The sequence below is a fragment of the Oncorhynchus tshawytscha genome, linkage group LG10, assembly GCF_018296145.1.
Source record: "Oncorhynchus tshawytscha isolate Ot180627B linkage group LG10, Otsh_v2.0, whole genome shotgun sequence".
Lineage (NCBI taxonomy): Eukaryota > Metazoa > Chordata > Actinopteri > Salmoniformes > Salmonidae > Oncorhynchus > Oncorhynchus tshawytscha.
The window spans coordinates 70,680,269-70,751,824 of NC_056438.1; the positions used below are offsets into that span (position 1 = coordinate 70,680,269).

At 45.1% G+C, this 71,556-nt stretch overlaps 3 protein-coding genes across 4 annotated transcripts; 2 read left to right on the forward strand and 1 right to left on the reverse strand.

Moving 5' to 3' along the window:
- The first annotated feature begins 5,387 nt into the window (after positions 1 to 5,387).
- LOC112260827 (semaphorin-4E) lies at positions 5,388 to 13,889 on the forward strand. Its single transcript, XM_042328974.1, has 15 exons — positions 5,388 to 5,689; positions 7,477 to 7,857; positions 8,134 to 8,279; positions 9,244 to 9,303; positions 9,429 to 9,527; positions 9,629 to 9,728; positions 10,088 to 10,198; positions 10,382 to 10,533; positions 10,663 to 10,838; positions 11,160 to 11,316; positions 11,526 to 11,748; positions 11,834 to 11,949; positions 12,058 to 12,221; positions 12,346 to 12,398; positions 12,477 to 13,889. Exons 2-15 carry the CDS (start codon positions 7,749 to 7,751, stop codon positions 13,151 to 13,153), a joined length of 2,343 nt encoding a protein of 780 aa, XP_042184908.1. The 5' UTR covers positions 5,388 to 5,689; positions 7,477 to 7,748; the 3' UTR covers positions 13,154 to 13,889.
- Positions 13,890 to 15,768: 1,879 nt separating this feature from the next.
- On the reverse strand, positions 15,769 to 21,880 carry LOC112260828 (cactin). The gene is made up of 10 exons (XM_024436187.2): positions 21,442 to 21,880; positions 20,025 to 20,688; positions 19,789 to 19,884; positions 19,525 to 19,670; positions 19,189 to 19,351; positions 17,827 to 17,941; positions 17,363 to 17,555; positions 17,143 to 17,256; positions 16,706 to 17,037; positions 15,769 to 16,602 (listed from the first exon to the last, which is right to left on the reverse strand). Exons 1-10 carry the CDS (start codon positions 21,729 to 21,731, stop codon positions 16,112 to 16,114), a joined length of 2,604 nt encoding a protein of 867 aa, XP_024291955.1. The 5' UTR covers positions 21,732 to 21,880; the 3' UTR covers positions 15,769 to 16,111.
- Positions 21,881 to 22,047: 167 nt separating this feature from the next.
- LOC112260829 (ubiquitin-conjugating enzyme E2 R1) lies at positions 22,048 to 28,040 on the forward strand. 2 transcript variants are annotated; one of them, XM_024436188.2, is made up of 5 exons: positions 22,048 to 23,122; positions 23,488 to 23,574; positions 23,759 to 23,871; positions 26,481 to 26,609; positions 26,958 to 28,040. In XM_024436188.2, the coding sequence occupies exons 1-5, from the start codon at positions 22,937 to 22,939 to the stop codon at positions 27,169 to 27,171; spliced, it is 729 nt and encodes a 242-aa protein (XP_024291956.1). In that variant the 5' UTR covers positions 22,048 to 22,936; the 3' UTR covers positions 27,172 to 28,040. The 2 variants fall into 2 exon arrangements, with proteins under 2 accessions (XP_024291956.1, XP_024291957.1); XM_024436189.2 differs by having other exon boundaries at positions 23,759 to 23,856.
- Positions 28,041 to 71,556: the final 43,516 nt, after the last annotated feature.

A 71,556-nucleotide genomic window follows, 5' to 3' on the forward strand; every position in this document is an offset into this window, starting at 1 on the left:
GATGGGTCACCAGGACAGGTGGTTAGTAAACCGGCAACGTCAAGCGCCGGAGCGGGAGAAGGCGTGACACACCTTAAGGCTACACAAGGGTGAACTCTATTTTCCTAATAAGTCATTGCTTATTGTGATAGTCACATTATGTGAGTTAGGATCTCATAGTAGGACATATCTCTATTTCACTGCCATGGGTTTCCTTGCTGGCCTTACGACCCACCACATACAAATGGGTATGAGGAAAATATGTATATACATAATGTAAAAAAAAGCCATGTCTGTCCCATTAGGGTGATTTCTACCCTTCTCAGGGCGGCGTTCAGTACATGTTCACATTCTGGGACGTTCAAATCAAGGGGAAGATTGTGCGTGCATCAACAAACAAACAAAAAGTCCATCCTTTTGTAAGCTAAAGATTTATATACAACACCTATATAAACCCTTCAGTGGAAGTGTGTGTTTTAAAAAACAAACACAAATTTGACCAATTAGGGACATTTAGTTAGTCCCCATGAGGTCAAATGCTATTTCTAGGGGTTTTAGGGTTAAGGTTAGAATTAGGTTAAGGGTTAGTTTTAGGGTTAAAGAAAGGTTTTTGGGTTCGGGAAAATAGGATTTTGAATGGGATTGAATTGTGTCCCCCAACAAGGTTAGCTGTACAAGACTGTGTGTGTGAATACTTTAGTGTATGGTGATGATGAACATAAAAGTCCTGGACAGAAGATTGCACAATGTTCTTTTCAGACAGCCTGTGGTGAGTCAGAACGCTCAGACGAGCTCCAGCTAGCAGTTTTCGTCACGTAATAAATGTTACAAATGTTGTACCCTCATCTTGCTTCATTTGTTCTTATGTGTGGTTATGAAAATAATTGACTTTATTTATTTGCAGTGGTGTGTGTATTCATAGATGCCAAGAGAAGCCTGGCTTCCACAAACATTTGACCAATAACAATTATATTGTTTATTTACAATTTCTTTTACGTCTCTGTGTGTAAAAAAAGGCTGGCCCTCTTAACCTGACTGACCTTCAATCAGGGTGCATGGGTGCATTCCAGAGCTCAGCCCACACACCTCCAATCAGATCAGAGCATGTTCACCTGCCACCTCGAGAAGATGCAAGTTGTGTAGTGACGGGCTCTCACATGCTGTTTTCTATCTTGAAGTGTTGTGTGTCCATCATACAGTAACTACAACACCTATATAAACCCTTCAATGGAAGCAGCTGTGTGTGTGTGTTTGGTAATGGTTACAATTAAGTGTGCCTCTACATGATGTTCTGACCGGACAGCAGAACCAAAAGCAATCAGCATTAAGTACTAGCAGGTGAGGGCATTCACAACTGACTGCTCAGATGAGCTCCAGCTAGCAGTTTTTTTTTACTGTGTTTTCATAATTTTCCTTAAATTCCCTGAATCTATCTCACCAGAGAAATCATCCAAGCGAGGGAAACAGTGCCCCTCTGTCTCAGTATGTGTAGCCCATGTATCTGATGCTGTCTGGACAGAAAGAGTATGACATGTTGCCGCTGTAGCATTTCATTGATTGATGCCAGCAAGCATTTGGCCACCCTTGAAAATAAAAAAAAGTATAAAATAATTAGCCAATCCGCGTTGAGCTGAGCTCAACTGTACCTAGTCCTAGCGCAGCAAGACAGGGGTGCATTCATTTTGCTTGAACTCTTCCTACTTTGCAGAATGTCTTGTACTGAACAACATGTTTTCCTAAGACATGCTTGTACATTCTTGAATTGACTTTGAGGTACGTTTTCTCCTGTTTGGTGGGTGTAGTGAGGTGTGACTTGCAGTGGCCATACTGACAGCTTTCCACAACACAACCCCTCACAGTTTATAACTGGTTGTTCAGTACAGCAACATTTACGTTCAATTGAATGTTCCAGAATGTAAAAACGTATGTTTTTTTTTTCAATTTGTACACACACACAAATCAGTACCATAGACATTTAGCAGCATTGATTGGACTAGATTGTTTTTGGTATCTTTAAGTTTCTTTTCGGTGTAATAAACTAAGCATTAAGCCTTGTCAACTTGATGTTCAAATAAGTTTAAATTGTTCTGAAATAGTGGAGACAGTGCTCCTGTTGTCTTTGTACTGACTTGCGGTAACTCTGGGGTTCTAAGTCAGTAGTTGTTTAGTAAACTGTCAGAAACACTGACTTGCGTGATAACTATAAATGTTTGCTACGTGCAATATTTGCTTTGTGGACTTCACCTGACAGATGCTGCTCTCCAGTTTTGTGATGAAACAAACATTATGTGTAGTTGAATTTATTCTGCCACTGTGTGACTGTTGTGTTTTTGTTGTCACACCTTATTGTATATCACGGTGGCATATCAACGAATGGGTCATAGAGCAAACAATGCAATTATTACAACAGGTTGTAATATGGCTGTTTTTACTGGCTTGGCTTCCCCAGTGACTTGACCCACGCACTGCTACTGTTTATTTGTGGTAATAAAAATACTTCCTGTACGTTGCTCAGATGCATCATAATGTTCTTGCCCTCTCTCAGCTGTGGGTGTTCCAATGTATACCAGCAGCTAGAAGCAAAAGCAAACATGAATGGGAGAGTCATAATCTACTGGCTTCAAAACATATTGTCAGTCTGTTTTGTTTGTTGTGCCATAGTTGGGCTATAATATCACATTTCAAACAATAATGGCTGCCATGTTACATTCCTTACCTGGGACTAACCAACTAAATTGACTAATCTTAAGTGTAAGTTGAGGGGAAAATGTCACCTTATAGTGAAAAGAAGAGAATTAGGAAAATGGAGGAGAGAAATTGGTACCAGAATATGCACCATAATCAATGCACACTTTCCAGTGGTGTGTACAATACAGACCACTGTGCATAGGGTTTCACCACTGCAATGGGAGGAAATCCATTATAGGTACTGTATTAAGATCATGTTTGCGGTGATGGATTCCGTGATATTAGAGTAGGACGGTCATTCACTGTGTTAATAATTAATGGAACATTCTTCTGCGGAGGGAATGACTCCGTCTGGACTCTGGACTGCATCTTAAGCTGCCCTGGTTTTTGTAAGGGCCACAAGAACTTTATGGGAAAACAAGTTACGCACTCAAGCATGAGATAAGCAAACAGTTAGCAGGATACAATTGTTAGTTGCTTCAAGATGTAGTTAGGCTAAATGTTTTGGATCAATGGTGGAGCATTAAATTATTTCATATTTTCTTTCCAACGAGATAGGTCCCTAAAACCCGCTGTCCCCACTATTACAGTGCTGGAAAAAGTGTCCAATTGTCATACTTAAGTAAAAGTACAGATACCTTAATAGAAAGTTACTCAAGTGAAAGTCTAAAAGTCTTTGGTTCTAAATAATCTTAAGTATCAAATGTAAATGGAATTGGTAAAATATACTTAAGTACCAAAAGTAAAAGTATAAATCATTTCAAATTCCTTATATTAAGCAAAGCGGATGGCACCATTTTCTTGTTTTTTAAATGTACAAATAGCCAGGGGTACACTCCAACACTCAGACATAATTTACATGTGTGTTTAGTGAGTCTGCCAGATCAGAGGCAGTAGGGATGACCATGTGTTCACTTGATAAGTGCTTGAATTGGACCATGTCCCTCTCCTGCTAAGCACTCAACATGCAAGGAGTACTTTTGGGTGTCAGGAAAAATATATGGAGTAAAAAGTACATTATTTTCTTTAGGAATGTAGTGAAGTAAAAGTTGTTAAAATATAAATAGTAAAGTAAAGTACAGCTACCACAAAAAAAACTACTTAAGTAGTACTTTAAAGTATTGTTACTTAAGTACTTTACCCAACTGCTGTACTGTCCACATTTGACTTGAGCACTAAACTACACGAAAAATATAAGTATTGTTGTAGGAACTGTCTTCATTAGCATTTGTGGTATTGTGTTGTTCAAGGGGAGCGTGATATTTCAGTCATTTTTATGTCAGACCTGTCGGGACTCGCCTGTTTTTCACGAGAGAGCGGGCTCATCTTCTCTACCTCGCTCACAGCCTGGTCTCATAGACTAGACATAACATAGTAAATGTACATCCGAGACGCTAAAATTAGTATGATATGTTACGTTTGGTATGGTTCCAAAAGACAGATGGTTACTTAAAACCTCTTAATAAGGATCTGCCTCTTTTTTTTCACCTGAAATGACATACTCAAATCTAACTGCCTGTAGCTCAGGCCCTGAAGCAAGGCTATACATATTCTTGGTGCCATTTGAAAGGAAACACTTTGAAGTTTGTATGTGAAAGGAATGTAGGAGAATATATCACAATAGATCTGGTAAAAGATGATACAAAGAAAAAAACAACCGTTCTTTTGTATTTTTTTTTGCACCATCATCTTTGAAATGCAAGAGAAAGGCCATAATGTATGTTCCAGTCCAGGTGCAATATACATTTTGGCCACTAGATGGCAGTATATGTGCAAAGTTTTAGACTAATCCAATGAGCCATTGCATTTCTGTTAAATGTTGTATCAAGACTGCCCAAAAATGCCTAATTTTTTTTTTTTTTTAAACTGTTCAAAATTGTGCACTCTCCTCAAACAATAGCATGGTATTATTTCACTGTAATAGCTACTGTAAATTAGAAAGTGCAGTTAGATTAACAAGAATTTAAGCTTTCTGCCAATATCAGATATGTCTATGTCCTGGGACATTTTCTTGTTACTTACAGCCTTATGCTAATCGCATTAGCCTATGTTAGCTCAACCGTCCTGTGGAAGGGACACCGATCCCGAAGTTAAGGCAAAAACGTAAGTAGGTTGGTTAGGGTTGATGGGTGGGCCCAAAGGTTGAGAGTTCAAATCTCATCATGGACAACCTTAGCATTTTAGCTAATTAGCAACTTTAACTACTTACTACTTTCTTGCTACTTTGCAACTACTTAACATGTTAGCTAACCCTTCCCCTAACTTTAACCCTTAACCTAACTCCTGAACTTTTCCCTAACCTTAACCCTAACCCCTAGCCAACATATCACATGTTTTGCACAGTGGAGGCTGGTGAGAGGAGCTATTGGAGGACGAGCTTATTGTAATGTTTCAAATGTAATAAATGGAACGGTACCTCAAACATCATACATATGGAATCCACCTTTGACTCCATTCAATGTCTTCTATTCCAGCCATTACAATGAGCCCATCCTCCTATAGCTCCTCCCACCAGTTTTAAAGCACGTTTTACAAATTTGCTACATATTGTACATTTTGCAAATAGTAACATATAAACGAAATTGTAATTCATAGCATAATATACAAAATGGGTGATGGACATCCACAAATTAATACATACCATATGAAATGTAACATATTATACTAAAATGAATTGCTCTGAATATATGTACAGAATAATACGAAATGCTCAGAGACCAGGTTGCTCAATCAGAGAGAATAATCTGGCATGCTGACGGAGCCATAGCAGCAGCGGTATCTATTCAGGTCCTTCACCGCGGGATCTGAGCGCCTTAACTTTTCCCAACAATATATCCGACAACAACAGTCCCTTTCAACGGATCCGACAGAGACAGAAGGGGGAACAAGGACAGCCGTTTAGCCACTGCCTCTTTGTGGAAAGCGCTTGGCTGTGGGTTTGTACTGTGTTTGAACCAAAGAGCAACCAGACCTGGGCAGTTTCTTGTGCAGACTCGAGAAAGAACACCTTTCGCCTTTAAAGGTAGGTTTAGTCTCTGATTAATATCTTTTTTTAAGGTATATTTTTGTTACATTTGTCATAAATGTATAGTGGGCATAATGAATTTGAGCCTTGATACGTGTGAACAAATTATAAACTCTCACAAATGCTAAACTACTGCGTGCATTTATTTCTGCCCATATGCACCAGACAGGTGACTGATAGGGGACAGAAGTAGAGTAGCTGTTTCCTGTTTTGAGTTACGCAATAGTTTATTACTTTAACTTTTTTGCCAACAGTAGAGGTATTAGGTATGACATTTTATAATAATTTGTTTTTGAAATGTGTTTTAAATGCAACTTTTATTTAACTAGGCAAGCCAGTAAGAACAAATTATTATTTACAATCACGGACAAACCTGGCCGACGCTCGGGCCATTTGTGCTCGGCCCTATGGGACTCCCAATCACGGCCGGATGTGACACAGTCCACAACGTTACACCATTCACTGCTGAAGTTTGTCAATATGTCAGGGTATCAACTATTTGGACAAAGAAATGCATTAAACTACACAGGAAGGTTTTTTTCTGCAGTTGCACCACTCACAGACATGCAAACAGACATGTCTCTTATTAGAGATGTGTCTAAATATGAATGCCATTGGTGTAGCCGCAGCATGTGCAGATGTGTTAACCAATGGAGCCTCTTGCCTCAGGGGTAGATATGTGAAACATCTGTGACATGCATTATGTGACATGCTGTGACTAATCTGCTACACAACCAGCACTCTGACTAATGACACTCCTGGACACACCCATCGTAGTGGGGAATCCGATCCTCAAAAGGATTGACTTGCAACATTTACAGAACAAGATTTTTACAACTGCCTATGTTCTTGTGATGGTAGACCTGGGTTAGTTGTATTTGTGTGTGTGGACATGTTTAACTACACGTGTGGGGACCAGAAGTCCCAACAACAGTAGCACACAAACCAACATTTGACCAACGGTGGACATTTTTCCACCCTCTACAAGGAAAAAGGCTATTTCTAAGGGATTTAGGGTTAGAATTAGAGTTGAGGGTTAAAGATTATGTTCGGTTTAGAGGTTAGGGAAAATAGGATTTTGAATGGAATCAATTGTGTTATTAAAACAAGACTATTTGTGTGAACTGAACAATATGTGTTTTTCACAATTTGTACCGCTATTTCCCCTGTCTACACAGGATTTGGTATTCTGTGAGGATCTCTTTTTGTGTGGTTTTGTTAGGTCCAGACGAGTTGAAGTTGACACTCCTGCACCCCACTGAAAGCCTTTCATGCCCTCACATTACCATCACTATGGCTGTGACAGAGTTACTGCTGCGCAGACCGTAGCTCACATCACGCTCTTTAACCATACCTTTCTCTAGCTCTTCTCTTTCTTTCTCTCCCTCAAAATATGTCCCCCCTCTCCAGTGTTTCTCTCGCTTTCTCTCTTGCTCTCTCTCTCTCAGATGGGCCAAAGCAGTCAGCGGGCCAGTGCCTGTGCCTTTTCCCCATGCTATCCATCTTACCATAGACCCTCCCCTCTCTCTCTCTCTCAGATGGGCCAAAGCAGTTAGCGGGCCAGTGCCTGTGCCTTTTCCCCATGCTATCCATCTTACCATAGACCCCCCCTCGCTCTCTCTCAGGTCTGTGCCATCCATCTTACCATAGACCCCCTCTCTCTCTCTTTCTCTCTCTCCCTCTCTCTCTCTCTCTCTCTCTCTCTCTCTCTCTCTCTCTCTCTCTCTCTCTCTCTCTCTCTCTCTCTCTCTCTCTCTCTCTCTCTCTCTCTCTCTCTCTCTCAGGTCCGTGCCATCCATCTTACCATGGACTCCCTGCTGACAGAGGCCTGTAGAGAGATCAGAAGCCTGTGCTGGAGACTGGCTCAATCACACAGCCATCTATCCTCTGAACACAAAGTAGGCTTAACACGTAGCCTGGGTCTATGAGTGCCTCCTGCCTTCTCTCTACCGGACTGGATTTAACACAAACTGAACTGGATTTAACACAGACTGGACTGGATTTCCTTTTAAGAGCCATTTAAGGAACTAAATTACATTTTGACAAGGAATAAGCCATGTATCCTCTAGTGGTCGTAAGTTTCTTTTGGCTCCTCCCTCTCGCTCTGACGCTGGACGCCCATTCGCCACTGGACTGCGTTCCGCGTAAAACTGTACCCTATCATAGTAAGTACTGCTCTTGCATTTAAGTGTGTCCATCAATATTTATTCACTGCTTCTGTCTATACTGTTTGTGAATATATGTACGTATTATATTACTGCCTACAGCCACAACCAGGGGTCATTTGGATTAGGGGAAGGTTTATGTAACTGTCATATGTGTCAAAAAATAGTTTGCATAACTATCATCCGGTGTAACTGCAGGTGTCTTTGTGAGTAACTATTGGTGTCACTCTGTACGACTTCCTGTATCATTCAATGTCACTCATTCTGCTGTACTAGGAGAGAATGGTCGTATGTTCGGTGAAGAGGGTGTGTGGAACTACTCCACCATGCTGCTGAGAGAGGACCTGGGTCTGTTGCTGCTGGGAGCCAGGGAGAACATCTACGCCCTGGACATCAACAACATCTCCAACAAGAAGTCCTCTGTAAGAACACTGAAGTATTACAGTTTAACAGATTGCTTTGGCACTTACACTGACAGCTATGAAATGATGTCCTGGAAGACTCATGTCTCATGTTCAACATGCCTTTGCAGCAGCGACTCTTCCTGGTGTTGGGTTCTAAATGAAGAGTAAAAACTCTTGGACGATTAGAAAATCTCAAACCAAGTTTATTCACCCAATGGGTCACACAGCTGCATAAGACCAAGACATTCACACGAGCATTGGTATTTAACCCTTCCTCCTATGCTGAGTCTCCTGATAAACATCTGAACAGCCAATGCATCTCTGTTGCTAGACAGAACTTTAGTGATATCTGTTCTTCCTCACTTCATCTGACCTGACCTCGACCCAAATTCCTCACTCCTCCCCAACCCACGGCTGTCCTTTTGACTTGTACCAGATTGTGGCCCTTCTCCTTTCCATAGGAGCCCCAGTGTCTAACAATAACATACTCTGACAGTTTAAACACTTTTAAAAACATTACAATACAGTCACAGATTTCACAACACGCTGTGTGCCCTCAGGCCCCTACTCCGCCACTACCATATATCTACAGTACAAAATCTATGTGTGTGTGTGTGTGTGTGTGTGTGTGTGTGTGTGTGTGTGTGTGTGTGTGTATAAATGTGGCTGTGCCTATGTGTGTGTGGCTTCACAGTCACAGCTGTTCTATAAGGTGTATTTTTATCTGTTTTTTAAATGTAATTTTACTGCTTGCGTCAGTTACTTGATGTGGAATAGAGTTCCATGTAGTCATGGCTCTATGTAGTACTGTGAGCCTCTCATAGTCTGTTCTGGACTTGGGGACTGTGAAGAGACTTCTTGTGGGGTATGCATGGGTGTCCGAGTGCACCAGTAGTTCAAACAGACAGCTCGGTGCATTCAACATGTCAATACCTCTCGTAAAGTGTTAATTTTCCAACTTTATCTCCCATGTCTTTTTCAGGTAAGTTGGAAAGTGACAGAGAAGCAGCAGAAGGAGTGCAGCTCCAAAGGGAAAAATCAGGTCGGTCCAGACCAGTCAGTGAACTGATGCTTTCTCTGCACATTTCATGGTGCTTTCCCGTTTCATTTCTATATACATATGTGCATTCTATGCAGATAGCTAAATAAGTAGATACTGTGTTGCAGATAGAGTGTCAGAATTACATCAGGGTCCTGCATACGATGGAGGATGGTAGGATGTATGTGTGTGGGACCAAGGCCTTCAACCCAGAGTGTGACTACATGGTGAGTCAATGGAAACACAACACTCCTTATGATCAACTCCAGTCATAACCTGTAATAGTAGATATCATTCACAAGTGTACCGCTCATCTCTGTCGTTTCAGTCGTACAAAGACGGAGAGTTGACTCTGGAAAACAAGGCAGAGGATGGCAAAGGGAAGTGTCCCTTCGATCCATTCCAGAGATTCTCTTCCATCATGATCGGTGAGTAACTACTCCGGAATTCTGTCAGGAATCTGGGAATATCAATCTCCTTAAAGTCAGAAAAGGCTAGGTTAAGTGATGCAGGTCTGATATTCCTGATCTGATGGCTTGTTTGAGTTGAACCCTCTAGACCCACAATGCTCTCAGGTGAGGACCTGTGCTCAGGTCATGTCTAGATGGGATACAGCTTTTGTCAATTTGACGTTAAAAGTGTTCTCACTTTGTTAGCTAACCCAAACCCTTTTCCTAAACTTAACCTTCTCCTCAAACCTGCTATGTGAATTCTTCTTACCTGCTGCATAAGTTCTCCCAACCTGCTACAAAAAGTATGTTTTTGACCAGAGCTATATCTCTTCTAGACAAAACCCTCTATTCAGCCACATCAATGAACTTCCTGGGTTCTGAGCCTGTGGTGATGCGCAGCTCTCCCTCCTCCATACGCACTGAGTTCAAGAGCTCCTGGCTACACGGTAAGACAGTCTTCTTTCAACTCCCTTTTCTTTGTTTTTCAACAAGAGGTTAAGTCTTTATAGCCTGGTCCCAGATCTGTCTGTGCCGTCTTGCCAACTCTTATAATGGAAGCATAAGCACAAACAGATCCTAGAACAGGCTGAAGTCTTTAGGTTGATGTCTACTACATTTGTCTTTGTCAGAGCCCAACTTCATCTCCATGGCCCAGATGCCAGAGAGTAGGAACAGCTTAACGGGTGATGATGACAAGGTCTACCTGTTCTTCACTGAGACCGCTGTGGAGTACGACTTCTACAGTAAACTGGTGGTGTCCCGCGTAGCACGTGTCTGCAAGGTGTGTGTCCCACGGTGGCATTGAGAATGACTTCTCTCCTTAAGGGGTCTTTGAGTGCTTGTATTCTATGAAGATATACCCTTATTGTCTAATGGCAGCTTCATGTAAATCTCTGTCTCTGTGTCTCAGGGGGACCTTGGGGGCCAGAGGACACTGCAGAAGAAGTGGACGACGTTTCTAAAGGCCCGTGTGGACTGTCCTGTTCTGGAATCCCAGCTACCCTACATCATACAGGACACCTACCGCTGGTGTGAGGAGGGAGACTGGAGAAGCTGTGTGTTCTATGCTGTATTCACATCACAGTCGTAAGTTGAACTCTGAAGTGTGTGTATGAGTGTGTGTGTTTTGCTTATGTGAGCACCACGACAGATGAACCTGACTGTTTTAGTTTGTGTGTGTGGACCTCTCTGCAGTGTGTGTGTCTAATGCTCTGTGTGGTTGTATTCCAGGGACAGGGTGGACCTCTCTGCAGTGTGTGTCTCTAATGCTCTGTGTGGTTGTATTCCAGGGACAGGGTGGACCTCTCTGCAGTGTGTGTCTCTAATGCTCTGTGTGGTTGTATTCCAGGGACAGGGTGGACCTCTCTGCAGTGTGTGTCTCTAATGCTCTGTGTGGTTGTATTCCAGGGACAGGGTGGACCTCTCTGCAGTGTGTGCATACAGGGTGTTGGACATCGGCAGGGTGTTCTCCGAGGGGAAGTACAAGACCCCAGTAACCGTGGAAACGTCCTTTGTGAAGTGGGTGATGTACAGTGGTGCCGTGCCCTCCCCCAGACCTGGAGCTGTGAGTCAGACTGACTCTTTTCCTTTTGTCTTCTCTCTCTCTCTCTTCCTGTAACATTTCTTTCATTATGATTTTTATTCACAGTCTATCCCTTCAGATTATCTATAGATTTTCAACAGACCAACCTAACCTTGAAAGTTTCCTGATTAAAGTTGTACGTTCTTCCAGGATTGAATAAACCCTCCCTCCTCTCCCACTCCCCTTTCCAGTGTATAGATGACGAGGCTCGTAACCAGGGAATCAGTCAAAGTCTGGACCTGCCAGACCGGACCCTGCAGTTCATTAGAGACCGGCCCCTCATGGACCAGGCTGTTCTGCCCATGGGAGAGCGCCCCTTGCTGGTCAGGAGAGGCACTGCCTTCACACGCATCATAGTACACAGAACACAGGCCCTGGACGGGAAGAAATACCATGTCATGTTCATAGGCACAGGTGTGTGTTTAATCACTCTGAACCGCTGTGTATGGCTTAGTTGCCCACATACAGTATCAGCACTGATGTGTGTTTCGTGTCTCAGAGGGTGGCAGCGTGTTGAAAGCGCTTAGCTACGATAAGGAGATGTTCATCATCGAGGAAGTGCAGCTCTTCCAGCCCCGTGAGCCAATCAAAGTCCTCCGTTTCTCCAACACAACGGTAACGTAAAGCTCTATTTCTTGTCTGTCGGCAGCTGAAATCTGCTGTACAGTATGTATGGCAGTGTAACGTGTGTGTGTGTGTGTGTGTGTGTGTGTGTGTGTGTAGGGTCAGCTGTACGCAGGCTCTGAGTACGGTGCTGTTCAGATGCCGTTTAGTAGCTGTGGTCGTTCTCGCACCTGTGTGGACTGTGTCCTGGCCAGAGACCCTTACTGTGTCTGGGACAGAACTACAGCCCAGTGTATCTCCCTGTCTACAGCTAACACAGACAGGTATGGTGCTGCATAAACCAATGGTACTTTTTCCTTTGATTACTTTTAACCCATGTAGAAGAACAGAGATCTGATGTACTGTTGGTTAACTCTGTCCCTGAACACCTTCCCGTTTCTGTCTCAGTGAACTGATCCAAAGTTTATGGGTTGGAGACTTCTCTCTCTGCCCCGCCTCAGGTGAGTGTATGTGTGTCTATTCTATCTGTTCTGTGTGTGTCTGTCTGTGTGTTTTCTAACCAATACATTCTCTTCCAGACCCTGTGAAGACTGTTAATCAGACCATGTGGCTGGGTGGCAACGTGAAGCTCCAGTGCCCCCCCACTTCCAACCTGGCAGAGACCCACTGGGTGAAAGACTCCCTGCCCCTGCCCTCCTCGCCCCGCAACCAGATCCTCCGAGACAGCCTCCTTATCCTCAACGCCTCTGCCTCTGACACTGGCCGCTACCGCTGTCTGTCCTTGGAGCATTCCCACAGCGGGAAGTACACCACCACCGTGGCTGAGTACCAGCTTAGAGTAGGTCTTGAAGGGCTCTCACTCAGACCTGAAGCCCGGACCGAGGGCCCTTCCCTGGCAGCGCTGCAGGTGTCAGTGGCCTTCCTAGCAATTCTGCTGGCTGTCCTGCTGGGGTGGAACCTGTACAAGGGACATCTGCCCCTGCCTGGGCCCTGTGGGAGAGTGATAGGAGCAGGGAGAGGGCAGAACCAAGGTGCCCCAGAGGAGGGGGCTGCTCACATTGCCGTGGCCCACCTAGAGGTCTCGGAGCCTGTGGAGGCGGAGAGCAAGGCCCTGGTGTCTGGAGAAGGAAACTGCACCAGTAATAACAACCACTCTACTGGGGAGGTGGCATTAGGAGGGGGTGAGGAGGGGGAGGGGGAAGCCAGAGTTACTTTCCCCTCATTGCAGTTCATTGACGATGAATCAGAGATATGATCTTACGGCCAATGGTATTTCAGTTTGCTTTATTTTTTGACTGTATGCAGTCAGTATTCAACGGGACTGAACAGTACGCAGCAGATAAACTGTGACTAGATCGGACCAACACACCTGTAATATTTTGTACAAAGCGGTTGGAGGAGAACTGTATTGTTTGTGAAACTATGGTTGCATTCTGCTGACGTGACATCATTGACTGTGTCATTGACTGACAGATTGCTATAACATATGGTTAGCTGATATGTTAAATACCTATCCGAGCGTTGTAAGATCTGGTAGGCGTCAGCAACGCGGGAGCAGAGGAACACACCCTATGATTCTGTTACCAGCCAATCAGACCCAGCTTTTCCTGCTCTAGTGCTGGATTGGTCAAGTTGAACTGTGGTGGAGGGGACTGGTTATCAAACTTTGCTTAGATTTACGAGCACCTAAAGCATTAGAAACTTGTGACCCACTCAAATGAACAACCATCTCTGCCGGTATCCAACACCCACCTCTAACAAGCACTGAGAGAGAACTACAAGGATAGGTAGGAATTATCCTAATTAAATTAATAGGATTGATATGACAATGTTTTACTATCTTATTTTTCTCAGTGAATCATCCACTTTATTCCAGAATGTTTTGTTAGGTGGTCCCTCTCTCTCGTGCCATTTCTAACCACGTGCCTTCTCAGGATCCTGTTAACTGTATTGTGTCAGTGTTGTCTTTATTAAAACTCTTTCTACTTTCATTGTTTTTGGTGTCACAAATGTGTGTGTATATAGAATAGCCAATAGGCTTGACAGGTTTCCACCTGGGGCAGGAGTGGACTTGCTAACATTGGGGGTTAATTAGTCTTAAATGAAACAGCTGTGGATAGGTCAGCGTTACAGTTAGGGATGGATTCAATCTGTATCGCTGAAGTTCAGCGCTATAGTGGCCAAATCTTCGATTGAGAAAACATATGCAGAGTTTATGGTGAATGAGATTACAGATGGAATCCTGGCCGTAGCCAATGGTAAAGGAGATACTTTAGTCAGTTGTTGACATCCTGACTGAGGCATACTTAATGCCACTGAGGAAAATGTAAGTTAAGATGTTTCTTTAATTGAATATGATTTATTAGACAGTTTTACCTCTCACAGCTCTGATTGCATCAAATGGAAGCCAGCTAGGAAAATAATCTTTAATATGTCATTTCAGAGACAGGTACAGTTGAAGTCAGAAGTTCATATACACTTAGGTTGGAGTCATTAAAACTCAACAAATTTCTTGTTAACAAACTACAGTTTTGGCAAGGCAGTTAAGGACATCACTTTGTGCATGACAAGTCATTTTTCCACTTATTCACTGTATCACAATTCCAGTGGGTCAGAAGTTTACATACACAGGTAGGAAAATTCCAGAAAACAATGTCATGGCCTTAGAAGCTTCTGATAGGCTAATTGACATCATATGAGTCAATTGGAGGTGTAGCTGTGGATGTATTTCAAGGCCTACCATCAAACTCAGTGCCTCTTTGCTTGACATCATGGGAAAATCAAAAGAAATCACACAAAAAAAATAATAATTATAGACCTCCACAAGTCTGATTCATCCTTGGGAGCAATTTCCAAACGCCTGAAGGTACCACGTTCATCTGTACAAACAATAGTACGCAAGTATAAACACCATGGGACCACGCAGCCGTCATACCACTCAGGAAGGAGACGCGTTCTGTCTCCTAGAGATGAACGTACTCCGGTGCAAAAAGTGCAAATCAATCCCAGAACAACAGCAAAGGACCTTGTGAAGATGCTGGAGGAAACAGGTACAAAAGTATCTATAGCCTCATAACCTGAAAGGCCGCTCAGCAAGGAAGAAGCCACTTCTCCAAAACCGCCATAAAAAAGCCAGACTACAGTTTGCAACTGCACATGGCGACAAAGATCGTACTTTTTGGAGAAATGTCCTCTGGTCTGATGAAACAAAAATAGAACTGTTTGGCCATAATGACCATTGTTATGTTTGGAGAGAAAAGGGGGAGGCTTGCAAGCCGAAGAACACCATCCCAACAGTGAAGCACGGGGGTGGCAGCATCATGTTGTGGTATGTGCTTTGCTGCAGGAGGGACTGGTGCACTTCACAAAATAGATGGCTTCATGAGGAAAGAAGGAAAATGATGTGGATATATTGAACATCTCAAGACATCAGTCAGGAAGTTAAGCTTGGTTGCAAATGGGTCTTCCAAATGGACAATGACCCCAAGCATACTTCCAAAGTTGAGGCAAAATGGCTTAAGGACAACAAAGTCAAGGTATTGTAGTGGCCATCACAAAGCCCTGACCTCAATCCCATAGAAAATGTGCGGGCAGAACTGAAAAAGCGTGTGCAAGCAAGGAGGCCTACAAACCTGACTCAGTTACACCAGCTCTGTCAGGAGGAATGGGCCAAAATTCACCCAACTTATTATAGGAAGCTTGTGGAAGGCTACCTGAAACATTTGACCCAAGTTAAACAATTTAAAGTCAATGCTACCAAATACTAACTGAGGGTATGTAACCTTCTGACCCACTGGGAATGTGATGAAAGAAATAAAAGCTGAAATAAATAATTCTCTACTATTATTCTGACAATTCACATTCTTAAAATAAAGTGGTAATCCTAACTGACCTAAGACAGGGAATTTTTACTAGGATGATTAAATGTCAGGAATTGTGAAAAACTGAGTTTAAATGTATTTGGCTAAGGTATATGTAAACTTCCAAATTCAACTGTACATTGAAAAGCAGTAGCTGATCAAACAAATGGAAACCATTCTTTGTGACAACGGAATGGTCTGGGTTGCCGTAGTGATAACAAAGAGAAAGGTTAACACTAAGACAACCAATAAAAACACAACAGATACACAGTACATTAACATAGCATATCTATGGTTAAAACCTGACAGTCTGAGGTTCCCAGTCTGGGTTGGTGTTGGACAGTTAGCCAGTTCTATCTCCTGTAGCGGTACCTCTTGAAGTGGAACCACAGCTGGAAAATCCCATTGGCGAACTGACAGCGGAACCCATGACGGTGAGAGTACTCCCACTCGCGGTTCACGATCTTAAAGGCAATGTCCTCGTATGGCGGGCCCGCGTGGAACCGCAGAACCCCAAAGTCCTTGTTGTCAGGACTGGGTTCTAGGAAGTACTGCGGCGTGGAACGTTTGTTGATCAGGTCCGGGTAGAAGATGTTGAACTTGTAGCCCTGGACGATCTTAGGCGGAGGGTTGTCGAAGTCGTAATGCGTCTGGTTATATTTGTTCCACTCAAAGCCTGTGTGGACCCTGTTGAAGAAGCGGGGTTTCCGGGGACGGTATTTGTCGGCCCACAGGTACATCTTGCCCGTTAGGGGAAGCTCCACGCTAAACTGAGCCTCGTCCCCGCCCATGCCCTGTTTGGCACGACGCACAAACTCATCCTCCGCATTCTCATTGGCATCACCTGGAGAACAAGAGGAGACAGAGAGATGAATATGACGATAGGTAGAGATGTCTGAGTGTTTCTGTGTGTGTGTGTATGGGTGTGTTGATGCAAAGCCACTTACCTGTGACGGCGAGCTGTGTGCGTGAGAGGTGTAGTTTTTGTGTGTCTTCGTCAGGTGTGATGGTGTGTGTGTCCAGCGGTAGCTCTGAGGGCAGCAGCAGGGTGGGACTGTAGCGGCCAGAGTCATACTCTGCCTGGCTCTGCTGGATCAAATCCTCCTCGGTCAGAACTGCCTCTACCACCTCACCCTTCTCCTCTCCCTCCTTCTCACCATCTCCCTCTGTGGATGGGCCTGCCACTTGGTCATCCTTCTCTGTAGCGCTCTTCTGATTGGCGGAAGGGGAGGAAGAGGCGGCGCCAGGCTCCTTTGAGGGAGGGTCTTCTTTCTCGGGCCTGTGGAGAAGAAACAGAGGAGGCAAAGGTCAAACCTTGTGTACATGAGCATGTAAAGAAAGAGGTTGAAGGTGTGTGTGTGTGTGTCTGCCCATGTGTACTCACACATCCTCTTCCTCCTCTTTGATAATGGGGAAGAGAGGCACACTCTCCACTCCCTGTTCCTGTTTCAGCTTGAACAGCTTCTGACGCAACACATCCTGGTGCCTCTCTCTCAACCTATAACATAGATAGGGATGGTTAACACACACACACACACACACACACACAGAAATGCCAGAGACCGGTAGGGTAAGTGTGCATACCCACACACACCGGTCCTCACCGTGCTCGGCCCATGTAGACCCGGACTTGCTGCATCAGACTCTCCCAGTAGCCTATGTCCAGGTTGGATCCCCCAGCTCGGATCTTAGTCTCCATGTTGAGGTTCAGCGCCTGGAGCTGGCTGTAGGTCTTTCCCTTAAACACTATCTGAACATCGGTGCTCACTGACGTGTTAATGCCATCACGACGGTCACCTGGGGACGAGGGAGACAGTCAACTACCCAGAAAACATCAGACTGGGGCTGCGCAGGAAATGGCCCCATATTCCCCATAGAGTACCTTTTGACCAGGGGACCATTTTGGACACATCTTAGGAGAGAGTGACAAGGGGAGAAATGCCTAGGTGTAGGCACAGAGGATAGAGGTTGATGGTGGAATGCCAAGACAGAATATGGGCCAATGAGAGAGAGCGCTACTGAGATGTTACTGTAGTTTGGCCTATCGGAGGTGGTGGTGCTGCTGTACCTGGGCCTTTTCCAGATGCCTCCAGTTTCCGGAGCTTGCTGATCTCATCCTCTGTGATGGTGGTCATGTCCCTCCAGTAGTCCACATTCTTGCCCTGCTCCAGCTCCATGTACACCTACAGGGAAAAAGCACACACACACGTCACACACAGACATGTCACACAGTCTCTCTCTTCCGCTACAAACCACAATTGATAGAAACAGTTCTAAGAACATTGAACAAACACACACACCAGGGTTTCAGTTAGGAAAATGTGGTGCCGGACAACCTGACAGGCAAAACATGTACCGGTATTTACCAGACATCCTAATGCGTTGTCTGTGTGACGCATCAGAGCGTCCACCCAATTCATCTTAACAGAATAGAAATGAGCCTGTAAAGTTGTAAAAAAATATATATAACAATGTTCTTATACCAAAATGACAGGTTTTATTGAAAAGCAAAACATTTTCCATTGCATCTTTACCCCTTCTAGAAATCAGAAATTAATATATATTTTTTTAAGATGAAAAAGACATTTAGCCTAGAACAAGTCACCTACACAGTACTTAAATATAATCATTTGCGAACGACCTGTCCTATAGGCTATTTGTATGAACATTTTTATTAATAAAGAAAAAAAACAGCTGTTTTACAAATACAATCTAGGCCTCTCTAATTGAACTTTTAATTTGAAATAGGCCTAATAAATAACAACTGGGGAGAGGTGTTGGAGGAACACCAGGGCCGGTCTGCCCCACTCCCACTGCCATTCAGCACCACAACAGGGGAAAGAGGCCACAAAAGGAGGAAGGTATAAAACTAATGTTGGACAATCACATTTCATAAGTAAATAAATTCATTAAGGCTGGTTCATTGATAGAAATCTTATTTTACAACGCTCCAGTGAAACGAGGCCCGCGCCATGCATTTATGAAAGTGCTTGTATCCAGAGACCAAACGATATCTCTCTTTACAGTTCTACTGGATGATAATAAATTATGTTATTATCATTGGACCTATCTTGGGGTCGTGACTCACGTCATGTGATATACGTGGCTTATTGATAACTACTCTGTTTCCTACTATAGACAGTTGGCTGCCTAGTGATTGAAACATTTTAACTGATGTGAATAGTTGGCACACACCCTACACTAATGTCCCAGCAGCTTGAGGATTTATTATGAAGTATATTTGTTTGCCTTAGAAGTTGGAGAATATCCACCGGTATTTCCATCAATCAATAAATAAAAGCATTTTTTCACAATGGATGTTTTTTGTGTGTTTTTTTACAATTTGGCCAGTAACAATTTTATTTATCCACTTTTCTTATTTTACCAAATGTCGGAATTTACCGTCTAACGGAAACCCTGACACACACACCTTGATGTCTTCAAGCAGGTCGTCCATGTCAGTGACGGTGAGTCCATTGAGGAAGGTGTAAGGTTCGTGCATCTCCACAGCCAGGTCGTCATCCTCAGCACTGATGTACTTAGCCAACAGGTCTATGGGCTTAGCACGGCCGTCACGGATACGGATCTTAGACCTAAACACACAAACATCTATTAGTTAGAGGTCTGCACACAAATCCACATCAGCAAACACCAGAGCAGTGAGATGTTGTTTATGTACCAGGCTGTTTTCAAGTGAGTATATGGAACCATGTGAGGTTGAGGGTTAGGGTTACAGGGGGACGGTAATGAAGGTGTCACCACTCACCGTAGCTTGGCCTGGTGCAGGTGGAAGTTATCCTCTTGTTCTGCCCAGGTTTTGAAATGCTCTGCCTCCTTCTCTCTCTGCAGCATCTCTAGCTCCGTCTCTCTCATGGCCTTCTCTCTCTCCCTCTCCAGTCGCAGCTGCTTCACCTAAACACAGACAGACACACTTATACACAGTTCCTGCTCTTGCATTGCATTCTCCATAAGCACATACATTCCTGAACCTATTAAACACACATCAGCTCGTTTTTGCATAGAAGCATACCTTCTGCAGTTCTCTACGATTCTCCTCCTGGATGCGTTTGTTTCTGTCTTTCAGGTCCTTCTCACCCAGATGGCCAATGCCCTTCCTGTCTAGAGCCTGACCACACCACCACCACCACAGAAACACAGATTATTCAGAGCCTGGTCAGATGTAACCACTGTACTGCTAAAAGGAGGGTGTTGATAGTCCCACATACATCCATTTCTCAAGTGCCCACTCTCGTCTCCCTCTCTTACCTTCTGCCATTTGAAGGTGCCCAGCAGGTTGTTGTCTCCAAAGGGGTTGTCTGCATTGGTATAGCCCATGTACTCCTCACTCCAGCCCATCTTCTCCCTCTTCTTCCTCTCCTTGGCCTCCTTCTTGGCCAGTCGTCTGGCCCTCTTCTCCTCTGGGGTCTCCAGGGCCTTCAGCATCTCTCTCTGGTTCTTCTTCTCATCTCGGGCCGAGGGCCCGGCCTCTCCAGACCCCGGGCTGCCTCCACAGGCCCCGCCCTCCGACCCAGAGCTCTTAGACGAGTCAGAGGAGCCAGAGCGACGTCTTTTCCTATCTTTGTCCCTACCGCTGCTTCCCTCTCTCCTCCCGCGGTTTTCACTCCTCCGGCTGCTTCTCTCTCTGTCTTGACTACTCTCCTCACCTCGGCTTGGGTCCCTCTCTCTGCTTTTCATCCTCTCCCTGATCTGTCGTTCCCTCTCTCTGCTAGGGCTTCTGCTCCCTCTGTCTGCACTCCTCTGCCATCTCCTCTCCCGGTCAATGCTCCCCCCATCCTTCACTCTCTTCCGGTTTACACTGGACCCTAAATCGGACTGGGACTGGCTGCAGCCCCTCTTCTCTCCTTTGTCTTCTCTTCTGCCTTTCTTTTTCTCTCTTTCCTTCCTCTCCTTTGGATCATCTGAGTCAGAGCTGATGGATAGAAAAATGTAGTTGCAGACATGTGATTTCTTGATTAATATTGTACTTGTTTGACATTTTGCTGCACTGTTATGCGCTAGTAAAACATGCAAAGTTGGAAGCACAATATTGTCTACAATGTCATTGTGTGCTGTAGCATTAAGATTTCCCTTCACTAGAAATAAGGGGCCTACCCCGAACCATGAAAAACAGCCCCAGACCATTATTCCTCCTCCACCAAACTTTATAGTTGGCACTATGCATCTGCCAAACCCAGATTCATTCGTCAGACTGCTAGATGGTGAAGCATGATTCATTACTCAGGAGAACGCGTTTCCACTGCTCCAGAGTCCAATGGCAGCGAGCTTCACACCACTCCAGCCGAAGCTTGTCATTGCGCATGGTCTTAGGCTTGTGTGCGGCTGCTCGGCCATGGAAACCTATTTCATGAAGCTCCCAACGAAGAGTTCTTGTGCTGACGTTGCTTCCAAAGGCAGTTGACCGGGGCAGTTCTAGCAGGGCACAAATTTGATGAACTAACTTGTTGGAAAGGTGGAATCTTACCACGGTGCCACATTGAAAGTCACTGAGTGTTTGTCTATGGAGATTGTATGGCTGTGTGTTCGATTTTATACGCCTGTCAACAACGCGTGTGGATAAAATAGCCGAATCCACTCATTTGAAGGGGAGTCCACATACCTTTGGCCATGTAGAATACACGCACTGCGCATTTTTACTTAATATAACTTAACCTGTCATGTTTACCTGGATCGGTCTTTTGACTTGCCCTTCAGTTTACGTCTCTGGTCGCTGTCTGAGTCGCTTCTCGACCCGGGATGGCCTCTGCTAGGCGGCCATTGTCGCCCCGCAGATCCACCACTGCTGTCCGAGCTTCCGCTCTCAGAACGCGCAATTCTCTGGGGATTTTGGTTCCGACCCACGGACCGACTCCGGCATCTTTTCTCTTCGGGTGATCGTGATCTACTTATTTTGGACCTGTTTCGGTTCCGAATACGAGAGCCAGAACGGGACCGATGATACTTTTTCGGACCCATGGCAAATGTGTTTCCAAAACGTTGTGGTCCGTTCTACGTCGCGTAAATCGGAGCTGTATAATGATTTTTGTTCGCAAGAACAATCAAGAATCGTTAGGACGATTACAAACCTAAATATTAACTTCAAAAACACGAAGGGATCCCATCACATACTAACTTTTGTATTGATTTTGTTCGCATTTGTTATTTTAATTCTCATGCATATTTAAAGCCAACCGTTGGGACTTGCATTGAGCCCCGGCGCAGTTTGTGAACGTCATATTATAATCTGATTGATAATTTGAGAGAATGGTGGCATAGAACGTCAATGTGCCTTTCCCAAGTATTTTATCATGATTAATGAAATCTGACCACTACACCCCATCTATAGGTATGTCGTCTAGGCATGTTTTAGGTTCCACATAAATTGGCATCGAAAAGGCAAAACAAGGTCCGTGATGTTGTACGTGTGATGAGGAGAGTTGGCTGTAATTCCAGAAATGTATTGTGTAGTTCTTAAAACCCACCCGAACAAAAACAAGTAATAAAAAACATGCTATTCTCAATTCATTGAAATAGTTTTACAATAAACATGGTGATTACAATGGATACTTTTTGCACCGCTGACATGAGAATTTTATGCTAATGGTAACATCGGAACTACATTTCCCAGAGGGTACTACAATCTTATTGACTGTTTTGAGAGGAGAGGAGGCTGCTTTCAACTCTCCTCATTTATAGCCAGCAGGAACACATCGTTGGGGATTTTTATTTATTTATGTTTGTATCGTCTTTAGCTGGTCCATAACGATTTGTTGTATAACTATCAGTTTCAAAGTAACATTTAAAAAATATATATTCATTGTCACTGGACCAATAGCTAACAGCTTGTGCTAACTAGCTTGCTTCACGGCTTAGCTAGGTCGGCGAGCCTAGTTAGTTACTAAAATACCAACACATTGTTTTTAGTATGAGGTTTTTTTTACGAGTTATTTGATACTGATAACTAGCTAGATAACAGATATTGCGCGATTTCAAAACAAATCAATCTACTTGAATCAAAAGAGAGGTTAACTAACTAGCCATTGTGCGCATCGAGGAAATCGCAACAAAGAAAACGTTTTTAGTTTTGCTGGATCAGCTGGCTCGCTAGGTTGCTAGCTGTGTTGTAAACGACGACGTTCTCCGCCAAACGTTAGCCAACTAGTTAATATTGCTATCTTGCCATGGCGCAACATGGTCCTGTTCACGTAGCAAGCTCACAAAAAGCATTAATGCTAGAAATGAAGAGCCTTCAAGAGGAGCCAGTCGAAGGCTTCAAAATAACATTGGTCGATGAAGCAGATCTCTACAATTGGGAAGTGGCAATTTTTGGACCTCCTAACACTCACTATGAAGGGGGCTATTTCAAGGTAAGGCCGAGGTATAGCTAACTAAATTCACTTGTTTTGCTAACTGTCTTAGATACACTAATCCTAGCTTGTTTTGTTAGCTAGTTAGCCAACATGCGCTATGGTCAACTACATGGTTGGATTCCGTTAGTAGTAGGCCCGTAAACTTAACATCGCATCTGTTTTCTATTGCTGTACTTCCAGCCTACAGTGACACTGTCAAACCTATTTCTGGGTCAGGCTGTTGTTGTTCTCGGATATGTTCTACTCAACACCGGGTTGCAACATCAGGTTTACCATTGAATCGGGTTAGGTCCCACAGACGCATGTTAGGACATATTGCTGACATATGTTGATATATGACTTTCTCTCCATGTGTCCCACAGGCTCGTATCAAGTTCCCCGTTGACTACCCCTACTCGCCACCTGCCTTCCGTTTCCTCACCAAGATGTGGCACCCCAACATCTATGAGGTAAGGGATCACTGACCCAATTCTAGAAAAATAGTCAAACTTAAGGTAATTCATTTTCAAACAAATGTCATGGTCCTAATCTGAATTTTTATTGCTCTCTATAGGTGGCTTAATCCTAGTCACACCTGTCATTTGTGGGCATAAGTACAGTGTTTGTGTATGTTAATTTGAGCTTCTCCCTTAGAATGGGGACGTATGTATATCCATTCTGCACCCTCCAGTTGATGACCCTCAGAGTGGGGAGCTGCCCTCTGAGAGGTGGAACCCTACCCAGAACGTCAGGTACACGCCCTCTCAGTATGTTCTCTCGTCTCCCCGTCTCTCTCTCTCGTCTCCCCGTCCCTCTCTCTCGTCTCCCCGTCTCTCTCTCTCGTCTCCCCGTCTCTCTCTCTCGTCTCCCCGTCTCTCTCTCTCTCGGCTCCCCGTCTCTCTCTCTCTCGGCTCCCCGTCTCTCTCGTCTCCCCGTCTCTCTCTCTCTCGTCTCCCCGTCTCTCTCTCTCTCTCTCCCCGTCCCTCTCTCTCTCGTCTCCCCGTCTCTCTCTCTCTCTCGTCTCCCCGTCTCTCTCTCTCTCTCGTCTCCCCGTCTCTCTCTCGTCTCCCCGTCTCTCTCTCGTCTCCCCGTCTCTCTCTCGTCTCCCCGTCCCTCTCTCTCTCGTCTCCCCGTCCCTCTCTCTCTCGTCTCCCCGTCCCTCTCTCTCTCGTCTCCCCGTCCCTCTCTCTCTCGTCTCCCCGTCCCTCTCTCTCTCGTCTCCCCGTCCCTCTCTCTCTCGTCTCCCCGTCCCTCTCTCTCTCGTCTCCCCGTCCCTCTCTCTCTCGTCTCCCCGTCCCTCTCTCTCTCGTCTCCCCGTCCCTCTCTCTCTCGTCTCCCCGTCCCTCTCTCTCTCGTCTCCCCGTCTCTCTCTCTCTCGTCTCCCCGTCTCTCTCTCTCTCGTCTCCCCGTCTCTCTCTCTCTCGTCTTCCCGTCTCTCGTCTCCCCGTCTCTCTCTCTCTCTCGGCTCCCCGTCTCTCTCTCTCTCGGCTCCCCGTCTCTCTCTCTCTCGGCTCCCCGTCTCTCTCGTCTCCCCGTCTCTCTCTCTCTCTCGTCTCCCTCTCTCTCTCGTCTCCCCGTCTCTCTCTCTCTCGGCTCCCCGTCTCTCTCTCTCTCGGCTCCCCGTCTCTCTCGTCTCCCCGTCTCTCTCTCTCTCGTCTCCCCGTCTCTCTCTCTCTCTCGTCTCCCTCTCTCTCTCGTCTCCCCGTCTCTCTCTCTCGTCTCCCCGTCTCCCCGTCTCTCTCTCGTCTCCCCGTCTCTCTCTCGTCTCCCCGTCTCTCTCTCGTCTCCCCGTCTCTCTCTCTCTCTCGTCTCCCCGTCTCTCTCTCTCGTCTCCCCGTCTCTCTCTCTCGTCTCCCCGTCCCTCTCTCTCTCGTCTCCCCGTCCCTCTCTCTCTCGTCTCCCCGTCCCTCTCTCTCTCGTCTCCCCGTCTCTCTCTCTCTCGTCTCCCCGTCTCTCTCTCTCTCGTCTTCCCCGTCTCTCTCGTCTCCCCGTCTCTCTCTCTCTCGTCTTCCCGTCTCTCTCGTCTCCCCGTCTCTCTCTCTCTCGTCTCCCCGTCTCTCTCTCTCTCGGCTCCCCGTCTCTCTCTCTCTCGGCTCCCCGTCTCTCTCGTCTCCCCGTCTCTCTCTCTCTCGTCTCCCCGTCTCTCTCTCTCTCTCTCCCCGTCTCCCTCTCTCTCTCGTCTCCCCGTCTCTCTCTCTCTCTCGTCTCCCCGTCTCTCTCTCTCTCTCGTCTCCCTCTCTCTCTCGTCTCCCCGTCTCTCTCTCTCGTCTCCCCGTCTCTCTCTCTCATCTCCCCGTCTCTCTCTCTCGTCTCCCCGTCCCTACCTCGTCTCCCCGTCCCTCTCTCTCGTCTCCCCGTCCCCCTCTCTCGTCTCCCCGTCCCTCTCTCGTCTCCCCGTCCCTCTCTCGTCTCCCCGTCCCTCTCTCGTCTCCCCGTCCCTCTCTCGTCTCCCCGTCCCTCTCTCGTCTCCCCGTCCCTCTCTCGTCTCCCCGTCCCTCTCTCGTCTCCCCGTCCCTCTCTCGTCTCCCCGTCCCTCTCTCGTCTCCCCGTCTCTCTCTCGTCTCCCCGTCTCGTCTCCCCGTCTCTCTCTCTCGTCTCCCCGTCTCTCTCTCGTCTCTCTCCTCCCCTTCTCGCTCTCTCTCTCCCCCTTCGCTCACGCTCATCTCCCCTTCTTGCTCTCTCTCCTGTTGTGCTGTGTCACGCATACCCAGATAACATGACATATTGAACCTCTCCGTGACTTCCTGGAAGTGAATAGGAATAATACTAGCCAAACCCCAAGTCAACCTGTAGGACCTATGCAGATCAGAGAAATGTAATTTGTTATAAGCAGTGTGGTGAAACGTCCACCTAGCCTATCAGAGGACAAGCACTCCTGTTACACTGTTTTACCCAGTTACACGTTTACTATAAGTCAAGTTGACAAACATTTATTTATGTGAGTTCTTAAATTAGAAGTAGTAAATCAAATCCATATTTCATTTGACACATGCGCCGGTGTAGACCTTCCTGTGAAATGCTTACTTACTAGCCATTAACCAACAATGCAGTTTTAAGAAAATATTTACTTTACAAATTATTTTTGACTTTAGTTTATTTAGTAACACAAAATGACAATGATGAGGCTATATACAGGGGTACCGGTACTGAGTCAATGTGCAGGGGTACAGGTTAGTCGAGGTAATTTGTAGGTCTTATTTTTATCAGCGCTGTTTTAGGTTGATATCGACAGGTTGACACATTTCAGAAGTCTTACTTTGCAGAAATATCCTAGCCTGCATCCCACAAAGCAGGATCTATGAGCCAACCAGCTAACTCTGATAGACAAAGCCTTGTGCTACTTTCTGAAACCCAACCCGGTTTGTGTATTCTGTAGGACCATCCTTCTGAGTGTCATCTCTCTGCTGAACGAGCCCAACACCTCCTCGCCTGCCAACGTGGACGCCTCTGTCATGTACCGCAAGTGGAGGGACAGCAAGGACAGAGAGTACAGCGAGATAATCAGGTCGGTAAACATATGCACAAGGACAGAGTACGCCGAGATAATCAAGCCGGTAAACATATGCACAAGGCCAGATTACGCCGAGATAATCAAGTCGGTAAACATATGTACAAGGACAGAGTACACCAAGATAATCAAGTCGGTAAACATATGTACAAGGACAGATTACGCCGAGATAATCAAGTCGGTAAACATATGCACAAGGACAGAGTACAGCGAGATAATCAGGTCGGTAAACATATGCACAAGGACAGAGTACAGCAAGATAATCAGGTCGGTAAACATATGCACAAGGACAGAGAGTACAGCACACACACTTATTCAGCTCCTCCATCTCTGTGTGTGTCTCAGGAAGCAGGTATTGGCCACTAAGGCTGAAGCGGAGCGCGACGGGGTGAAGGTCCCCACAACACTGGCCGAATACTGTGTCCGCACACGCGCCCCACCCCCCGACGAGGGCTCCGACCTCTTCTACGACGATTACTATGACGACGAGGATCTGGAGGACGAAGACGAGGACGACTGCTGCTATGATGAAGACGACTCTGGGACAGAGGAGTCGTGACACGTCCTACCTGGGAACCTGGATGGCTGACGCGTGCGTTCCCTGAACTCTCCTCCCGTAGGAGAGACTTTTCAGGAAGGACTACTTCACATATTTTAAACCTCTCACTTTTTCTATCCTCAGAATCCAAGCACACTGTCATCTGTGCAAAGTCTGCACCTGTTATTTGCAGGAAGTATCGACTAAAATGAAACTAAACTCGACATGCTACCTTATGACCCTGTTTGACTATCTGGGAAAACCAGGTGTAACCACTTGGTAAATCAGGCACATGAGTTGGCCGCCTCCTAGTTCACTCACACCTAGAGTCAGAAAGTGTTTTGCCTGAACAGGCGACTGAAGGCTTCACCTGTCATGGTGTCTATGTGAGCGACACGCCACTGAACTTACAGCAGAACTTGTGTATCTCCAAGATGAGGTTCTGTCTGGCTTCACTCCTCCCTTACATTTTTGTGCAAGGGGAAAACTGACTGTCAACATGGTGTTTCTGCATGTCAGACATCTTGTACACAATCATACATGCCGGAATACTGGTTTGATTGAATTTAGAAAAAAAATACTTTTGTGATCATGGAGACACCAATGACTGGTGGACCCCAGGATGCACTTGAGCTGCGGGCCAAACCCAGTTTGAATGTTTTAGCAGCGTTTCAACAACATTTCGCTGGCCTAGCCGTACATGTCAGGTGTTTTTCTGTTTGAGAGTGGAGTGAGTGATTCTAAAGCACTCAATGTAATGTTGTCGTGGCAACTGGTTCTCCTGCATCTGGACAGAATTCTCTGAGACCCATACCTTTCTCCTCAAGGTTCTCCTCTGCAAAGGATGATGGAGCCAGAGACAAGTCTTTGGTGTAGCCCAGCAACTGTATGGGGGGTGCTTTATGGGATTAGCGTAATGATTTGCTGTTTCCTGTTTTTATTCTCCTTTCATTGAGAATTATGCCAGTAGTCTTTGTTAGAGAATGATTTAAAATGTCCTTGGGTCGTAGAGTCGATCTTTGTGGTTTTCTGTAGGAAGATTGTGTATCTCTGTTGAAAATATGTTGTGGCAGTATCAGTCAGCAAGCCTCGGGGATTGGGGAAAGAAAATGGCTGCCACTTTTGTTTTTACTTTTGTGTGTGCAAGTGGAGGGTGCTATCATGAATCTCCAAGTAGAGATGTGTTTGCGTGTGTTAATCAGCAATATTGGATGTTGCATTTATTCTAATTTGGCTTAATTTAACTTTAACTCTCAGGATATTTACGAATGAGAAAAAAATAGAGAATTTTTAAGATAAAGTGGTCTCTTTCCTGGTGGGCTTCAGAGATATACTATATATACAAAAGTATGTGGACACTCCTTCAAATTGGTGCATTTGGCTATTTCAGCCACGCCTGTTGCTGACAAGTGTATAAAATCGAGCACACAGCCATGCAATTTTCATAGACAAACACTGGCAGTAGAATGGCCTTACTGAAGAGCTCAGTAACTTTCAACTTGGCACCGTCATAGGATGCCACCTTTCCAACAAGTCAATTTGTCACATTTCTGCCCTGCTAGAGCTGCCCTGGTCAACTGTAAGTGCTGTTATTGTGAACTGGAACTGTCTAGGAGCAACAACGGCTCAGCCGCGAAGTCGTAGTCCACACAAGCTCACAGAACGGGACAGCCGAGTGCTGAAGCGCATAACAATCACCTGTCCTCGGTTACAACACTCACTACCAAGTTCCAAACTGCCTCTGGAAGCAACGTCAGCACAATAACTCTTCGTTGGGAGCTTCATGAAATGGGTTTTCATGGCCGAGCAGCCACACACAAGCCTAAGATTATGCGCAAAAGCCAAGCTTCGGCTGGAGTGGTGTGAAGCTCGCCGCCATTGTACTCTGGAGCAGTGAAAACGTGTTCTCTGGAGTGATGAATCGCGCTTCACCATCTGGCAATCTGACAGACGATTCTGGTTTGCAGATGCCAGGAGAATGCTACCTGCCCGAATGCATAGTGTCAACTGTAAAGTTTGGTGGATGAGGAATAGTGGTCTCGGGCTAAGTTTCCTGGTTCGGGCTAGGACCCTTAGTTCCAGTGAAGGGAAATCTTAGCGCTACATCATACAATGACATTCTAGATGATTCTGTGCTTCCAACTTTGTGGCAACAGTTTGGGGAACGCCCTTTCCTGTTTCAGCATGACAATGTCCCTGTGCACAAAGCAAGGTCCAAACAAAAATGGTTTGTCGACATCGGTGTGGAAGAACTTGACTGGCCTGCACAGAGCTCTGACCTCAACCCCATCAAACACCTTTGGGATGAATTGGAACATTGACTGCGAGCCAGACCTAATCGGCCAAAATCATTGACTGCGAGCCAGACCTAATCGGCCAAAATCAGTGTCTGACCTCAGTCATGGTCTTGTGGCTGAATGGAAGGAAGTACCCCGCAGCAATGATCGAACATCCAGTGGAACACCTTCCCGGAAGAGTGGAGGCTGTTTTAGCAACTCCATATTAATCATAGCCCATGATTTTTGAATGAGATGTTCGACGAGCAGGTGTCCACATACTTTTGGTCATGTAGTTTACAGTGACATGTACCTTTACTGATCTGCACCTGTGTCTATATGGACCATCACTTTTTCATTTTTTGTTGTTTTTGGCCAATTTAAAACTGGAAAAATAAAGCTCTTTATTGGAAACAAGTTTTATTTTGTCCCTTCTACCCCCATGTGAAATATACAGCATGCATCACAAGAGTACAAATCTCCTGTTGACCAAATTACACAAGATTTGAATTCTGCGTTAACTGAGACTAATTATAGGGTAACAATAGTGTGTACTTTCTATTGTGCATCAACCACAGATTGAAGTTCAGCTACTACTTTTTGAATAGGCCTACTGTTTAATTTGAATGCATTTTAGACATTCACAATTAAGGTCTTGTGCCTTTATCCCAAATAAATATGCAACGTAAGGAAAAGGTTTACTGTAAAGTAGGAATAGGATGGATTGACAACAGCCAAGGCAAAGGGAGACCATAGTCCATGTTGAATTTTGAGTGGAATTTCCCTTTAATATAGTCTTCATAGATTGCATTACTTTGTTGTTAGGGCTTTTGACATGTTCGGCCGTTCTCCAACCACTGAACCACACTTAAATAGAGGAGTCTACCCTGCCCTGTTCTCCCTTCTTTTGTCCTATTTTCCTGCCTTCTCCTCCCCCATCTTCTCTGCCTTCCCCCATCCTTTCCCTCTCTTCACCACTCTCGCTCCTTCTCCCAGTCGTTTGACAGTAAAGGAGAGTTGAAGGGGAAAGTAGAGGCTCTGGCCCAGCTGATCAGAGTCCCAGTACCTGGTGGGCCACTCTGGGGCGGGCATCAACCTCTTCAGGCATACCTGACTTCAGGAAATACCATAGCTAATTAAACTCAACTCCAGCTGCAACTAGTGTGTTGGACTGGAGCTCTGAAGTAAGCACCCAATTGTGCTGTGTAATTACATACTCTTCAACGGGTATTGAAATCTGTAGTTTTTGATAAAAATATAATTTTATGTGACATCGGAGCTCCAGTCCACCCATACTAGTGAGTTTAGTTGGTTAGTAAGATCGTGACCCTGTACCGCTCAACTACAGTGCACCTCAACAGGCTAAAGAACACCCCCTCCTATCCTTGGAGTTTGCCTTTACAAGTATATTATTATACCAGTAAAGGGCCCCAGTCTGATCAAATATCCTACTTGGAATTGGATCAGTGATTTTTACTTTATGTTTTCGAAATGGAAGATGGAAGGATGCATTTTCAAACGATTTAAGTAAGGAAATAAATGTGTCAACACCCTCTTATTCGGCTGCAGTACCGCTGTTTCAGCAGAGGGCAGTATAGCTCTGTTACCAGAGCACTGACTACTATAGGCTGGAGCTCTGTGATGTTGACCTCCACACTAATGACCCACGACCGCCGAGCGCCAAGACCGCCGAGCGCGTTTTCTTTCATATTACAGTTCATTACACTCTCATTCTTATGCGCTCTTAGTCTGCTTGTATTCACTCATTCTCCCAGTCTCGTGTGAGGAATGTGTTGTAAACCATAATATTTCATTTGTAGAGCACATTTCCCACATTCAACATGAGGGACAAAATGAGTCTCAGCAGCAGCTCTCAACTCTATATTTCAACAAACTGCTTTGCCTGCCTCTCTCATACTGGTCTGCAAGTCTGTCTGTGAGATATGGCCTGGAATTTAATTAATGGTCCATCACTGAAAAAGCTAGGTGAAAAAGGGACACGTTCCCCCACTAAAGTCAATTTGCAGACTTACATTGCTTTTCATGTTCCACAGCCCTTTTCTCCAAAAGATAAGTGTGTACTACCTGGCAGATGTACTCCTCTGCCCTAGTGCCTGTCTCTCCAAATGGGTGATTAGCTTTGATTTGGTCTTGGGTGAGCAGAGGATGAGTCACTGTGAGAGACTGGGCTGTGTAAGTTGAGAGAATGGGAGAGGAGAATGCTAGGACTTCAGCAGTATTCTCAGTAATTCTCGCTCAGCCTTTTGCATAGAAATGAGGCTCTTTCCTTTTGAAGCCCAGATGCCGCTCCTAACTACAAAGATGTCAAGAGTTGGCTTGACAGTCTGTCTTGTGTCTTGTCCTTCTATAACCTTGGACAGACTGTGTGCCTACAATACCCACTGTAATGTGCATAGTAAGTCAATAGGGCGAACTGGCTAACTACAACTGTTAGCTAGCGACCCACAAAGAATTAACATCTACCTTTTTGGTCATTTTTGCCTGTTAAATGGTGTGGTAGTAAGATCATTACGATTCACTGATAATTATTAAGTAAAATGTTTGCTTTGTGTCTATATCTTGTTTTGTCTCTATTGTTATTGTCCTGGCTAGAAGAAGTTTCAGTGAATGGGGAGATGCAGCGTAAGGGAAAACAGTGGGGGAGGTAATACAGTAGGGGAGTGGGAGGTAATACAGTAGGGGGAGTGGGAGGTAATACAGTAGGGGAGTGGGAGGTAATACAGTGGGGGAGTGGGAGGTAATACAGTGGGGGAGTGGGAGGTAATACAGTGGGGGAGTGGGAGGTAATACAGTGGAGGGAGTGGGAGGTAATACAGTGGGGGAGTGGGAGGTAATACAGTGGGGGAGTGGGAGGTAATACAGTGGGGGAGTGGGAGGTAATACAGTGGGGGAGTGGGAGGTAATACAGTGGGGGAGGTAATACAGTGGGGAGGTAATACAGTGGGGGAGGTAATACAGTGGGGGAGTGGGAGGTAATACAGTGGGGGAGTGGGAGGTAATACAGTGGGGGAGTGGGAGGTAATACAGTGGGGGAGTGGGAGGTAATACAGTGGGGGAGGTAATACAGTGGGGGGAGGTAATACAGTGGGGGAGTGGGAGGTAATACAGTGGGGGGAGTGGGAGGTAATACAGTGGAGGGAGTGGGAGGTAATACAGTGGGGGGAGTGGGAGGTAATACAGTGGGGGGAGTGGGAGGTAATACAGTGGAGGGAGTGGGAGGTAATACAGTGGGGGGAGTGGGAGGTAATACAGTGGGGGGAGGGGAGGTAATACAGTGGGGGAGTGGGAGGTAATACAGTGGGGGAGTGGGAGGTAATACAGTGGGGGAGGTAATACAGTGGGGAGGTAATACAGTAGGGGGAGTGGGAGGTAATACAGTGGGGGGAGTGGGAGGTAATACAGTGGGGGGAGTGGGAGGTAATACAGTGGAGGGAGTGGGAGGTAATACAGTGGGGGGAGTGGGAGGTAATACAGTGGGGGAGTGGGAGGTAATACAGTGGGGGGAGTGGGAGGTAATACAGTGGGGGGAGTGGGAGGTAATACAGTAGGGGAGGTAGTGGTGGGAGTGGGAGGTAATACAGTGGAGGGAGTGGGAGGTAATACAGTAGGGAGGTAATACAGTAGGGGGAGGTAATACAGTGGGGAGTGGGAGGTAATACAGTAGGGGAGTGGGAGGTAATACAGTAGGGGAGTGGGAGGTAATACAGTGGAGGGAGTGGGAGGTAATACAGTGGAGGGAGTGGGAGGTAATACAGTAGGGGAGGTAATACAGTGGTGGGAGTGGGAGGTAATACAGTGGGGGAGTGGGAGGTAATACAGTGGGGGAGTGGGAGGTAATACAGTGGAGGGAGTGGGAGGTAATACAGTGGGGGAGGGGGGAGGTAATACAGTGGGGGAGGGGAGGTAATACAGTGGAGGGAGTGGGAGGTAATACAGTGGGGGGAGTGGGAGGTAATACAGTGGGGGAGTGGGAGGTAATACAGTGGGGGGAGTGGGAGGTAATACAGTGGGGGAGTGGGAGGTAATACAGTGGGGGAGGTAATACAGTGGGGGAGGTAATACAGTGGGGGGAGTGGGAGGTAATACAGTGGGGGAGTGGGAGGTAATACAGTGGGGGGAGTGGGAGGTAATACAGTGGAGGGAGTGGGAGGTAATACAGTGGGGGAGTGGGAGGTAATACAGTGGGGGGAGTGGGAGGTAATACAGTGGGGGGAGTGGGAGGTAATACAGTGGGGGGAGTGGGAGGTAATACAGTAGGGGAGGTAATACAGTGGTGGGAGTGGGAGGTAATACAGTGGAGGGAGGGGAGGTAATACAGTAGGGGAGGTAATACAGTAGGGGAGGTAATACAGTGGGGGGAGTGGGAGGTAATACAGTAGGGGGAGTGGGAGGTAATACAGTAGGGGGAGTGGGAGGTAATACAGTGGAGGGAGTGGGAGGTAATACAGTGGAGGGAGTGGGAGGTAATACAGTAGGGGGAGGTAATACAGTGGTGGGAGTGGGAGGTAATACAGTGGTGGGAGTGGGAGGTATACAGTGGAGGGAGTGGGAGGTAATACAGTAGGGGAGGTAATACAGTGGGGGGAGGGGAGGTAATACAGTGGAGGGAGTGGGAGGTAATACAGTGGAGGGAGTGGGAGGTAATACAGTAGGGGAGGTAATACAGTGGGGGAGTGTGAGGTAATACAGTGGAGGGAATGGGAGGTAATACAGTAGGGGGAATGGGAGGTAATACAGTAGGGGGAGTGGGCGGTACAGTAGGGGAGTGGGAGGTAATACAGTGGAGGGAGTAGGAGGTAATACAGTAGGGAGGTAATACAGTGGGGGAGTGGGAGGTAATACAGTAGGGGAGTGGGAGGTAATACAGTGGAGGGAGGGGAGGTAATACAGTAGGGGAGATAATACAGTAGGGGAGGTAATACAGTGGGGGAGTGGGAGGTAATACAGTAGTGGGAGGTAATACAGTAGGGGGAGGTAATACAGTAGGGGGAGTGGGAGGTAATACAGTAGGGGAGGGGAGGTAATACAGTAGGGAGAGGGGTAGGTAATACAGTAGGGAGAGGGGTAGGTAATACAGTCGGGAGAGGGGTAGGTAATACAGTCGGGAGAGGGGTAGGTAATACAGTAGGGAGAGGGGTAGGTAATACAGTGGGGGGGAGGTAATACAGTAGGGGGAGGTAATATAGTAGGGAGGTAATACAGTGGGGGAGTGGGAGGTAATACAGTAGGGGAGGTAATACAGTAGGGGAGGTAATACAGTAGGGGGAGGTAATATAGTAGGGGAGGTAATACAGTGGGGGAGTGGGAGGTAATACAGTAGAGGGAAGTAATACAGTAGGGAGAGTGGGAGGTAATACAGTAGGGGGAGGTTATACAGTAGTGGGAGTGGGAGGTAATACAGAGGTAGGAGGTAGTACAGTAGGGGGAGTGGGAGGCAATACAGTAGGGGAGGTAATACAGTAGGGGAGTGGGGAGGTAATACAGTAGGGGAGTGGGAGGTAATACAATAGGGGAATGGGAGGTAATACAGTAGGGGAAGTGGGAGGTAATACAGTAGGGGGAGTGGGGGGTAATACAGTGGTGGGAGGTAATACAGTAGGGGAGGTAATACAGTAAGGGGAGTGGGGGTAATACAGTAGGGGGTGGGAGGTAATACAGTAGGGGGAGGTAATACAGTAGAGGGAGGTAATACAGTAGGGGAGTGGGGGTTATACAGTAGGGGTGGGAGGTAATACAGTAGGGGAGTGGGGGTTATACAGTAGGGGGTGGGAGGTAATACAGTAGGGGAGTGGGAGGTAATACAGTGGCGGGAGTTTGCAGTAATACAGTGGTGGGAGGTAATACAGTAGGGAGGTAATACAGTAGGGGGAGTGGGGGTTATACAGTAGGGGTGGGAGGTAATACAGTAGGGGGAGTGGGAGGTAATACAGTGGGAGGAGTGGGAGGTAATACAGTGGGGGAGGTAATACAGTGGGAGGAGGGGAGGTAATACAGTAGGGGAGGTAATACAGTGGGGGGAGTGGGAGGTAATACAGTGGAGGGAGTGGGAGGTAATACAGTAGGGGGAGGTAATACAGTGGGAGGAGTGGGAGGTAATACAGTAGGGAGGTAATACAGTAGGGGAGGTAATACAGTGGGAGGAGGGGAGGTAATACAGTGGGAGGAGTGGGAGGTAATACAGTGGGGGGGGGAGGTAATACAGTGGGAGGGTGGGAGGTAATACAGTAGGGGAGGTAATACAGTGGGAGGAGTGGGAGGTAATACAGTAGGGAGGTAATACAGTGGGAGGAGTGGGAGGTAATACAGTAGGGGAGGTAATACAGTGGGAGGAGTGGGAGGTAATACAGTGGGAGGGGGGAGGTAATACAGTGGGGGAGGTAATACAGTGGGAGGAGTGGGAGGTAATACAGTAGGGGAGGTAATACAGTGGGGGAGTGGGAGGTAATACAGTGGAGGGAGTGGGAGGTAATACAGTAGGGAGGTAATACAGTGGGAGGTGGGAGGTAATACAGTAGGGGAGGTAATACAGTAGGGGAGGTAATACAGTGGGAGGAGTGGGAGGTAATACAGTGGGAGGGTAGGGAGGTAATACAGTGGGAGGAGTGGGAGGTAATACAGTAGGGGAGGTAATACAGTGGGAGGAGTGGGAGGTAATACAGTAGGGGAGGTAATACAGTGGGAGGAGTGGGAGGTAATACAGTGGGAGGAGTGGGAGGTAATACAGTAGGGGAGGTAATACAGTGGGGGAGTGGGAGGTAATACAGTGGAGGGAGGTAATACAGTAGGGGTGGGAGGTAATACAGTGGAGGGAGTGGGAGGTAATACAGTGGGGAGGTAATACAGTGGGAGGTAATACAGTAGGGGAGGTAATACAGTGGGGGAGTGGGAGGTAATACAGTGGAGGGAGTGGGAGGTAATACAGTAGGGGGAATGGGAGGTAATACAGTAGGGGGAGTGGGCGGTAATACAGTAGGGGGGAGTGGGAGGTAATACAGTGGAGGGAGTAGTAGGAGGTAATACAGTGGGGGAGTGGGAGGTAATACAGTAGGGGGAGTGGGAGGTAATACAGTGGAGGGAGTGGGAGGTAATACAGTAGGGAGATAATACAGTAGGGGAGGTAATACAGTGGGGGAGGGGAGGTAATACAGTAGTGGGAGGTAATACAGTAGGGGAGGTAATACAGTGGGGGGAGTGGGAGGTAATACAGTGGTGGGAGTGGGAGGTAATACAGTAGGGGAGTGGGGGTAATACAGTAGGGGGAGTGGGAGGTAATACAGTAGGGAGATAATACAGTAGGGGAGGTAATACAGTGGGGGAGTGGGAGGTAATACAGTAGTGGGAGGTAATACAGTAGGGGAGGTAATACAGTAGGGGGAGTGGGAGGTAATACAGTAGGGGGAGTGGGAGGTAATACAGTGGGAGGAGGGGAGGTAATACAGTGGGGGAGTGGGAGGTAATACAGTAGGGAGAGGGGTAGGTAATACAGTAGGGGAGGGGTAGGTAATACAGTCGGGAGAGGGGTAGGTAATACAGTCGGGAGAGGGGTAGGTAATACAGTAGGGAGAGGGGTAGGTAATACAGTGGAGGGAGTGGGAGGTAATACAGTGGGGGAGGTAATACAGTAGGGGAGGTAATATAGTAGGGAGGTAATACAGTAGAGGGAAGTAATACAGTAGGGAGAGTGGGAGGTAATACAGTAGGGGAGGTTATACAGTAGTGGGAGTGGGAGGTAATACAGAGGTAGGAGGTAGTACAGTAGGGGAGTGGGAGGCAATACAGTAGGGGAGGTAATACAGTAGGGGGAGTGGGGAGGTAATACAGTAGGGGGAGTGGGGAGGTAATACAATAGGGGAATGGGAGGTAATACAGTAGGGAAGTGGGAGGTAATACAGTAGGGGGAGTGGGGGTAATACAGTGGTGGGAGGTAATACAGTAAGGGGAGTGGGGGTAATACAGTAGGGGTGGGAGGTAATACAGTGGGGGAGGTAATACAGTAGAGGGAGGTAATACAGTAGGGGGAGTGGGGGTTATACAGTAGGGGGTGGGAGGTAATACAGTAGGGGGAGTGGGAGGTAATACAGTGGGAGGAGTGGGAGGTAATACAGTGGGGGAGTGGGAGGTAATACAGTAGGGGAGGTAATACAGTGGGAGGTAATACAGTAGGGGAGGTAATACAGTGGGAGGAGTGGGAGGTAATACAGTAGAGGGAGTGGGGGTTATACAGTAGGGGTGGGAGGTAATACAGTAGGGGGAGGTAATACAGTGGGGGGAGTGGGAGGTAATACAGTAGGGGAGGTAATACAGTGGGGGGAGTGGGAGGTAATACAGTAGGGGGAGGTAATACAGTGGGGGAGTGGGAGGTAATACAGTAGGGGAGGTAATACAGTGGGGGAGTGGGTGGTAATCCAGTGGGGGAGGTAATACAGTAGGGTCAGTTAATACAGTGGGGGAGGTAATACAGTAGGGGGAGTGGGAGGTAATTTACTTGTGGGTGGGAGGAAATACAGTAGGGGGTGGGAGGTAATACAGTAGGGGGAGTGGGAGGTAATACAGTGGTGGAGATAATACAGTAGAGGGAGTGGGGAAAAATACAGTAGGGGGAGGTAATACAGTAGGTGGAGTATGAGTGCTTCTCAAATGTAATGTTTTATGCGTTCTCCACACTCTCACCCTCATTAGAATGGAGATTGCCCTCTGAGATTTCCCTCTGAGATTGCCCTCTGAGATTGCCCTCTGAGAATGCCCTCTGAGAATGCCCTCTGAGAATGCCCTCTGAGAATGCCCTCTGAGAATGCCCTCTGAGATTGCCCTCTGAGAATGAGTTTGTGGCGCATCTCTAGGCTTTTCCTGGTTTTCTAAAGGAAGAAAAAAAATGTCCATAAAATGCATGATAACTAGTCTGCATCCTGGGGCGCCTAAGCACCTCCTCTTCTTGATACTGGAACACCATCACTGGAGCTAGGTCTGAATCCGGCTCGAAGGACCATGAATACAAGCAGGTAGATGGAGTGGTTGGTTTCTGAGCCCTCACCCGTTGACCGACTGCTGATATACTTGGTTCTGATTCGCTATCGGCTCTCCGGCTACAACAGTACGGATGCTTCTCAGTCCAGGACTTTTATCTTCATGACCACCACACACTATAGTATTCACAAACAAACACAGAAATCTTCAGTTTACACAGAATGGACTTGTGGTTCTTTTGGGGAAAGGAGACATGTATACATATTAACTATAGTAAAGCAGCAATACAACAGGATCTGTACATAGCCTAGTAGAATGACAGTACATACACACATCTCGCCATAGAGAGAGAGGGAGAGTCACGATTATAACAGCCCTCTCTCTCAGCCTATTGTAGATTTATCTGATCTGTCTCTGGTGACAAAGAGTCATAAATCAGACTTGCTTGAGCTTCAGGACCGTCTTTGGAACTACTATCAGGTTCTAGAAACTTGCCATGGCATAGCACTAACGCCAACTATGAATGTGCAGTTGGATACACTACAGGATATACATTAGCCATTTCTAAACTAACATATTCAGCAGAAATAATCACACATTAATGGTATACACAATATGCACCAGCAGTAGGCCATCCAAAATATACAAAGGAATTAGAAGCAGGATAACAGTAGTACTACAATACAGTTACAAAATGTAGGAAAGGACCTAGTTAAGCATCGCTAAGCACCATAGAACCCCCCACAGGCATGGCCTTTTCTTTCTTTCTTTTTTACACTAGCCCAATGTAACACTACAATCATTCTCTGAACAGGACCTGTATTTATCAAGCGACTCAGAGTAGAAGTGCAGATCTAGGATCATTTTTGCCTTTTAGATCATGGATAATAGGATTCTAATGACAGGAGGGACCTGATTCTAGGTGATCTCTCCTACACTGAGAGACTGCATTTACACAGGCATCCCAATTCTTATCTTTTGCCGCTAATTGACCATTTGACCAATCACCTCACATCTTTCCAATATTTGAGTAAAATCTCAGTATTTGGCTGCCTGTGTAAACACAGCCTTCATGAATAGTGGCCTTGGTCTCTATTGTCAAAAGTATTTACAAAGTTAATGCTCAAGCAGGAGTCTTCAGGTTTCAGAGCAAAAAAATGTACTTATATAAAAATAAAAATATAAGCACAATATGCAACAATTTCAAAGATTTTACTTAGTTACAGTTCATATAAGGAAATTGGTCAATTGAAATGAATTTGGCACTAATCTTTGGATTTCACATGACTGGGAATACAGATATGCATCTGTTGGTCACAGATGCCTTAAAAAAGTAAAATGTAGGGGCGTGGATCAGAAAACCAGTCAGTATCTGGTGTGACCACCATTTGCCTCATGCACAGTGACACGTCTCCTTCGCCTAGAGTTGATTGTAGCCTGTGGAATGTTGTCCCACTCCTCTTCAATGGCTGTGCGAAGTTGCTCGATATTGGTGGGAACTGGAACACGCTGTCGTACACATCGATCCAGAGAATCCCAAAAATGCTTAATTGGTCACTGGTGAGTATGCAGGCCATAGAAGAACTGGGGCATTTTCAACTTCCAGGAAGTGTACAGATCCTTGAGACATGGAGCCGTGTTTTATCATGCTGAAACATGAGGTCATGGCAGCAGATTAATGGCACGACAATGGGCCTCAGGATCTCGTCACGGCATCTCTGTGCATTCAAGTTGCCATTGATAAAATGCAATTGTATTCGTTGTCCGTAGCTTATGCCTTATGCCATAACATAACCCCATCGCCACCATGGGGCACTCTGGTCAAAATGTTGACATCAGCAAACCGCTGGCCCACACGACGCCATTTGCCCGGTACTGTTGAAACCGGGATTCATCTGTGAAGAGCACACTTCTCCAGAGTGCCAGTGGCCATTGAAGGTGAACATTTGCCTCCTGAAGTCGGTTACGACGCCGAACTGCGGTCAGCTAGAGAGAAAACATGTCAATTCCCACGTTGTATGGATCCGTTCCAAATTGGAACATTAACAATCTATTGTATGAATAATCTATTTTGTTCCTGGAAGATGTTACTGAGCAGTGGGGACCATTCAATACACGAGCAGAAGAATATCATATTCCAATCCATATGGTAATGAGTTGAGAAGGAAATGCTAAACTAAAGTACTCTGCTCCTTCTACACCCTCATTTACATTCATATGAATTGTCTTTCAGTAACATACTCATGAAATAATCTCTCTCTCTCTCTCAGGGATCTTGTGTCTGAGTTGCATGGGAACATGTTTGTGGAGGAGTGTGGGAAGTGTAACAGGTGCGTCAGTTCAAACCACTTTGTGTGAATGATATCACACATGACGCACACACACACTATCACACATACCGAAACACACTTCAGCCTATCTTCATCAAATCAAAACAAGCTTTATTTAAACAGCACATTTCAGACATGGAATGCAACACAATGTGCTTCACAATGTGCTTCACGCAAATATTTACTACACAACATAAGAGGATTAAAAAAATAAAAGTACCTGAAGGAAAAAGCAAAGCTAAAAAGGATTGTTTTTAAGAGCTCTTTTAAATATGTCCACAGTTAATTGAACAAAAATGAATAATTTGTGTGCTCTCTCATGGTAAATTCATTCATAACCCTCTGTCTTTTAATTTATGCTAATTCTCCCAACACGGTTTGCCAAACTCATCTGTCAATCTGATAAAAATAAAGAACTTCTGTCTTTCCATATGTTAACAACCTGAGGCAACTCGGGCAACGACTGCTGACTTGAAAGAGGGGCCGCCATTCCAGCAGCATACTAATAAAGTAGTAGAGATGACTTATCTAGCCTTCAGAAACCATCTGTTAATAGGGATGACTTATCTAGCCTTCAGAAACCATCTGTTAATAGGGATGACTTATCTAGCCTTCAGAAACCATCTGTTAATAGGGATGACTTATCTAGCCTTCTCTAGAAACCATCTGTTAATAGGGATGACTTCTAGCCTTCAGAAACCATCTGTTAATAGGGATGACTTATCTAGCCTTCAGAAACCATCTGTTAATAGGGATGACTTATCTAGCCTTCAGAAACCATCTGTTAATAGGATGACTTATCTAGCCTTCAGAAACCATCTGTTTATAGGGATGACTTATCTAGCCTTCAGAAACCATCTGTTAATCGGGATGACTTATCTAGCCTACAGAAACCATCTGTTAATAGGAATGACTTATCTAGCCTTCAGAAACCATCTGTTAATAGGAATGACTTATCTAGCCTTCAGAAACCATCTGTTAATAGGGATGACTTATCTAGCCTTCAGAAACCATCTGTTAATAGGGATGACTTATCTAGCCTTCAGAAACCATCTGTTAATAGGGATGACTTATCTAGCCTTCAGAAACCATCTGTTAATAGGGATGACTTATCTAGCCTTCAGAAACCATCTGTTTATAGGGATGACTTATCTAGCCTTCAGAAACCATCTGTTAATAGGGATGACTTATCTAGCCTTCAGAAACCATCTGTTAATAGGGATGACTTATCTAGCCTTCAGAAACCATCTGTTAATAGGGATGACTTATCTAGCCTTCAGAAACCATCTGTTAATAGGGATGACTTATCTAGCCTTCAGAAACCATCTGTTAATAGGGATGACTTATCTAGCCTTCAGAAACCATCTGTTAATAGGGATGACTTATCTAGCCTACAGAAACCATCTGTTAATAGGAATGACTTATCTAGCGGGCATAACAACATCAGTGGAGCACTGTTCAAACATTTACAGCAACCATCTCACACACCCTTTAAACTCTCTGAAATGTTTGTTCAGAGATCTGTTTTAATAAGTCACCTGTTAGGTGACTCTACCCATCAGAGTTTGAATATTGAATTCTGTGGCACTGCCTCACTGAATGTCCTTATCAGTAGCTTGAAGTGAAAGGCATCACAGGTTCTGATGGGTTCAGGTCGTATCTGCGGGGGAAAAAGTGATTGGTGTGATGGGGCTGAAACCAACTGTAAAATACTGAGAGGTCTGCTCAAGAGGACTCGTGACCTGCACGTAACACACACACACACACACAGAAATACTATCATGCATATGGGCTGGTTGGTTGCAGGTAATGATTATGGGTAATGACGTTTTGTGTTTCTCTGTCTGTGAAGGCGGGCAGACCTGGCGCTGTCTCTGGCTACCTCTCTGCCGATTTTATGTTTTAAATTGAACCTTTATTTAACCTGGCAAGTCAGTTAAGAACAAATTATTTACAATTATTTACTTATTTACAATGACGGCTTACCCTGGCCAAACCCTATCCCAGGCGATACTGGGCAAATTGTGCGCTGCCCTATGGTACTCCCAATCATGGCCGGTTGTGATACAGGTCAAGCCCAGAGGGGACCTACCCCTCCTCACCAAACGCAAGGGGGGCAAGGTGGTCATCGTCAACCTGCAGCCCACCAAACAAGTGAGTCACAGACACATGCGCTTGCTCACACACACACACACACACAAACACACACACTCCTTCACAAAACCTCCTACTTACAAAACACGAGTCACTCACTCATATACTGAATACTTAATCATACGTGATTAACACAAACACACAAAACATGAGCTGTAAACATGAACACAATAGCTTCCATTTTCTGCGAATGTGGTTGAAAGAGAATGAGATGTAAATTGTTTCCACAGTTCGACCCAATTAACCACCGGATGTTTCTAATCAAATCAAATTGTATTTGTCACATGAGCCGAATACAACCGGTATAGACCTTACAGTGAAACGCTTACTTACAGTACAAGGCCGTAATCAACCATGCTTTAAGGAGTTAAATAGAAAGCAAAAGTATCAAATAATTAAACAGCAGCAGTAAAACAATAGTGAGGCTTTATGCAGGGGGTACCGGGGAACAGAGTCAATGTGGAGGCTATATACAGGGGGTACCGGGGAACAGAGTCAATGTGGAGGCTATATACTATATACAGGGGGTACCGGGAACAGAGTCAATGGGGGGCTATACCGGGAACAGAGTCAATGTGGAGGCTATATACAGGGGGTACCGGGGAACAGAGTCAATGTGGAGGCTATATACAGGGGGTACCGGGGAACAGAGTGAATGTGGAGGCTATATACAGGGGGGGGAACAGAGTAATGTGGGGAACAGAGTGAATGTGGAGGCTATATACAGGGGGTACCGGGAACAGAGTGAATGTGGAGGCTATATGCAGGGGGTACCGGGGGTAACAGAGTGAGGCTATGTGGAGGGGGTACCGGGGAAACAGAGTCATATATATACAGGGGGTACCGGGGAACAGAGTCAATGTGGAGGCTATATACAGGGGGTACCGGGAACAGAGTCAATGTGGAGGCTATATACAGGGGGTACCGGGAACAGAGTCAATGTGGAGGCTATATACAGGGGGGAACTGGGGAACAGAGTCAATGTGGAGGCTATATACAGGTGGTACCGGGGAACAGAGTCTATGGGGAGGCTATATACAGGGGGTACCGGGAACAGAGTCTATGTGGAGGCTATATACAGGGGGTACCGGGGAACAGAGTCAATGTGGAGGCTATATACAGGGGGTACCGGGAACAGAGTGAATGTGGAGGCTATATACAGGTGGTACCGGGAACAGAGTCAATGTGGAGGCTATATACAGGGGGTACCGGGGAACAGAGTCAATGTGGAGGCTATATACAGGGGTACCAGGGAACAGAGTGAATGTGGAGGCTATATACAGGGGTACCGGGGAACAGAGTACCGGGGGTACCGGGAACAGAGTCAATGTGGAGGCTATATACAGGGGGTACCGGGAACAGAGTCACCGGGGGTAACAGAGTCAATGTGGAGGCTATATGCAGGGGGTACCGGGGAACAGAGTCAATGTGGAGGCTATATACAGGTGGTACCGGGGAACAGAGTCAATGTGGAGGCTATATACAGGGGTACCGGGGAACAGAGTCAATGTGGAGGCTATATGCAGGGGGTACCGGGAACAGAGGGGTGAATGTGGAGGCTATATACAGGGGGTACTGGGGAACAGAGTCAATGTGGAGGCTATATGCAGGGGGAGGCTACCGGGGAACAGAGTCAATGTGGAGGCTATATACAGGGGGAGGGAACAGACCGGGGAACAGAGTCAATGTGGAGGCTATATACAGGGGGTAACAGAGTCAATGTGGAGGCTATATACAGGGGGTACCGGGAACAGAGTCAATGTGGAGGCTATATACAGGGGTACCGGGGAACAGAGTCAATGTGGAGGCTATATACAGGGGGGAGGCTACCGGGACAGAGTCAATGTGGAGGCTATATACAGGGGGTACCAGGGAACAGAGTCAATGTGGAGGTTATATATACAGGTGGTACCAGGGAACAGAGTCAATATGGAGGCTATATACAGGGGGTAACAGGGAACAGAGTCAATGTGGAGGCTATATACAGGGGTACCAGGGAAAAGAGTTAATGTGGAGGCTATATACAGGGGTACCAGGACAGAGTCAATGTGGAGGCTATATACAGGAGGTATCGGGACAGAGTCAATGTGGAGGCTATATACAGGGGGTACCAGGGAACAGAGTTAATGTGCGGGGGCACTGGTTAGTCGTAATATGTACATGTGGGTGGAGTTAAAGTGACTATGCATAGATTATAAACACAGAGTAGCAGCAGCGTAAATGAGGGGTCTGGGTAGCCCTTTGATTAACTGTTCAGGAGTCTTATGGCTTGGGGGTAGAAGCTGTTAAGAAGCGTTTTGGACCTAGATTTGGCGCTCCGTAACGCTTGCCATGCGGTAGCAGAGAGAACCGTCTATGACTGGGGTGGCAGGAGACTATTTTAGGGCCTTCCTCTGACACCACCTGGTATAGAGGTCCTGGATGGCAGGAAGCTTGGCCCCACTGATGTACTGGGCCGAACCCACTACTCTCTGTATTGCGTTGCGGTCGGAGGCCGAGCAGTGGCCGTACCAGGCAGTGATGCAACCGGTCAGGATGCTCTCGATGTTGCAGCTGTAGAACCTTTTGAGGATCTGAGGACACATGCTTTTCAGTCTCCTGAGGGGGAATAGGCTTTGTCGTGCCCTCTCCATGACTGTCTTGGTGGGTTTGGACCATGATAGTTTAGAGCCTATTATCTTCAGAAGTCTCCTATTGTCACGTAGAACTGTGTAATTCTAGGGTCTGGTGTTCTAGAGAAGGGCTGTAGGGACCGTGATAGAATTAGAAACCAGCTGCATGAATAATTCAGCCACAGTGGTCAGTGACTCACTGAGAGATGGATAGACCTGCACATGATTAATGACTTTACATATTCTCACAGCTAATCCCATGGCAGGACCTTTAGAAAGTTTGAAGGCGATTCATCCATAAGGAATACAAAGGCCTAAGTAAGTAGTACATTTAGAATGTTTACATACTCTTTAGAATGTTTACATACTCTTTAGAATGTTTACATACTCTTTAGAATGTTTACATACTCTTTAGAATGTTTACATACTCTTTAGAATGTTTACATACTGAACGTCTGCAGAGGCAGTATCGTCTTGATGTCTAATCCTGCCCATGTCTGGGTGGTTTCACAGGTGAATGATCTTATTTTGAAGCCAGTAGTTTTTCTGGGTTTACATGGTAAGTATAAACTCCCGGCTTTTCTATCATTTGTGATGCCAGTCCAATCAGTCTGGGGAGGCTTCAGCCATATTGCTCACATCTAGCCTGTTCTTTCAGTTCTGCAAACTCTGAGGTGGTAATCAAATCAAATTTTATTTGTCACATACACATGGTTAGCAGATGTTAATGCGAGTGTAGCGAAATGCTTGTGCTTCTAGTTCCGACAATGCAGTAATAACCAACAAGTAATCTAACTAACAATTCCAAAACTACTGTCTTATACACAGTGTAAGGGGATAAAGAATATGTACATAAAGATATATGAATGAGTGATGGTACAGAGCAGCATAGGCAAGATACAGTAGATGGTATCGAGTACAGTATATACATATGAGATGAGTATGTAAACAAAGTGGCATAGTTAAAGTGGCTAGTGATACATGTATTACATAAGGATGCAGTAGATGATATAGAGTACAGTATATATGTATACATATGAGATGAATAATGTAGGGTATGTAAACATTATATTAGGTAGCATTGTTTAAAGTGGCTAGTGATATATTTTACATCATTTCCCATCAATTCCCATTATTAAAGTGGCTGGAGTTGAGTCAGTGTGTTGGCAGCAGCCACTCAATGTTAGTGGTGGCTGTTTAACAGTCTGATGGCCTTGAGATAGAAGCTGTTTTTCAGTCTCTCGGTCCCAGCTTTGATGCACCTGTACTGACCTCGCCTTCTGGATAATAGCGGGGTGAACAGGCAGTGGCTCGGGTGGTTGTTGTCCTTGAAGATCTTTATGGCCTTCCTGTGACATCGGGTGGTGTAGGTGTCCTGGAGGGCAGGGAGTTTGCCCCCGGTGATGCATTGTGCAGACCTCACTACCCTCTGGAGAGCCTTACGGTTGTGGGCGGAGCAGTTGCCGTACCAGGCGGTGATACAGCCTGCCAGGATGCTCTCGATTGTGCATCTGTAGAAGTTTGTGAGTGCTTTTGGTGACAAGCCGAATTTCTTCAGCCTCCTGAGGTTGAAGAGGCGCTGCTGCGCCTTCTTCATGATGCTGTCTGTGTGAGTGGACCAATTCAGTTTGTCTGTGATGTGTATGCCGAGGAACTTAAAACTTACTAACTTACTTAAAACTTTCTCCACTACTGTTCCATCGATGTGGATAGGGGGTGTTCCCTCCACAATCATCTCCTTAGTTTTGTTGACGTTGAGTGATTTTCCTGACACCACACTCCGAGGGCCCTCACCTCCTCCCTGTAAGCCGTCTCGTCGTTGTTGGTAATCAAGCCTACCACTGTTGTGTCGTCCGCAAACTTGATGATTGAGTTGGAGGCGTGCGTGGCCACGCAGTCGTGGGTGAACAAGGAGTACAGGAGAGGGCTCAGAACGCACCCTTGTGGGGCCCCAGTGTTGAGGATCAGCGGGGTGGAGATGTTGTTGCCTACCCTCACCACCTGGGGGCGGCCCGTCAGGAAGTCCAGTACCCAGTTGCACAGGGTGGGGTCAAGACCCAGGGTCTCGAGCTTGATGACGAGCTTGGAGGGTACTATGGTGTTGAATGCCGAGCTGTAGTCGATGAACAGCATTCTCACATAGGTATTCCTCTTGTCCAGATGGGTTAGGGCAGTGTGCAGTGTGGTTGAGAACTAGTTTGCTGTTTCTGTTCGAGGTCTCATTCTCATGTTTGTTTCTGTCTGGCAGGACAAGCACGTGCACCTGTGTTAATGGTTACATGGACGAGGTCATGAATCAGCTAATGGAGCTGCTGGGAATGGACATTCCAAAAGGGGAGGGACCCACCTTTTGCGAGAGCTTCACCTCTGACCAGAAACCACTTCCTGCCATCGCTGCACAGAAGGAAGTGAAGGGGGGGGGGTGAAGAAACAGGGTTAAAAGGGAGGAAAAGACTGGCAGAACCAAAGAAGAAGGAGGATGAGAATGACCTCCAGGCCTGTAATAAACCCTGGTCCAGTCTCAACACAGAACCAGGATCCACCCAGAGGGGGAGGAGACCAGAGTGAGAGGGCCAGCTCCCCATCCCTCTACCTCTAACAGTGCAGACAGCCCCCTATAGCAAAGATACAACCATTAGTATCTTACTAGTGTCCCGCAACCCCTCAGTTGTTATACATACTGATCCAGAACAGTGGTTGCAGTAGCCAGCTGCCTGGGACCAATGCAAAGACCTCTGTTTAGGTGAGAATGTTTACCTCTGACAGAACATACAGTAGGGATGGACGATTAAGTACCAGGAAGAGACTAGAACCAGCACAACCGTGGCTCTCTAGTGGACATTTCTCAGAAATACAGATCTAGGAAAGGGAAAGAAGCACCTTTAATATAATAGGAATCTGACCAGGAAAGACAAGTTCACGAGCCAGAGCAAGGCAACCCAACACCACACATCAACAATACTGAAAACGTTTACATGCATGACTGTAAGTCTCTATAGACAAAAGTGTCTACTAAATGACAAATATAATATTATTGAGAGTAATGACACTTCATTGGGGTGACGGTCATAACACTGGGATTTCTAATGCAGCCTAATTTTGCAGACATTCTAGAAGTTTTCTTTGCCTTGCAAATGGGTAACTCCTTTCTTTGCCAGTAAGTAAATAAAGTAAATCAAAGCGTTCTGTCATCATTGCATACTCTCTGCTCCCTGTCAAGCCCACTGTCCTAGTTTACTTTCTCTTGAACTTCGTATTTATTTTTAAGAATGATGTTTGTTGTAACCTGTACATTTTTTTAAATGAACACTAAATCTAACAGTGCCCATGGTTGTTGCAAATTTCTTTATCTCGGCCAGTTTTTTGGGGGCATAAGTGGTAGTGTCTGTGCTTGGTCCATTATGTTCAAGTGTTCTACAAGCCCAGTACCCTTGTGGTAAATGCATGTTCAGATTGACATTTTAGTCATTTAGCAGACACTCTTATCCAGAGCCACTTACAGGAGCAATTAGGGTCAAGTGCTTTGCTCAAGGGCACAACGACTGGTTTTCACCTAGTCATCTAGGAGATTTGAACCAGCGACCTTTCGGTTACTGGCCCAATGCTCTTAACCACTAGGCTACCTGCCACCCCAAATTTAGGAGTAGTGTCTAGAGCAGGCCTGGGCAAATGCCCCGGGCCGTATGCGGCCCGCGACCTGATTCAACACGGCCCGCGGAATCATGCTCAGGTCACATTAAGAATTTGTCATAGTAAAGTTTTAAAGTTATTCAATTGAAATCCCATTGAATATTCGCCTTTGTTTTAACTCCCACCGCTTGTGGAACATTTATTTTTAAGGCACATATGAATAAATCACAGTTACAATTGTAGCTAGCTAGAAATTGCGCAACAATTTGTTTTTCAAAGTTTTCAAAGAAAAGGAAAGTAGACAATGAATGTAGGGTGTTCCAGCAAGAGTGGAGATCGAAACATGTATTTATTGAGGTATCAGAGAGTGATGTGTGCTTAACGTGCAAAGAGAGCATCGCTGTCTTGAAAGACTACAACTTGTCCCGACACTTCCAGACGAAGCATGCAGAGAAATATAGGAATATGTCTGCTGAGCAGAGGGCAAGTGTGTCAAAAGAGTTGCTTTCTCAGTTGCAAAAGCAGCAATGACTTTTCACAAAACTGCATTCAGCAAACGACGGAATTGTGAGAGCTAGCTATGTACTGTCCCATAAAATTGCTCAACATAGCAAGCCATTCACTAAGGGCGAATTCATTGAAGAATGTTTAATTGACTCTGCAGCAATACTTTGCCCCGACAAGAAAGAGCTGTTTTAAAATGTTTCCCTGTCAAGACGAACAGTGACACGGCGTGTTGAGGACATTGCAGAGAATATGGAACGACAGTTGAAAGACAAGGTGAAGGATTTCACCTATTTCTCCTTGGCCCTGGATGAGAACAGTGATGAACGTGACACGGCACAGTTGTTGATATTCTTACGAAGCATAACCCCAGACTTTGAAATTACAGAGGAGCTTGCTTCAGTGCAGTCAATGAAGGGCACAACCACAGGGAAATATTTATTGGAGGAGGTTAATAAGTGTGTGACAAAGCTGGGACTGAGTTTTGAAAAGTTATCCAGTGGGACCACTGATGGGTGCCCAAACTTGACAGGAAAAAACATTGGCCTTTTGAAAAGGATAGAAGATTGAGTAGCTGAGCATTGCATTATTAGCTGAGCATTGCATTATTAGCTGAGCATTGCATTATTAGCTGAGCATTGCATTATTAGCTGAGCATTGCATTATTAGCTGAGCATTGCATTATTCATCAGGAGGTGCTCTGTAAATGTGTTTCTGAAAATAAGCCATGTTGTGGAGACAGTCACTAAAGTGGTAAACTTCATAAGAGCAAAAATCTTTAAAGCACAGGCAGTTTGTCTCACTGCTGGAAGAGACAGAGTTGGGTCATGCAGATCTCCCCCACCACACAGATGGCTGAGTTTGGGGAAGGTGCTTAAAAGTGTGTGGGACCTGAAGTCAGAGATTGCTGAGTTTTTTTAAATGGAAGGAAAATATGTGGATTTCCCTCAACTGCAAGATAAAGAATGGTTGTCTGATTGTGCCTTCACAGTGGACATCATGGCCCTCATGAATGAACTGAATTCCAAACTACAAGGGAAGGGCCTTTTTGCACATCAGATGTACAGCCTTGTTAAAGCCTTCAAGGGAAATGACTCCTCCTGACCCGCCAAGTAGAAGGCAACAATCTCATCCACCTTCTGACACTACTAGTCTGTTCCCTATCAGATGACAACAATCTCACCCACCTTCCTACACTACTAGTCTGTTCCCTATCAGATGACCTTCCGACACTACTAGTCTGTTCTCTATCAGATGACCTTCCGACACTACTAGTCTGTTCCCTATCAGATGACCTTCCGACACTACTAGTCTGTTCCCTATCAGATGACCTTCCGACACTACTAGTCTGTTCCCTATCAGATGACCTTCCGACACTACTAGTCTGTTCCCTATCAGATGACCTTCCGACACTACTAGTCTGTTCTCTATCAGATGACCTTCCGACACTACTAGTCTGTTCCCTATCAGATGACCTTCAGACACTACTAGTCTGTTCCCTATCAGATTACCTTCTGACACTACTAGTCTGTTCTCTATCAGATGACAACAATCTCACCCACCTTCCAACACTACTAGTCTGTTTCCTATCAGATGACAACAATCTCACCCACCTTCCAACACTACTAGTCTGTTCCCTATCAGATGACCTTCTGACACTACTAGTCTGTTCTCTATCAGATGACAACAATCTCACCCACCTTCTAACACTACTAGTCTGTTTCCTATCAGATGACAACAATCTCACCCACCTTCTGACACTACTAGTCTGTTCCCTATCAGATGACAACAATCTCACCCACCTTCCGACACTACTAGTCTGTTCCCTATCAGATGACAACAATCTCACCCACCTTCTGACACTACTAGTCTGTTCCCTATCAGATGACAACAATCTCACCCACCTTCTGACACTACTAGTCTGTTCCCTATCAGATGACAACAATCTCACCCACCTTCCTACACTACTAGTCTGTTCCCTATCAGATGACAACAATCTCACCCACCTTCTGACACTACTAGTCTGTTCCCTATCAGATGACAACAATCTCACCCACCTTCTGACACTACTAGTCTGTTCCCTAGCAGATGACAACAATCTCACCCACCTTCCAACACTACTAGTCTGTTCCCTATCAGATGACAACAATCTCACCCACCTTCTGACACTACTAGTCTGTTCCCTATCAGATGACAACAATCTCACCCACCTTCCGACACTACTAGTCTGTTCCCTATCAGATGACAACAATCTCACCCACCTTCTGACACTACTAGTCTGTTCCCTATCAGATGACAACAATCTCACCCACCTTCCTACACTACTAGTCTGTTCCCTATCAGATGACAACAATCTCACCCACCTTCTGACACTACTAGTCTGTTCCCTATCAGATGACAACAATCTCACCCACCTTCCTACACTACTAGTCTGTTCCCTATCAGATGACAACAATCTCACCCACCTTCTGACACTACTAGTCTGTTCCCTATCAGATGACAACAATCTCACCCACCTTCCTACACTACTAGTCTGTTCCCTGTCAGATGACAACAATCTCACCCACCTTCCTACACTACTAGTCTGTTCCCTATCAGATGACAACAAACATCTTTCTGAAACAATCTCACCCACCTTCTGACACTACTAGTCTGTTCCCTATCAGATGACAACAATCTCACCCACCTTCTGACACTACTAGTCTGTTCCCTATCAGATGACAACAATCTCACCCACCTTCCAACACTACTAGTCTGTTCCCTATCAGATGACAACAATCTCACCCACCTTCCTACACTACTAGTCTGTTCCCTGTCAGATGACAACAATCTCACCCACCTTCCTACACTACTAGTCTGTTCCCTATCAGATGACAACAATCTCACCCACCTTCTGACACTACTAGTCTGTTCCCTATCAGATGACAACAATCTCACCCACCTTCTGACACTACTAGTCTGTTCCCTATCAGATGACAACAATCTCACCCACCTTCTGACACTACTAGTCTGTTCCCTATCAGATGACAACAATCTCACCCACCTTCCAACACTACTAGTCTGTTCCCTATCAGATGACAACAATCTCACCCACCTTCCTACACTACTAGTCTGTTCCCTATCAGATGACAACAATCTCACCCACCTTCCAACACTACTAGTCTGTTCCCTATCAGATGACAACAATCTCACCCACCTTCCAACACTACTTGTCTGTTCCCTATCAGATGACAACAATCTCACCCACCTTCCAACACTACTAGTCTGTTCCCTATCAGATGACAACAATCTCACCCACCTTCCAACACTACTAGTCTGTTCCCTATCAGATGACAACAATCTCACCCACCTTCCAACACTACTAGTCTGTTCCCTATCAGATGACCAGAGGGAGAAGTATACATCACTGCTGCTTTGAATGGTGGGTTTTCTCGTCGTTTTGAGGATTTCAAAGTTTTGGCAAATGACATGCTGTTGGTTTCCTCTCCGTTCACCTTCAATGTAGATAGCGCTCTCACTGACCTGCAACTTATCGATCTTCAGTCTGATGCAGTGATTGGAGAACTATTCAAAACAATGTCACTGAAGAGGTTCCGTGCATCTCTCAATGATCAAAACTTTCCAAAGATTAGGAGTCATGCTCAGAAGATGTTTTGTACTGTTTGGGTCAACCTATGTATGTGAACAGACATTTTCAGTGATGAAATATTACAAGTCAAGGCACAGATCATCTCTTACAGACTCTCAGCAATCGTATGCATAGCGACGTCAGTAACTATATCTGACTTCACTGCTCTAGTCAATGCCCATCAGACTTCACTCCTCACACTGATTGAGTAGTTTAAATGTAATGTTGAGCTCTCTCTCTTTCTTGTGTTTTTGTGCATAACTACCCGTTAACCAGAGTTCTGTCCATGGTGCTGAATGCACAGTGTACCTTTCCCTCCGTGCATGTTTAATAATGAAATTACCTACCAAAAGGAGAATATGGATGTGGTTTATTTCTGTGCATGTTAAAAAGTTAAATAAGTAGCATATCTGGACATGATTTACAGTAGAAATATCTGTCAACACAGTCATACACACAATGTATAATCCTGTAATAAGATTCTGGCCCATGATGGCAAAAATATATTCTATTGTGGCCCTCCATGGAAAATAATTGACCGGGCCTGGTCTAGGGGGTAGGGGTTGGGGACTAGATACACCATATTGGGTAGGGAGTCGGGGCTCCCCCAGGGAGCTCCAAAGCAATCATCTATTAAGAATGCTATGATTTCACTGTGTTCACACACACACACCAATTTTCACTGTACTTGTACACATGATAATAACTTGAAACTTTAAGGGATGAAAGACTAATTATAAGCAGCTCTCTGTCCATCTCTCAAGACAATTGTATAAGCAGGTACATTGATGGGAAGCGTGTGCTCTGACTCCTCAACTCATTTAGTGGGTGGAGGAGAGATGAGATGCCTCTCCACACTTGTGTCCTTTCCAGAGCTCCTCTTGCAGTTCTTGCTGTTGTTTAGATGACTAATGGTCTATAGCGGTTTCCCAGACTGCTTCCCAGAGATACTCTAACCAGTTTAAAGAGTCATCTGCGAAGGAACAGTTTCTGTGTAACTGTAGGAGAGAAAGGGTGAGCAGCTGAAGGCACCCTGATCCAACTATCCTGCTGTGCAGAGTGCTAGACTCGCTGCGCAACTAAAGCCTGGGCCTCAGTGTGTTGATTATTCTGTTGTGTTTAGTACTCATGCAGGTGTATTCATGCACAGAGAATGGTAGAGATGGAGGACAGGGGAGTGGGAGAGAGGTAGAGAGACTTACATGTTAAATAGATTTCCTCTACAGGTGTACTTAAATTACAATTACATATTTTTTTCTGTATAATTTTGTAAGGAAGGGAACAAAGGACATATAATTGAGCTACAGATGTAGGATCTTTATTTGAGCCAGTTTTTCACAGCAGGAAAATAATCTGGCCGCAACAGGAAATGTGAATTATGTGGATTATAATTAACGGACATTTTTTGTAGGGGTTGATATATTTTCAGTTAGGGCAAATCAAGTCTGACATTTTAAAGTGTAAATTGCAAACTTTAGAAGCCTTCTTAATCCTCAAATACACTACAAGTTTGCATTTCCTGAAAAATAGTGATCAAATGAAGATCCTACACCTTGTTCTTACATGACAATTCATTAATGAGACACAAACATTCATTTCAATGAATTTTGTTTTTGTCCATGCATTGAAATGGTAACATCTCATCCAAAACAATGTTTAATAACAATGGAATATCAATCACTACTGTCATGAAGTTGGCCTTGGGGGTAAATTTATGACAGTCATAAATACCTCTTCCCCCCTTTTTCCTCTCCCTACTCTACTGAGGTTACATTTGCAAAACCCTTGGTTAACATAGAGATTCTGGGAACATCAGAAGGTGGGGGGAAATGAACTATATTCTGGTAATCCGAACAATTGAACATATGCGGTGGTACTTAATGAATATGATGTCAGTTCTTTTGTCATCTGAGACATTCTCATCAATGATAAGATGACATAAACTCTACAGTGGAAAGTCTACACATCAGAGTTATCGGATTCACATGGAATTGTTGTTCAATTTAAATGTTTGAATATGATAATATTCGTGATGATGAAATGTGATTTTAGCTTCTAAAATGTGAGATTAGGGCTTTCATAAGATAGGGCTCTGCTCAATCAGTGGCCCGCCCCTGTGAAGGAACATGGGCTATAAAACTTTTCAAATACGCCTTCCTATTAAAGCCCTTGATGACAACATAACCTCCTGTTCCGAGGATGTGGGGACGACGGTCTGATGTCAGAATGGTTCAGATAATAACTACAGAACGAAGCCAACATCAGCTGGAGCTTTGGTTGCGAATGGTATGAACTTTGAACTCTTATTCACTACAGAAGTGATACCTCCTAGCCGTTGAGTTAGCAACAACCGCTGCAAACGAGGGTTAGGAAGGAACAGACAGAGTATCCTGTCTATCACACAACGACGTTACTACAACGTATCCAATTGACAACCAGAGACATTCTTCAAAGGACTCGGTTGGGCAACACAGACTTCCATCTACCACCAACCTACCGAAGCGCAGCTCAGAGTAAATATTTATTGCATTTTCCTTTTCCAAATGGGCGGTAATTTAGAATGCATAAGATACTGTATTTACAATAGCACAGCTTCGCCCTTTGTTCCTCAGTCTTCCCGCTCCTTCACTCAAACCCAGCCCCTTTTCTTTTGTGTAACAAGCTGTCATATCTGTTCCGCCCGCTAGGGACGTTTTCCTTTATGACGTAATTTGTAATCGAGTTATGATTTAATTATGTGTATGTGTAATTCTGTGTGATTAGTTAGGTATTTAGTAAATAAATAATGAAACCCAATTTTGTATTGCTGATTCAACTTGTTAGCCAGGGTTCGTGCAGATAACCAAGAATTTACAACTTTCAGATGAGACTGAATTAAGATGACGATTCATATTGACTGCTATTGATGTAAAATATTACTAGGTCTTTAAGAGTTTATTCGGAAGATAACGGCTCTATAAATATTACTTTGTGGTGCCCCGACTCTCTAGTTAATTACATTTACATGATTAGCTCAATCAGGTAATATTAATTACGGAGAAATGTTTTTATAGAATAGCATGTCATACCACTTAATCTGGCGTAGCCAAAGACACGACACTACTATGACTGAGTGATTGTTTTCTGTGCATCTCCACACCACTGTTTCACTAAAAAGCTAAGGGATGGGGCTGAAAATAATAGACAGAGCTATGGAAGCAAGGACAGACCATTCATAATATCAAATGTATAGTTATAACCATGTTTTGATGCTATACTGTGTTTTTTTACATTTATGTTGTTTACAAACATTGGAGTAAAACAAGCTGATATTTGGGGTTCTATTGGGGTAGGACAGTTGAACTAAGATCATGAGGCATTTATAAATGATATTCTTCAAGAATCAATGGGTCCACCGTATCAGTCAAACGTTTGGACACATGCCAAGAGTGTGCAAAGCTGTCATCAAGGCAAAGGATGGCTACTTTGAAGAATCTCAGATCTAAAATGTATTTTGATTTGTTTAACCTTTTTTGTTTACTACATGAGTCCATAAGTGTTATTTCATAGTGTTGATGTCTTCACTATTATTCTACAATGTAGAAAATAGTTAAAAAAATAAAGACAAACCCTTGCATTAGTAGGTGTCAACTTTTGACTGGTACTGTATATCATTCATTTATTAGTCAAGTAAAATTGATGTAGCGTCCATAGTTGCTATCTTAAAACGATAATAATCACCTGTTTATAATTCATGTGCACGGATCTGTAAGATCACCTCTCTGAGTATGGCATTGTTTTTTAAAATCTTTATACAGTGTCATCAACATAATTGTTTTTCCTCTAAAGGAAATGCATTTTATGTCTATGGATGTGTGTCTAATGGGGTTTTCACAACAAAGAGAACAAATAGAACATGCTGAATAAGCCTTAGCCACCACAGGTACATATCCTGTCCCCTTTAATACGTCCGCTGGTGCTCATACAAATGTCATTCACATCAAATCAAATCAAAATCAAATCAAATCAAATCAAATTTTATTTGTCACATACACATGGTTAGCAGATGTTAATGCGAGTGTAGCGAAATGCTTGTGCTTCTAGTTCCGACAATGCAGTAATAACGAACAAGTAATCTAACTAACAATTCCAAAAAAAAAACGACTGTCTTATACACAGTGTAAGGGGATAAAGAATATGTACATAAGGATATATGAATGAGTGATGGTACAGAGCAGCATAGGCAAGATACAGTAGATGATATCGAGTACAGTATATACATATGAGATGAGTATGTAAACCAAGTGGCATAGTTAAAGTGGCTAGTGATACATGTATTACATAAGGATGCAGTCGATGATATAGAGTACAGTATCTACGTATGCATATGAGATGAATAATGTAGGGTAAGTAACATTATATAAGGTAGCATTGTTTAAAGTGGCTAGTGATATATTTACATCATTTCCCATCAATTCCCATTATTAAAGTGGCTGGAGTAGAGTCAGTGTCATTGACAGTGTGTTGGCAGTAGCCACTCAATGTTAGTGGTGGCTGTTTAACAGTCTGATGGCCTTGAGATAGAAGCTGTTTTTCAGTCTCTCGGTCCCAGCTTTGATGCACCTGTACTGACCTCGCCTTCTGGATGACAGCGGGGTGAACAGGCAGTGGCTCGGGTGGTTGATGTCCTTGATGATCTTTATGGCCTTCCTGTAGCATCGGGTGGTGTAGGTGTCCTGGAGGGCAGGTAGTTTGCCCCCGGTGATGCGTTGTGCAGACCTCACTACCCTCTGGAGAGCCTTACGGTTGAGGGTGGTGCAGTTGCCATACCAGGCGGTGATACAGCCCGCCAGGATGCTCTCGATTGTGCATCTGTAGAAGTTTGTGAGTGCTTTTGGTGACAAGCCGAATTTCTTCAGCCTCCTGAGGTTGAAGAGGCGCTGCTGCGCCTTCCTCACGATGCTGTCTGTGTGAGTGGACCAATTCAGTTTGTCTGTGATGTGTATGCCGAGGAACTTAAAACTTGCTACCCTCTCCACTACTGTTACATCGATGTGGATGGGGGTGTTCCCTCTGCTGTTTCCTGAAGTCCACAATCATCTCCTTAGTTTTGTTGACGTTGAGTGTGAGGTTATTTTCCTGACACCACACTCCGAGGGCCCTCACCTCCTCCCTGTAGGCCGTCTCGTTGTTGTTGGTAATCAAGCCTACCACTGTTGTGTCGTCCGCAAACTTGATGATTGAGTTGGAGGCGTGCATGGCCACGCAGTCGTGGGTGAACAGGGAGTACAGGAGAGGGCTCAGAACGCACCCTTGTGGGGCCCCAGTGTTGAGGATCAGCGGGGAGGAGATGTTGTTGCCTACCCTCACCACCTGGGGGCAGCCCGTCAGGAAGTCCAGAACCCAGTTGCACAGGGCGGGGTCGAGACCCAGGGTCTCGAGCTTGATGACGAGCTTGGAGGGTACTATGGTGTTGAATGCCGAGCTGTAGTCGATGAACAGCATTCTCACATAGGTATTCCTCTTGTCCGACCCCATTAATGAACGTAAGTCCAGGCTCAAATCTGCCAGACTGACAATGGCCCACTGTGAGTGGAGGTACAATCAGTTGACTGTATAAGGCTGCTGCTGTGATCTAGAAAAGGAGAGAGGTTTACACAATTGAGTTGGCTTGTTATATGGCAAGAATATTGTTACACCAGATTCAGGGATAAAGCATGGGGTCTTAGCTCTGATTCCTGAGGGGTGCGGCGTCTGCTTTATCCTTGACTTACCATTCGTTGATCAATTTAGTGCCAGGGATGAATCCAAACCAACAGAATTTGTAGCCCTCAAGAACTGGAGTTGATAAGCCTTCAATATTTACCACAAGCAAAAACCATACTCCATAATTTCTCCCTCTCTGGAAGAAAGGATAGAGGTTCTGAAAGCCTCTTTAGTAGGATCACCATGTAGGTTATAGATGTTACTGAACTTTTATTCACCATATAAGGACACATGCACTTCTGCCTATTCTGTTCCAGGAAATATGGCGTTGTGTCATTGTGACTCAGTAGTGATTATACAGGGGCTATGCCATTGTCTAGGGCAGTGTGGATATGGGACATATTTCCACACAGCGGTTGTTGTTTTCAGGTGAGAACAGTGCAGAGACGTAGAGTAGCTGTCTGTTAAATATCCAAGGTTGCTTTTAGGGAGACATTTTGGGGATTTCAGACACAAATCAATTTACGGTCTGACTGAGATGTGGTGAAAGCACTGACATGTAATCATCACACAAACACTACCGGTCAAATCATGTTTTAATTATCTGCTTTTGAATTGCGCTTTCTCATGCATGAAATACCAGCGAAGGTGTGACTCTCCCACTACCGCTCTGTTTCCATTGTGTGTTATTATGTATGATTCATAGTTGATAAACATTAGTGACAGGTGGCAGCACTACACAATGAGGCCCAAGTCAATACTGGCCCTCCCTGCTAGTGTCACGGTAACCTCAAGATGAGATGTGTTGTGGAATTAGAGTTTAGAGTAGTGTTTACTTGACTGCACATCATCACAATACAAGAGTCCTCTGCGCATGCATCTTCAGAGGACATAATAGATATATCACACGGTTTCTGTTTATCCTTTGTCTTGGAAGTGTTGCCCCAAACCTGATTCAACTTATCTTGTTGACACAGCTTATTTATAAATACCAAGTTATGTCAGTTGTGTTAGTGCTGGGCTGGAACAAAAGTTTGCCCTCTGTAGTTCTTCAGGGCAGTGATAACCAGTGGAGTGCCCTCTGCAGACATTAGGGAGAAGGAGCTGTCCAAGGTCCTGACAAGTTAAGATCCTGTGGTGGTGGTGCTGAATGGACAGCTCCGCTCTCCATTACTTGTAAATAACATTCACATTGCATAAATATTTATATTGCATAACATTTACATTACATTAATAATTTACTTGTACATTTACACATACTGTACATAATACATTTAGCATTTTCATTGCATTCAAATGGCTTTTGAATGGCCTTTGAATGCCAACCATTTTACACCAACAACAGCCTCTTTAAGAACCGGTGTATCTTTAATTATATGTAAAACATGTATCTTTCGTCAAAGTTTATGATGAGTATTTCTGTTATCTGGCGTAGCTCTCTGTAATTACTCTGGATATTTAGGCCTTTCTGAACATGGCGCCAATGTAAACCGAGATTTGTGGATATAAATATGCATATTACCGAACAAAACATAAATGTATTGTGTAACATGATGTCATATGAGTGTCATCTGATGAAGATTATCAAAGGTTAGTGATTCATTTTATTTCTAATTCTGCTTTTGTGACTCTATCTTTGGCTGGGAAAAATGGCTGTGTTTTTGGGATTTGGTGGTGATCTAACATAAATATATATTGTGTTTTCACTGTAAAACATTTTTAGAATCCGACACGATGGGTAGATTAACAAGATGTTTATCTTTCATTTGCTGTATTGGACTTGTTAATGTGTGAAAGTTAAATATTTCAACAAATATTTTTGAATTTCCCACACTGCCTTTTCAGCGGAATGTTGGGGGAACCTGTGTCCTAGACAGGTTAAAACCTTTTAGGGATAGGGGGCAACATTTTCACTTTGGATTAATTGTGTGCCCATAGAGAACTGTCTCCTACTCTGTCCCAGATGCTAATATATGCATATTATTATTACTATTGGATAGAAAACACTCTGAAGTTTCTAAAACTGTTTGAATTATGTCTGTGAGTATAACAGAACTCATAGGGCAGGCAAACTTCCAAACAGGAAGTGGAAATTCTGGGGCTGGTTGATTTTCAACTCATCGCCTATTCACATCCAAATAAGATATGGATCTCTTTGTACTTCCTACGCCTTCCACTAGACGTCAACAATCAGTAGAACGTGGAATGAAGCCTCTAGTGTGATTTGGGACCAGATGGCAGCTATTTGAGTCACTGGTCTGGCAGAATGCCAGTTCCTGGTTACACGCAGTAGTCTTTATATCGCCTTGCGTTCCATTACTGTAGACAAAAACGAATGCTCCGGTTGGAACGTTATTGGATATATATGATAATAACATCCTGAAGATTGATTCTCTACTTAGTTTGACCAGTTTATTCGACCTGGAATATAACTTTTTGAAGTTTTCGTCCGAGTTAGCCTGGACCAGCGCCAGCTTTTGTGAACTAAACGTGCTAGCAAAAATAGCTAATTGGACACTAGTAATGGACATTATGGAACAAAACAACGATTTATTGCGGAACTAGGATTCCTTGCACTGCATTCTGAAGAAAGATCATCAAAGGTAAGGGAATATTTATGATGTAATTTCATATTTCTGTTGACTCCAACATGGTGGAGAAATATATTTACGTCTTGATGTCTAATCCTGCCCATGTCTGGGTGGTTTCACAGGTGAATGATCTTATTTTGAAGCCAGTAGTTTTTCTGGGTTTACATGGTAAGTATAAACTCCCGGCTTTTCTATCATTTGTGATGCCAGTCCAATCAGTCTGGGGAGGCTTCAGCCATATTGCTCACATCTAGCCTGTTCTTTCAGTTCTGCAAACTCTGAGGTGGTAATCAAATCAAATTTTATTTGTCACATACACATGGTTAGCAGATGTTAATGCGAGTGTAGCGAAATGCTTGTGCTTCTAGTTCCGACAATGCAGTAATAACCAACAAGTAATCTAACTAACAATTCCAAAACTACTGTCTTATACACAGTGTAAGGGGATAAAGAATATGTACATAAAGATATATGAATGAGTGATGGTACAGAGCAGCATAGGCAAGATACAGTAGATGGTATCGAGTACAGTATATACATATGAGATGAGTATGTAAACAAAGTGGCATAGTTAAAGTGGCTAGTGATACATGTATTACATAAGGATGCAGTAGATGATATAGAGTACAGTATATATGTATACATATGAGATGAATAATGTAGGGTATGTAAACATTATATTAGGTAGCATTGTTTAAAGTGGCTAGTGATATATTTTACATCATTTCCCATCAATTCCCATTATTAAAGTGGCTGGAGTTGAGTCAGTGTGTTGGCAGCAGCCACTCAATGTTAGTGGTGGCTGTTTAACAGTCTGATGGCCTTGAGATAGAAGCTGTTTTTCAGTCTCTCGGTCCCAGCTTTGATGCACCTGTACTGACCTCGCCTTCTGGATAATAGCGGGGTGAACAGGCAGTGGCTCGGGTGGTTGTTGTCCTTGAAGATCTTTATGGCCTTCCTGTGACATCGGGTGGTGTAGGTGTCCTGGAGGGCAGGGAGTTTGCCCCCGGTGATGCATTGTGCAGACCTCACTACCCTCTGGAGAGCCTTACGGTTGTGGGCGGAGCAGTTGCCGTACCAGGCGGTGATACAGCCCGCCAGGATGCTCTCGATTGTGCATCTGTAGAAGTTTGTGAGTGCTTTTGGTGACAAGCCAAATTTCTTCTTCCTGAGGTTGAAGAGGCGCTGCTGCGCCTTCTTCATGATGCTGTCTGTGTGAGTGGACCAATTCAGTTTGTCTGTGATGTGTATGCCGAGGAACTTAAAACTTACTAACTTACTTAAAACTTTCTCCACTACTGTTCCATCGATGTGGATAGGGGGGTGTTCCCTCCACAATCATCTCCTTAGTTTTGTTGACGTTGAGTGAGGTTATTTTCCTGACACCACACTCCGAGGGCCCTCACCTCCTCCCTGTAAGCCGTCTCGTCGTTGTTGGTAATCAAGCCTACCACTGTTGTGTCGTCCGCAAACTTGATGATTGAGTTGGAGGCGTGCGTGGCCACGCAGTCGTGGGTGAACAAGGAGTACAGGAGAGGGCTCAGAACGCACCCTTGTGGGGCCCCAGTGTTGAGGATCAGCGGGGTGGAGATGTTGTTGCCTACCCTCACCACCTGGGGGCGGCCCGTCAGGAAGTCCAGTACCCAGTTGCACAGGGTGGGGTCAAGACCCAGGGTCTCGAGCTTGATGACGAGCTTGGAGGGTACTATGGTGTTGAATGCCGAGCTGTAGTCGATGAACAGCATTCTCACATAGGTATTCCTCTTGTCCAGATGGGTTAGGGCAGTGTGCAGTGTGGTTGAGAACTAGTTTGCTGTTTCTGTTCGAGGTCTCATTCTCATGTTTGTTTCTGTCTGGCAGGACAAGCACGTGCACCTGTGTTAATGGTTACATGGACGAGGTCATGAATCAGCTAATGGAGCTGCTGGGAATGGACATTCCAAAAGGGGAGGGACCCACCTTTTGCGAGAGCTTCACCTCTGACCAGAAACCACTTCCTGCCATCGCTGCACAGAAGGAAGTGAAGGGGGGGGGGTGAAGAAACAGGGTTAAAAGGGAGGAAAAGACTGGCAGAACCAAAGAAGAAGGAGGATGAGAATGACCTCCAGGCCTGTAATAAACCCTGGTCCAGTCTCAACACAGAACCAGGATCCACCCAGAGGGGGAGGAGACCAGAGTGAGAGGGCCAGCTCCCCATCCCTCTACCTCTAACAGTGCAGACAGCCCCCTATAGCAAAGATACAACCATTAGTATCTTACTAGTGTCCCGCAACCCCTCAGTTGTTATACATACTGATCCAGAACAGTGGTTGCAGTAGCCAGCTGCCTGGGACCAATGCAAAGACCTCTGTTTAGGTGAGAATGTTTACCTCTGACAGAACATACAGTAGGGATGGACGATTAAGTACCAGGAAGAGACTAGAACCAGCACAACCGTGCCTCTCTAGTGGACATTTCTCAGAAATACAGATCTAGGAAAGGGAAAGAAGCACCTTTAATATAATAGGAATCTGACCAGGAAAGACAAGTTCACGAGCCAGAGCAAGGCAACCCAACACCACACATCAACAATACTGAAAACGTTTACATGCATGACTGTAAGTCTCTATAGACAAAAGTGTCTACTAAATGACAAATATAATATTATTGAGAGTAATGACACTTCATTGGGGTGACGGTCATAACACTGGGATTTCTAATGCAGCCTAATTTTGCAGACATTCTAGAAGTTTTCTTTGCCTTGCAAATGGGTAACTCCTTTCTTTGCCAGTAAGTAAATAAAGTAAATCAAAGCGTTCTGTCATCATTGCATACTCTCTGCTCCCTGTCAAGCCCACTGTCCTAGTTTACTTTCTCTTGAACTTCGTATTTATTTTTAAGAATGATGTTTGTTGTAACCTGTACATTTTTTTAAATGAACACTAAATCTAACAGTGCCCATGGTTGTTGCAAATTTCTTTATCTCGGCCAGTTTTTTGGGGGCATAAGTGGTAGTGTCTGTGCTTGGTCCATTATGTTCAAGTGTTCTACAAGCCCAGTACCCTTGTGGTAAATGCATGTTCAGATTGACATTTTAGTCATTTAGCAGACACTCTTATCCAGAGCCACTTACAGGAGCAATTAGGGTCAAGTGCTTTGCTCAAGGGCACAACGACTGGTTTTTCACCTAGTCATCTAGGAGATTTGAACCAGCGACCTTTCGGTTACTGGCCCAATGCTCTTAACCACTAGGCTACCTGCCACCCCAAATTTAGGAGTAGTGTCTAGAGCAGGCCTGGGCAAATGCCCCGGTCGTATGCGGCCCGCGACCTGATTCAACACGGCCCGCGGAATCATGCTCAGGTCACATTAAGAATTTGCCATAGTAAAGTTTTAAAGTTATTCAATTGAAAGCCCAATGAATATTCGCCTTTGTTTTAACTCCCACCGCTTGTGGAACATTTATTTTTAAGGCACATATGAATAAATCACAGTTACAATTGTAGCTAGCTAGAAATTGCGCAACAATTTGTTTTTCAAAGTTTTCAAAGAAAAGGAAAGTAGACAATGAATGTAGGGTGTTCCAGCAAGAGTGGAGATCGAAACATGTATTTATTGAGGTATCAGAGAGTGATGTGTGCTTAACGTGCAAAGAGAGCATCGCTGTCTTGAAAGACTACAACTTGTCCCGACACTTCCAGACGAAGCATGCAGAGAAACATAGGAATATGTCTGCTGAGCAGAGGGCAAGTGTGTCAAAAGAGTTGCTTTCTCAGTTGCAAAAGCAGCAATGACTTTTCACAAAACTGCATTCAGCAAACGACGGAATTGTGAGAGCTAGCTATGTACTGTCCCATAAAATTGCTCAACATAGCAAGCCATTCACTAAGGGCGAATTCATTGAAGAATGTTTCATTGACTCTGCAGCAATACTTTGCCCCGACAAGAAAGAGCTGTTTGAAAATGTTTCCTGTCAAGACGAACAGTGACACGGCGTGTTGAGGACATTGCAGAGAATATGGAACGACAGTTGAAAGACAAGGTGAAGGATTTCACCTATTTCTCCTTGGCCCTGGATGAGAACAGTGATGAACGTGACACGGCACAGTTGTTGATATTCTTACGAGGCATAACCCCAGCCTTTGAAATTACAGAGGAGCTTGCTTCAGTGCAGTCAATGAAGGGCACAACCACAGGGAAATATTTATTGGAGGAGGTTAATAAGTGTGTGGCAAAGCTGGGACTGAGTTTTGAAAAGTTATTCAGTGGGACCACTGATGGGTGCCCAAACTTGACAGGAAAAAACATTGGCCTTTTGAAAAGGATAGAAGATTGAGTAGCTGAGCATTGCATTATTAGCTGAGCATTGCATTATTAGCTGAGCATTGCATTATTCATCAGGAGGTGCTCTGTAAATGTGTTTCTGAAAATAAGCCATGTTGTGGAGACAGTCACTAAAGTGGTAAACTTCATAAGAGCAAAAATCTTTAAAGCACAGGCAGTTTGTCTCACTGCTGGAAGAGACAGAGTTGGGTCATGCAGATCTCCCCCACCACACAGATGGCTGAGTTTGGGGAAGGTGCTTAAAAGTGTGTGGGACCTGAAGTCAGAGATTGCTGAGTTTTTTTAAATGGAAGGAAAATATGTGGATTTCCCTCAACTGCAAGATAAAGAATGGTTGTCTGATTGTGCCTTCACAGTGGACATCATGGCCCTCATGAATGAACTGAATTCCAAACTACAAGGGAAGGGCCTTTTTGCACATCAGATGTACAGCCTTGTTAAAGCCTTCAAGGGAAATGTCTCCTCCTGACCTGCCAAGTAGAAGGCAACAATCTCACCCACCTTCCGACACTACTAGTCTGTTCTCTATCAGATGACCTTCCGACACTACTAGTCTGTTCCCTATCAGATGACCTTCCGACACTACTAGTCTGTTCTCTATCAGATGACCTTCCGACACTACTAGTCTGTTCCCTATCAGATGACCTTCCGACACTACTAGTCTGTTCCCTATCAGATGACCTTCCGACACTACTAGTCTGTTCCCTATCAGATGACCTTCCGACACTACTAGTCTGTTCCCTATCAGATGACCTTCCGACACTACTAGTCTGTTCTCTATCAGATGACCTTCCGACACTACTAGTCTGTTCCCTATCAGATGACCTTCAGACACTACTAGTCTGTTCCCTATCAGATTACCTTCTGACACTACTAGTCTGTTCTCTATCAGATGACAACAATCTCACCCACCTTCCAACACTACTAGTCTGTTTCCTATCAGATGACAACAATCTCACCCACCTTCCAACACTACTAGTCTGTTCCCTATCAGATGACCTTCTGACACTACTAGTCTGTTCTCTATCAGATGACAACAATCTCACCCACCTTCCAACACTACTAGTCTGTTTCCTATCAGATGACAACAATCTCACCCACCTTCTGACACTACTAGTCTGTTCCCTATCAGATGACAACAATCTCACCCACCTTCCGACACTACTAGTCTGTTCCCTATCAGATGACAACAATCTCACCCACCTTCTGACACTACTAGTCTGTTCCCTATCAGATGACAACGATCTCACCCACCTTCCTACACTACTAGTCTGTTCCCTATCAGATGACAACAATCTCACCCACCTTCTGACACTACTAGTCTGTTCCCTATCAGATGACAACAATCTCACCCACCTTCTGACACTACTAGTCTGTTCCCTATCAGATGACAACAATCTCACCCACCTTCTGACACTACTAGTCTGTTCCCTATCAGATGACAACAATCTCACCCACCTTCCTACACTACTAGTCTGTTCCCTATCAGATGACAACAATCTCACCCACCTTCTGACACTACTAGTCTGTTCCCTATCAGATGACAACAATCTCACCCACCTTCTGACACTACTAGTCTGTTCCCTAGCAGATGACAACAATCTCACCCACCTTCCGACACTACTAGTCTGTTCCCTATCAGATGACAACAATCTCACCCACCTTCTGACACTACTAGTCTGTTCCCTATCAGATGACAACAATCTCACCCACCTTCCGACACTACTAGTCTGTTCCCTATCAGATGACAACAATCTCACCCACCTTCTGACACTACTAGTCTGTTCCCTATCAGATGACAACAATCTCAACCACCTTCCTACACTACTAGTCTGTTCCCTATCAGATGACAACAATCTCACCCACCTTCTGACACTACTAGTCTGTTCCCTGTCAGATGACAACAATCTCATCCACCTTCCTACACTACTAGTCTGTCCCCTATCAGATGACAACAATCTCACCCACCTTCCTACACTACTAGTCTGTCCCCTATCAGATGACAACAATCTCACCCACCTTCCTACACTACTAGTCTGTTCCCTGTCAGATGACAACAATCTCACCCACCTTCCTACACTACTAGTCTGTTCTCTATCAGATGACAACAATCTCACCCACCTTCTGACACTACTAGTCTGTTCCCTATCAGATGACAACAATCTCACCCACCTTCCAACACTACTAGTCTGTTCCCTATCAGATGACAACAATCTCACCCACCTTCCTACACTACTAGTCTGTTCCCTGTCAGATGACAACAATCTCACCCACCTTCCTACACTACTAGTCTGTTCCCTATCAGATGACAACAATCTCACCCACCTTCTGACACTACTAGTCCCCGTCCCTCTCTCGTCTCCCCGTCCCTCTCTCTCGTCTCCCCGTCCCCCTCTCTCGTCTCCCCGTCCCTCTCTCGTCTCCCCGTCCCTCTCTCGTCTCCCCGTCCCTCTCTCGTCTCCCCGTCCCTCTCTCGTCTCCCCGTCTCTCTCTCTCGTCTCCCCGTCTCGTCTCCCCGTCTCTCTCTCTCGTCTCCCCGTGTCTCTCTCTCTCGTCTCCCCGTCTCTCTCTCGTCTCTCTCCTCCCCTTCTCGCTCTCTCTCTCCCCCCTTCGCTCACGCTCATCTCCCCCTTCTTGCTCTCTCTCCTGTTGTGCTGTGTCACGCATACCCAGATAACATGACATATTGAACCTCTCCGTGACTTCCTGGAAGTGAATAGGAATAATACTAGCCAAACCCCAAGTCAACCTGTAGGACCTATGCAGATCAGAGAAATGTAATTTGTTATAAGCAGTGTGGTGAAACGTCCACCTAGCCTATCAGAGGACAAGCACTCCTGTTACACTGTTTTACCCAGTTACACGTTTACTATAAGTCAAGTTGACAAACATTTATTTATGTGAGTTCTTAAATTAGAAGTAGTAAATCAAATCCATATTTCATTTGACACATGTGCCGGTGTAGACCTTCCCGTGAAATGCTTACTTACTAGCCATTAACCAACAATGCAGTTTTAAGAAAATATTTACTTTACAAATTATTTTTGACTTTAGTTTATTTAGTAACACAAAATGACAATGATGAGGCTATATACAGGGGGTACCGGTACTGAGTCAATGTGCAGGGGTACAGGTTAGTCGAGGTAATTTGTAGGTCTTATTTTTATCAGCGCTGTTTTAGGTTGATATCGACAGGTTGACACATTTCAGAAGTCTTACTTTGCAGAAATATCCTAGCCTGCATCCCACAAAGCAGGATCTATGAGCCAACCAGCTAACTCTGATAGACAAAGCCTTGTGCTACTTTCTGAAACCCAACCCGGTTTGTGTATTCTGTAGGACCATCCTTCTGAGTGTCATCTCTCTGCTGAACGAGCCCAACACCTCCTCGCCTGCCAACGTGGACGCCTCTGTCATGTACCGCAAGTGGAGGGACAGCAAGGACAGAGAGTACAGCGAGATAATCAGGTCGGTAAACATATGCACAAGGACAGAGTACGCAGAGATAATCGGGTTGGGAAACATATGCACAAGGACAGAGTACGCCGAGATAATCAAGTCGGTAAACATATGCACAAGGCCAGATTATGCCGAGATAATCAAGTCGGTAAACATATGTACAAGGACAGAGTACACCAAGATAATCAAGTCGGTAAACATATGTACAAGGACAGATTACGCCGAGATAATCAAGTCGGTAAACATATGCACAAGGACAGAGAGTACAGCGAGATGATCAGGTCGGTCAACATATGCACAGGGACAGAGTACAGCGAGATAATCAGGTCGGTAAACATATGCACAAGGACAGAGTACAGCAAGATAATCAGGTCGGTAAACATATGCACAAGGACAGAGAGTACAGCACACACACTTATTCAGCTCCTCCATCTCTGTGTGTGTCTCAGGAAGCAGGTATTGGCCACTAAGGCTGAAGCGGAGCGCGACGGGGTGAAGGTCCCCACAACACTGGCCGAATACTGTGTCCGCACACGCGCCCCCCCCGACGAGGGCTCCGACCTCTTCTACGACGATTACTATGACGACGAGGATCTGGAGGACGAAGACGAGGACGACTGCTGCTATGATGAAGACGACTCTGGGACAGAGGAGTCGTGACACGTCCTACCTGGGAACCTGGATGGCTGACGCGTGCGTTCCCTGAACTCTCCTCCCGTAGGAGAGACTTTTCAGGAAGGACTACTTCACATATTTTAAACCTCTCACTTTTTCTATCCTCAGAATCCAAGCACACTGTCATCTGTGCAAAGTCTGCACCTGTTATTTGCAGGAAGTATCGACTAAAATGAAACTAAACTCGACATGCTACCTTATGACCCTGTTTGACTATCTGGGAAAACCAGGTGTAACCACTTGGTAAATCAGGCACATGAGTTGGCCGCCTCCTAGTTCACTCACACCTAGAGTCAGAAAGTGTTTTGCCTGAACAGGCGACTGAAGGCTTCACCTGTCATGGTGTCTATGTGAGCGACACGCCACTGAACTTACAGCAGAACTTGTGTATCTCCAAGATGAGGTTCTGTCTGGCTTCACTCCTCCCTTACATTTTTGTGCAAGGGGAAAACTGACTGTCAACATGGTGTTTCTGCATGTCAGACATCTTGTACACAATCATACATGCCGGAATACTGGTTTGATTGAATTTAGAAAAAAAATACTTTTGTGATCATGGAGACACCAATGACTGGTGGACCCCAGGATGCACTTGAGCTGCGGGCCAAACCCAGTTTGAATGTTTTAGCAGCGTTTCAACAACATTTCGCTGGCCTAGCCGTACATGTCAGGTGTTTTTCTGTTTGAGAGTGGAGTGAGTGATTCTAAAGCACTCAATGTAATGTTGTCGTGGCAACTGGTTCTCCTGCATCTGGACAGAATTCTCTGAGACCCATACCTTTCTCCTCAAGGTTCTCCTCTGCAAAGGATGATGGAGCCAGAGACAAGTCTTTGGTGTAGCCCAGCAACTGTATGGGGGGGGGGTGCTTTATGGGATTAGCGTAATGATTTGCTGTTTCCTGTTTTTATTCTCCTTTCATTGAGAATTATGCCAGTAGTCTTTGTTAGAGAATGATTTAAAATGTCCTTGGGTCGTAGAGTCGATCTTTGTGGTTTTCTGTAGGAAGATTGTGTATCTCTGTTGAAAATATGTTGTGGCAGTATCAGTCAGCAAGCCTCGGGGATTGGGGAAAGAAAATGGCTGCCACTTTTGTTTTTACTTTTGTGTGTGCAAGTGGAGGGTGCTATCATGAATCTCCAAGTAGAGATGTGTTTGCGTGTGTTAATCAGCAATATTGGATGTTGCATTTATTCTAATTTGGCTTAATTTAACTTTAACTCTCAGGATATTTACGAATGAGAAAAAATAGAGAATTTTTAAGATAAAGTGGTCTCTTTCCTGGTGGGCTTCAGAGATATACTATATATACAAAAGTATGTGGACACTCCTTCAAATTGGTGCATTTGGCTATTTCAGCCACGCCTGTTGCTGACAAGTGTATAAAATCGAGCACACAGCCATGCAATTTTCATAGACAAACACTGGCAGTAGAATGGCCTTACTGAAGAGCTCAGTAACTTTCAACTTGGCACCGTCATAGGATGCCACCTTTCCAACAAGTCAATTTGTCACATTTCTGCCCTGCTAGAGCTGCCCTGGTCAACTGTAAGTGC

Bases quoted from the DNA above. Each gene is read 5' to 3' on its own strand.
- LOC112260827 (XM_042328974.1), top strand. From the start codon at position 7,749: ATGTATCCTCTAGTGGTCGTAAGTTTCTTTTGGCTCCTCCCTCTCGCT. The intron at 9,304-9,428 runs GTCGGTCCAGAC...ACTGTGTTGCAG, and splicing joins GCTCCAAAGGGAAAAATCAG to ATAGAGTGTCAGAATTACAT. The intron at 10,534-10,662 runs GTGTGTGTCCCA...TCTGTGTCTCAG, and splicing joins GCGTAGCACGTGTCTGCAAG to GGGGACCTTGGGGGCCAGAG.
- LOC112260828 (XM_024436187.2), bottom strand. From the start codon at position 21,731: ATGGGTCCGAAAAAGTATCATCGGTCCCGTTCTGGCTCTCGTATTCGG. The intron at 19,352-19,524 runs GTGAGTGGTGAC...TTGTGTGTTTAG, and splicing joins CTGCACCAGGCCAAGCTACG to GTCTAAGATCCGTATCCGTG. The intron at 17,257-17,362 runs GTGAGGACCGGT...TCTATGTTATAG, and splicing joins GTCTACATGGGCCGAGCACG to GTTGAGAGAGAGGCACCAGG.
- LOC112260829 (XM_024436188.2), top strand. From the start codon at position 22,937: ATGGCGCAACATGGTCCTGTTCACGTAGCAAGCTCACAAAAAGCATTA. The intron at 23,123-23,487 runs GTAAGGCCGAGG...TGTGTCCCACAG, and splicing joins ATGAAGGGGGCTATTTCAAG to GCTCGTATCAAGTTCCCCGT. The intron at 26,610-26,957 runs GTCGGTAAACAT...TGTGTGTCTCAG, and splicing joins GAGTACAGCGAGATAATCAG to GAAGCAGGTATTGGCCACTA.